Source organism: Heterodontus francisci, unplaced genomic scaffold (assembly GCF_036365525.1).
Source record: "Heterodontus francisci isolate sHetFra1 unplaced genomic scaffold, sHetFra1.hap1 HAP1_SCAFFOLD_51_2, whole genome shotgun sequence".
NCBI classification, from domain to species: domain Eukaryota; kingdom Metazoa; phylum Chordata; class Chondrichthyes; order Heterodontiformes; family Heterodontidae; genus Heterodontus; species Heterodontus francisci.
In genome coordinates, this window is record NW_027141369.1 from 1,929,294 (window position 1) to 2,001,382 (window position 72,089).

Consider the following 72,089-nt stretch of genomic DNA (forward strand, 5'->3'; position numbering starts at 1 on the left):
TTAGTTCACTATAGCGGGAGGACCTTACACAGTGGTCTTTCCCCATTCAGCCTTTGCAGCGGCTACCCCAAGCTTTAGTGTGTCCCTCAGCACGTAGTCCTGGACCTTGGAATGTGCCAGTCTGCAACACTCGGTCGTGGACAACTTTTTGCGCTGTAAGACCAGCAAGTTTAGGGCAGACCAAAGAGTGTCTTTCACCGAATTGATGGTCCTTCAGCAGCAGTTGATGTTTATCTCGGTGTGCATCCCTGGGAACAGCCCGTAGAGCACAGACTCCTATGTTACAGAGCTGCTTGGGATGAACCTCAACAAAAACCACTGCATCTCTTTCCACACCTGCTTTGCAAATACACATTCCAGAAGGAGGTGGGCAACTGTCTCTTCCCCACCTACTCAGCAGAGATGACAGCTGTTATTGAAGCAAAAAGCAGAACCGACCTGATGCACAGCATGAAACCAGCAGCCAGAACATTATATGACTTGAAATTAGCCAAGGCAGTTGTGCAAAAGACAGTGAGACACTGCGCAAATAAACACTGGTCAAAATCACAAATGTAACAATGCTTTCAAAAGCAAATCTCCCGAGTATGCTCACACTCGTCAAGCAGAGGTGAGTTTGCTGGCTCAGGCACGTTCGCAGGATGGAAGATGACACATTCCCAAGGGTATTCTGTATGCGGAGGTCGGCGGAGACAGAAGACCAGTTGGATGCCCAAAGCCCCACTTCAAGGATGCCTGCAAGCAGGACATGAAGGCCCGAAACATCGATTTTCACACATGGGAGACACTGGCCAACAACAGAGGGAAATGGTGATATTACCCCTGGACTGGTGTGTGCGTCACCATGACGATCAGTGACTACAGCAGCTTGACAGCAGGTGCCAACATGGAAAACAGCGACACCTGATAATCCCACCTCATATGTGTCACTTGTGGAAGAACCTGCCTCTCACAGATTGACCTCTTCAGCTATCGGACAAAGTGTACCATGGGAAACTATCCCATCACCAATGGATTTGCTGCAAGTCCATCATCTCACATAGAAGGAAGGATGACGGCGACATCTACAACCAGGGCGGCCCATCGTGCCTGTGGCAGCTCTTTCATTTCCTTTCAACTATTTATCGAAATTCCCTATTCAACCTTACGATTGAGTCTCCTTCCAGCATTCTCTCAGGCAATACATTCCAGACCAAAAACAACAACAACTTGTGTGTAAATTTATGGAGCACCTTTAACGTAATACAGCGTCCCATGGCACTTCACAGGAGTGTCGGAAAGCAAAATTGGACCCCAAGCCACACAAGACCGTATTAGAGCAGATGGCCAAAAGCATGGTCACAGAAGTAGGCTTCCATGAGTGTTTTAAAGGAGGGAAGAGAGGTAGAGAGGCGGAGAGTTCAGGGAGGGAAATCTCAGGCTTCGGGCCTGGACAGCTGATGGCACAGCTGCCAGCGGTGGAGCGATAAAAATCAGCGATGCTCAAAAGACCAGAATTGGAGCAGGGCCGGAATCTCGGGGGGAGTGAACCAAATAAAATCCGGCCCTTTGTATCCCCCTCACAGCTTACATTCCCACCGAGCTTTTTATTTTCAATCAATTTCCCTCTTGCAGTTCTATTTCACACCAAGAGATGGCAGTCTCATGCCATTTCACAGCAAGCTGCATACAAGCTTACTTCACTGCCAGTCGAATACTGTGTTGAGTGGACAAGGATGTGTGTGGTGTGCAGTGTGTGGTATGCAGCGAGGTTAGACTCAAACCAAAGAAGCTGCATCACTCCCAGCGGAAGGGCCGCCCGCGCATCAACACTAGCAGAATTTCTTATCCACAGCTGTTACGTAAGTTTCTAAATTCACTTGATCAAGTCCTTCAAAACACTCCTCCAGGGGATGCAGAGACCAAGTGGGCCCACATCAGAGCTGCCATCTATGACTCAGCTATGATCACCTATGGCAAACGTGTGAAGCAGAATGCAGACTGGTTTCAATCACACTTTGAAGAGCTGGAACCTGTCATAGCCGCTAAGCGCATTGCACTGTTGAACTACAAGAAAGCCCCCAGCGGGTTAACATCCGCAGCTCTTGAAGCAGCCAGAAGCGCTGCACAAATAACAGCCACGCACTGTGCAAATGACTACTGGCAACACCTATCCAGTCATATTCAGCTGGCCTCTGACACCGGAAACATCCGAGGAATGTATGATGGCATTAAGAGAGCTTTTGGGCCAAACATCAAGAAGATCGCCCCCCTCAAATCTAAATCAGGGGACACAATCACTGACCAACAGAAGTAAATGGACTGCTCGGTGGAGCACTACCTAGAACTGTACTCCAGGGAAAATGTTGTCACTGAGACCGCCCTCAATGCAGCCCAGTCTCTGCCAGTCATGGATGAGCTGGACGTGCAGCCAACAAAATCGGAACTCAGTGATGCCATTCATTCTCTAGCCAGCAGAAAAGCACCTGGGAAGCACAGCATTACCCTGAAATAATCAAGAGTACCAAGCCTGCTATACTTCCAGCACTCTACGAACTGCTTTGCCTGTGCTGGGACGAGGGAGCAGTACCACAGGACATGCGCGATGGCAATATCATCACCCTCTATAAGAACAAGGGTGACCGCGGTGACTGCAACAATTACCGTGGAATCTCCCTGTTCAGGATAGTGGGGAAAGTCTTCACTCGAGTCACTTTAAACGGGCTCCAGAAGCTGGCTGAGCGTGTCTACCCTGAGGCACAGTGTAGCTTTCGAGCAGAGAGATACAACATTGACATGCTGTTCTCCCTTTACCAGCTACAGGAGAAATGCCGTGAACAACAGATGCCCCTCTACGTTGCTTTCATAGATCTCACCAAAGCCTTTGACCTCGTCAGCAGACGTGATCTCTTCAGACTAATAGAAAAGATTGGATGTCCACCAAAGCTACTAAGTATCATCACCTCATTCCATGACAATATGAAAGGCACAATTTAGCATAACGGCACCTCATCAGACCCCTTTCCTATCCTGAGTGGCATGAAACAGGGCTGTGTTCTCGCACCTACATTGTTTGGGATCTTCTTCTCCCTGCTGCTCTCACATGCGTTCAACCCTTCAGAAGAAGGAATTTTCCTCCACACAAGATAAGGTGGCAGGTTGCCCGTCAAAAAGCGAAGACCAAAGTACGGAAAGTCCTCATCAGGGAACTCCTCTTTGCTGACGATGCTGCATTAATATCTCACACTGAAGAGTGGCTGCAGAGTCTCATCGACAGGTTTGCGGCTGCCTGCAACGAATATGGCCCAACCATCAGCTTCAAGAAAAAGAACATCATGGGACAGGACGTCAGAAATGCTCCATCCATCAATATCGGCGACCACGCTCTGGAAGTGGTTCAAGAGTTCACCTACCTAGGCTCAACTATCACCAGTAACCTGTCTCTCGATGCAGAAATCAACAAGTGCATGGGAAAGGCTTCCACTGCTATGTCCAGACTGGCCAAGAGAGTGTAGGAAAATGGCGCACTGACACGGAACACAAAAGTCCGAATGTATCAAGCCTGTGTCCTCAGTACCTTGCTCTACGGCAGCGAGGCCTGGACAACGTATGTCAGCCAAGAGCGACGTCTCAATTCATTCCATCTTCGCAGCCTCCGGAGAATCCTTGGCATCAGGTGGCAGGACCGTATCTCCAACACATCCCCAGCATATACACCCTAGTGAGCCAGTGGCACTTGAGATGGCTTGGCCATGTGAGCCACATGGAAGATGGCAGGATCCCCAAGGACACATTGTACAGCGAGCTCATCACTGGTATCAGACCCACCAGCCGTCCATGTCTCCGCTTAAAAGACGTCTGCAAACGCGATATGAAGTCCTGTGACATTGATCACAAGTCGTGGGAGTCAGTTGCCAGTGATCGCCAGAGCTGGCGGGCAGCCATAAAGGTGGGGCTAAAATGTGGCGAGTCGAAGAGACTTCGCAGTTGGCAGGAAAAAAGACAGAAGCGCAAGGGGAGAGCCAACTGTGTAACAGCCCTGACAACCAATTTTATCTGCAGCACCTGTGGAAGAGTCTATCACTCTAGAATTGGCCTTTATAGCCACTGCAGCTTCACAAACCACTGACCACCTCCAGGTGCTTACCCATTGTCTCTCGAGACAAGGAGGCCAAAGAAGAAGAAGATTCTTCCACCTCTCTGAGATTTGCCTACATATTTTCTCCTCTATCTCTTCCTGTCTGTTTAGAGGCCTGTAGTACACTCCCAGCCAAGTGATTGTCCCCTTTTTGTTTTTAAGTTCTACCCATATGGCCTCATTTGAGGAATTTCTAAGATATCATCCTTCCTTACTGCAGTAATTGACTCCTTGATCAACAGTGCAATGCCACCTCCTCTTTTACTCCCTCACCTGTCTTGCCTGTAGATTCTGTACCCTGGAATACTGAGCTGCCAGTCCAGCCCCTCCCTCAACCATGTCTCTGTGATAGGAATAAGATCATAATCCCATGTGCTAATCATCGCCCTCAATTCATCTGCCTTATTAGTAAGACTCCTTGCATTAAAATAGATGCAATCCAGCCTTGCATTTTTCACTTGTGCCGTAACAGGTCTATATTTGCTCTGCCTTCCAGACTGACTCAGTTTCCCTTTTAAATTTGACTGTGTTTAACCCCCTACTGTACCTCCACTCTGTATCCGACCCCCCTGCCAAATTAGTTTAAACCCCCCCTACCCCCCAAAACAGCACTAGCAAACCTCCCAGCAAGTATGTTGGTCCCGTTCCAGTTCAGGTGCAACCCGTCCAACTTGTATAGGTCCCACCTTTGCCAGAAACAGACCCAGTGGTCGAGGAAATTAAGGCCCTCCCTCCTGCACCATATCCTCAGCCATGCATTCATCTGCTCTACCCTCTTATTCCTATACTCATTAGCATGTGGCATTGGGAGTAATCCAGAGATTACAACCTTTGAGGTCCTGCTTTTTAATCTGCTATCTAGCTCCCTAAATTCTGGTTGCAGGACCTCATCCCTCTTTCTACCTATGTCATTGGTGCCAATGTGTACCATGACCTCTGACTGTTCACCCTCCCCCTTGTCCTGCAGCCACTCTGTGACATCCTTGACCCATGCACCAGGGAGGCAACATACCATCCTGGAGTCACGTTTGCAGCCACTGAAATGCCTATCTGTACCTCTTACGAAAGAATCCACTATCACTATAGCTCTTCTACTCCTTCTCCTCCCCTCCTGTGCAGCTGATCCACCTGTGGTGCCACAGACTTGGTTCTTGCTGCATTCCCCTGAGAAGCTATCTCCCCCAATAGTATTCAAAGTGGAAAATCTGTTAGAAAGGGAGATGGATCCAGGGGACTCCTTCACTACCTGCCTAGTTCTTCTACTCTGCCTGGTGGTCACCCATTCCCTTTCTACTTGAGCAGTCTTTACCTGCGGTGTGACCACCTCCCTATACGTGCTATCCATGATGATCTCAGCCTCGCGGATGCTCCACAGTATCTCCAGCCGCCGCTCCAGATCCGAAACGTGGATTTCGAGTAGCTGCAGCTGGAGACACTTCCTGCACACGTGTTCGTCCTGGATACTTGTAGCGTCCCTGACTTCCCACGTTGCACAGGAGGATCACTCCACATTGCTGAGCTGCCCTGCCATAACTTACCCTTAATTTATCCCCTTAAATTACCCAAAAATTAAATTATTTACACTAGGGACCTTGATTCTCCCCCAAAAAACACGACCTCCTTGATTGAAAAAACTGTAGACCTTTCCCTTTACTTTTAGTTACTTACCCAGCTATTTAGAGTAACTCCCTAACAGCAGATACTCACCAAACAATCACCTTGCAGCCTTCCTGTGACATCACAGCTCCTTTGTTTTCAAACTCCGGCGTGCCTGGACTGCTCTCCGCTTCTCACCTGGAAGGTGAGTGACTAGGCCGCGATCCTCAGGCTCAATTTATCGGCTCCACTCTCGGTGTTCTCCCCACAGGTCCGCTCCACTCCCGGAAGGAGAGTGACTGGGCGACGATCCTCGGGCTCAATTTATTGGTTCTGCTCTCGGTGTTCTCCCCACAGGTCCAGTCCTCTCCCGGAAGGTGAGTGACTGGGCCGCGATCCTTGGGCTCAATTTATTGGTTCTGCTCTCGGCGTTCTCCCCACAGGTCCACTCCTCTCCGCTCCGTCCCCGGAAGGAAAGTAAGTCTGGTATCTGTGACGGACAATGAGGAGAAACACAATATAAGGAGAGAGTGAAATACATTTTACTCTTTAGACGATATTATTTATTATATTTCAGCTGTTCCTTGTTTCACAAATATTTTTGCGGGCTTTTCAAATTTGTGAATGGATTTCAGCTCTGAAAATTTGCCACTGTCAATCTCCGCCCCATTTTCTCATTGCCCTTTGATGATCGGCGAAATAGCAGCTACCTGATTGGTGACATGAACCAGCCAATGAGATTCAGCAGACAGTAACCAATCAGAAGTAGCCGGACTGCATTCCTCCAGAAGGTAAAGCAGGGAAGTGCAGGAGGAATTCCTCACTCTTTGTGAAAGTATTTGTGAGATTGTGGAAATGTCTGGAAGAGGAGCAGGGGAGAGACCATGATCCTGTCTCAGGTAAGTTTTTGAGTAAAATGGCTGTAACCAATTCTGTAACTTCAGGCCAGGGAGTGTGTAACATCGTTCGGGTGGTAGTGAAGGATAAGGAAGGAGATGCACCGGTTGATCGTACCTTCTTCATTAAGAAAATCCTTATTGATTGCTGTGGATTCCAAGCTGCGAACATCTTCTGCCTGCAGGACTTCCCCAGCTGTGGATATTTTGACGTGACGTCCAAGAACATGGCGGATGCATCAAGTTCCTGAAGGTGTTCAAGGAGAAGGGAAACCAGGCGCCGCTGTCAATCCTCACAGTGGAGCCGCTCTTCACACTGCCATCGCAACGTGACCGGGTGGTGAGAAGCCACCTCTACAACCCCCATGTTCCTGTCGTGGATGTACTCACCTTCCTCACCAGGTATGTTGAGGTGGCCGGCGGCAGCACAGATGTCAAGGACCCATTTGGATTTGGACCAGCTAGCGGCAGGTCAAGGTGACCTTGAAGGTCGATGCCAATGGAGCCATCATCCATCCTCCCTCCAGCTTCGCTTTCGGGGAAGTCGAGGCTTCATGGTCTATGCGGAGCAGCCCAGAGTTTGTCGTACCTGCGGCAAATCTGGTCACGTGGCAGCTAACTGCAGCACAGTCGTCTGCAAGAACTGCAAGAAGGAAGGCCATCACACCAAGGACTGTAAACATTGTAAGTACTGCAACCTGTGAGGTGGGGCAGGCCGCCTCTACAAAACCTGCCCAAACGCTGCCTCAGTTATGCTCAGGCAGCAAGGATCAAGGAAAGACCGGGTTAAGGAACGGTGAACATGTCTGGTACTGGGAGGGAAACAAGCAATCCTCCCCACAGCGATGAAAGTCTATCTGAGAAAGAGAAGAAAGGGGAGGCAGCTGCAACCAGTGACCCAACACCTACTCCGTGCCTGGAAACTCCTCCTCCACAGACAGAATTAATGGAGGAGGAGGCAGCAGATGGACAAACAGGTCAGTGGCAGGTGGTACAAAGGAAGACCACAAAGAAAAAAGCTCCAAAAAAAGAACAGGTCAACACCCAACCAGTGGCAAGAGGAGGCTACCGTCTGAGACAGACCACAGCAGCTCCTCCTCACTGGACAAGGAAGGGCCGGAACGATGGAACCTCCAAAAGAAGCAGCAGAACTCAAAGGAGCTGTGAGATAAAGCCCACCAGCTCCGGGGCACTGGAAGCTGTGACACGCCCAGCGCACCCCAAACCAAAAGCATGGAACCCAAGGAGATGCTCAGTGCACCCCAGCTCCGGGAGACCGAGAGCAGCGAAGTATCCTGCGCACTCCAGCTCCAGCTCCGGGAAGTCAGGAACAGTGATGTCTTCGAGGAGGGACCGAGGGGAAAGACACCAACAATAGAGGACAACCCAAGCCTTGCTGCCTACAAGACCCGCCCCCCCACCCGCCGATGTCACCCCAGTGGAACAAAACCCTCATGAATAACCATGAGGGGTTTCTGGGCTCAACGAATGTGAAACAGCTTGCGTACACTATGGGTATGCAGGAAGATACTCAAGGACCGGGACTAGCAAGGACACCTGGTGTGGTAAGCAACACCCAACTTTATAGTGGATATAAAGATTGCTTCGATTAACATGCATTGTGTTAAATCCACCACGTGATGTGTTTCAACCTTGGATGACTTCGCAAAGGTCAAAGCCGGCGTACTGTTTCGTCAGGAGTGTGGAATCCTGCACCGCAGCACTTACAAGCAATGGTCACGATGGTGATCCCATGGGTCATCGATCTGGTCCGGAGGAAATGGTTCCTGTTCCTCCGGCCTGGGGATTCTGCTGCGGGAAGGCAACTTAACCATCTCTGAAGTTAAGATGCTGGTGGGCGGTCGCCTTCTCGGAGCATATGTAATGCACAACAATGCTCCGCTCCAGTTAAGCAACGTATATGCCCCGGTCCAATGCAACGAGTGGCTGACCATCCTCCAGCAACTCACACTGCTGCTGGCGACATCCAGGCCGATCATTCTTGGAGGTGACTTCAACTGCATCATTGATGCAGCTGGACGATCTGGCAGTGACGACAGAAAACTGGACGCTACGCCCAGATTCTTAAAGGAAACAGTATAAAATGCCAAACTGCACAATGTCTTCAGCAAACCTGCAGACAGAGAGCAGCGTAGATACACATGGTCAAGATTGGACGGGTCTGCCCATTCCAGGATTGACTTCCTGTATGTGTCCCCTGCTTTCACGGTCAGATCCACCGACGTCAAGCCGGTGTTCTTCTCCGACCACTGCCTCTTACTGGTTGACTGTCACTTACAGGATGACCAGCGGGTTGGCAGGGGGACATGGAAGCTCAATGCTACACTGCTAACCCCAGAGAACATTGAGGAACTCAAAAGAGATTGAAAAAGTTGGAGAACAGTGAGACCCTCTTTGAGTATCCGGTGAACTGGTGGGAAGTGATCAAGGAGAACATCAAGAGGTTCTTTATCTCCAAAGGTGTTCAGAGGGTGAGAGAGACAGAGGGAAATGTCCGCACTCCAGAAAAGAATGCAAAATCTGCTTTGGCTGCAGTCGATGGGGGTTGAGGTCAAGGAGGACTTCCAAGAGGTGAAGAGCCAGCAGGCCTCGCTCTTTGCCACGGAGGCCTCCAAGATCATCCTCCGGTCCAGAGTCTGCTCCATTGAGCAGGATGAGACGTGCTCGCGTTTCTTCTTCCAAAAGGTACACAGAGAGAGCTCTGTGATCAGCAGCTTGAAGGAAGAGGATGGCTCGGTCACAACTTCGCAGTCCGACATACTAAGGATTAGCAAATCCTTGAATGCTGGGCTGTAAGACGTGAAGTCTATGGACAGCACGTCCTCCCAGTCCTTCCTGTCATCCATCACAGAGGTCTTAGATGACAGCATGCAGGAGAATCTGGACAAACCGCTAACTCTGGACAAGCTGACAAAGGCCATCAAGTTTTTTGAGACGAAGAAAACTCCCGGAAGCGACGGCTTACCAGTTGAGTTGTATTCGGCCCTGTGGTACTGGGTCAGCCCAGACCTGCTGAAAGTGTACGAGAGTACGCTCCTGGCCGGCAGCATGTCAGAATCCATGAGGAAAGGCATCATCACCCTCATCTACAAGCAGAAGGGGGAGAGGGCAGAAATCAGAAATTGGCGGCCCATCTCACTGCTTAATGTAGACTACAAGGTTCTGTCCAAAGTCATCGCCAGTCGAGTCAACTCTGCTCTGGAGTTGGTGATTCACCCTGACCAGACCTGTACTGTACCCAGCAGGAAGATCTCTGACAGTGTTGTGCTACTCAGGGATACGATCACCTATGTATGAGTCAGGAAGGTGGACACCTGCCTCATCATCCTGGACCAGGAGAAGGCTTTTGACAGGATATCGCTCACATACATGATGGACGTGCTTTCCAAAATGGGGTTTGGGGAGGGAATCTGCAATTGGATCAAACTGCTCTACACAAACATCAGTAGTACAGTCCAAAAAATTGGGTGGTAATCAGAAAGTTTCCAATCAAATCTGGAGTCAGACAGGGCTGTCCTCTTTCCCCTGCCTTATGTGTTTGCTGTATCGAACCCTTTGCTGAGTCTATTTGGAAGGATGCGGGCATAAGAGGGGTGACAATCCCAGGCAGTGGAGTCACTCAGGTCAAAGCCTCCCTGTACATGGATGATGTTGCAGTATTCTGATCGGATCCGCTGTCCATTCACAGACTGATGAGCATCTGCGACCAGTTCGAACTGGATTCGGGAGCCAATGTTAACCATGGCAAAAGCGAGGCCATGTTCCTTGGAAACTGGGCTGACCGATCCTTTGTCCCCTTCACTGTCAGGTCAGACTACCTGAAGGTGCTGGGGATATGGTTTGTAAGGGCCGGGACGTGCACCAAAACCTGGGAGGAGCGAGTAGCCAGGGTACAACATAAACTGAGCAAGTGGGAGCAGCGATCTCTCTCTATTATGGGTAAGAACCTGGTCATCAGGTGCAATGTGCTCACGTTGTTGCTGTAAGTGGCACAGGTCTGGCCCACACCCCACTCCTGTGCTGTGGCGATCACCCGAGCCATTTCCCGCTTTATCTGAAGACGCAAAATGGACAGGGTCCAGAGGGACACGATGTTCAAACCTCTGGATAAAGGCGAAAAAATGTACTCAACGTCGCCCTCAATCTGATGGCCGCCTTAGTATGTGGCTGCATCAAGCTGTGCGTAGAGCCCCAGTATGCATACACCAAGTGTCACTACGTGCTGAGGTTCTATCTGACCCCGGTGTTGCAAAGGATGGATCTGGTGACATTGCCACGGAACGCTCCATCCAGTTGGACTGTGCGTTCTTGGAAATGTTTGTGTGGAAAAACACCTTTGACCACCAATCCATCAGGCAGTGGTCTGCACGGAATGTCCTCAAGTCTATTTTTGGAAAAGAAAAGTCTGGAAGAGGAAAGACCGGCGGGAAAGCTCGGTCCAAGGCCAAGTCTCGCTCCTCCCGGGCTGGACTGCAGTTCCTGGTGGGCCGTGTTCACAGGCTCCTGAGAAAGGGCAACTATGCTGAGCGTGTGGGTGCCGGAGCCCCGGTCTATCTGGCTGCTGTGCTCGAGTATCTGACCGCTGAAATCCTCGAGTTGGCCAGTAACGCGGCCCAGGACAACAGGAAGACCCGCAACATCCTCAGACACCTACAGCTGGCTGTCCAGAATGACGAAGAGCTCACCAAGCTGCTGGGAGGGGTGACCATCTCTCAGGGCTGGGTGCTGCCTAATATCTAGGCCATGCTGCTGCCCAAGAAAACCAGCGCTCCGGGCACCAAAACCAAGGCAATCTGCCAGGATTTTATCAAATACCCAAAGGTTCTTTTCAGATCCACCCACAGTATCATTCTTGTAAATCTCCTCTGTACTCTCTCCACAGCAATTATGTCCTTTCTGTAATGTGATGACCAGAACTGTACGCAATACTCCAGCTGTGGCCAAACCACCGTTTTAAACAGTTCTCGCATTACATCCCTGCTTTTGTCGACCAAGAAAGGAAAGCATTCCATATGCCTTCTTCACCACTCTATCTACCTATCCTGTCACTTTCAGGGACCTGTGGACATGCACTCCAAAGTCTCTCACTTCTTCGAACCATCTCAATATCTTCCCGTTTATTGTGTATTCCCTTTCTTTGTTTGCCCTCCCCAAATGCATTACCTCACACTTCTCCAGATTGAATTCCATTTGCCACTTTTCCGCCCACTCAATTAATCCATTCATATCATTCTGAAGTCTACAGCCATCCTCCTCACTATCAATTACACGGCCAATTTTTGTGTCATCAAAAAATTTCCCAATCAGATCTCCCACATTTAATTCCAAATAATTAATTTTTTTTAAAGAGATACAGCACTGAAACAGGCCCTTCCACCCACCGAGTCTGTGCCGACCATCAACCATCCATGTTATACTAATCCTACACTAATTCCATATTCCTACCACATCCCCACCTGTCCCTCTATTTCCCTACCACCTACCTAGGGACAATTTATAATGGCCAATTAACCTATCAACCAGCAAGTTTTTGGCATGTGGGAGAAAACTGGAGCACCCAGAGAAAACCCACACAGACACAGGGAGAACTTGCATACTCCACACAGGCAGTAACCAGAATTGAACCCGGGTTGCTGGAGCTGTGAGGCTGCGGTGCTAACCGCTGCGCCACTGTGCTGCCCGTGTGGTAACATGCACCACAAACAGCAAGGGACCCAACACTGAACTCTGTGGAACGCCACTGAAAACCGCTTTCCATTCGCAAAAACATCCGTTGACTACTATCCTTTGTTTTCTGCCACTGAGTCAATTTTGGATCCAACCTGCCACATTCCCCTGTATCCCATGGACTTTCATTTTACTGACCAGACTGCCATGTGGGACCTTATCAAATGCCTTACTAAAATCCATGTAAACCACATCCACCGCACTATCCTCATCAATGTTCCTTGTTACTTCCTCAAAAAACTCAATCAAGTTTGTGAGACATGACCTTCCCTTAACAAATCCATGCTGACTATCCCTGATTAATCCATGTCTTTCCAAGTGGTAGTTTATCCTGTCCCTCAGAATTGATTCGAATAATTTACCCACCACTGAGGTCAGACTTACCACATCCTTTTAAAATAATAGTACAACGTTCGCAGACCTCCAATCCTCCGGCACCTCCCCCATATCCAGTGAGGATTTGAAGATGATCCTCAGCGCATCCACTATTTACTCCTTGGCTTCCTTTAACAACCTCAGATGCAAACCATCTGGCCCTGGTGATTTATTCATTTTCAAGAATGTCAGACCCTCTAGTACTTCCACTCTCATTATGCTTATCGTATCTAATATTTCACACTCCTCTTCTTTTTCTACAATGTCTGCATCATCCCTCTCCTTTGTGAAGGCAGAGACAAAAAACTCATTAAGAACCCCGCCCACATCTTCTGGATCCACACAGAAGTTCCCTTGTACATCTCTGATAGGCCATACCCTTTCCTTAGTTATCCTCTTGTTCTTAATGGACTGATAAAACATCCTTGGGGTTTCCTTCAAGTAGTTGTATCCAGTCCACATCCACCAAATCACCTCTCAGTTTTGTAAAATTTGCCTTCCCCCAATTTAGAACTTTTACTTTTCGAGCTGCCCTGCCATTACTTAACTTTACAAACTCATTATTGCTCGTGTAATAAGTAGAATAATTTACCAGTTACTCACCGATCAGCTTCTTCCCCTGTACCATGGAGGCTGAAAAGGCAGAAGAGAAGAGACCAAAGAGCACCTCCTTCCCCTAGTCAGTGAAGTCCCTCACACATCAACTCACAGCTTTACACTCTGTCCAAACAGCACTTTCTAATTAGTAATTATTCATAAATTACACTAACTAAAACATTAGTAACCTAACCAATTACAAGGTCGCTATTTGAGGGTTTTTAAACAAAGAGCTTTTTTCCCTATCCCAAAGGCTCTTTTCAGATCCACCCACAGTATCTGAAAGGGCTGATTACTGTCTGAAGTCTGCTGTACCCACACCTCTGTCTATCCCTCTTCATCTAGAACAACCAGCGTCATCTTCCATTCCTTTCACCATCATGTGTTTAACTCGCTTCTCCTTATAGACAGTCAGATATCAATGTAATAATGAAATGATCTGTGTCAGTGCTGGCCATTTCCCTGTCCTGATTTCAGACCCCACTCTGGACACTTGTTTCCCATTCCAGGACCTTCTTGTATTAATATTCAGCACCACCTGTCAGTCAGAAACTTGTTTCAATGAACCGATCCTTTTACTGAACTTCCAACGGCTGCTGTCTATTTCTCGAGGGAAAGAGCTGCTCACTGTGTCAGGATGTGAGGGGAATGTAACCCGGCTGCTGGTGAGAAGGTCCCGTCTTCTCAATCAAAAGCCTTTTATTTTACTACAGTGATTCCCAGATTCCCAGCTGGTCCGTTGAGGATTTTGTTTTCACAGAAATATCTTGTTAAATACAAATTTGATTCCAACATGTCAGTAACAGGACAGAATAGGAACCTTTTAAAAGGATGAAGCAACTATTTCAGTGGCTTCTCACTGTCCCCCTGAAGCCTGTGTGAAGGGGAATTACCAATAGTCTGTAATTTATTACTTCCACACCGAGTTTGAGTTATTTGTCGTGTGAAAGATTGTTGAACGGAGTCTTTTACTGTCAGTTACGGATGAGAAGTTGACAAAAATTGGCAAAATAAAGCTGTTCATAAAATAGCACCAGCAATTTGAGTAGGTAAAAGCAAAATTGTGTTTTAAAAGTTTATTTAAACCGCTACTGGAAAATAGATTTTTATGTACTTTTCCAGTCGATCACTTCTTTTCCATAGTGAAATTGGCGGTTTTCACAAATTCAAATATTGTGCCAGGTTGACAGGTTCAGCCAATGATTTTTTTGTATTTTGTGCTTCGAGGTTCTCTGATTGAATCATTCATGTGAGCTAATGGCCGTGTGGCCTAATGGAAAAGGCGTTTGACTTTAGTATGTTCGATGATGTTATCAGAAAATTGCAAGTTCGAGTCCTACCACGGTCATTTTGACCCAAAGGGATTATGCAGGGCTTTGGGGATCGAGTCGGGGACTGAACAGATTGGAAACTCGACATGGATTTAATGGGGCGAATGGCCTCCTCATGTGCTGTCACTGACTTTGTGAGAAGAGGGTGACCAATCAGAAGTGGGCTGGGGTGACAGCGGGCTCAAACTGCAGGAATTCCAGGTCCCGGAATGACTGAGCTGAAACTTATCAGTTTCACTGCAGGAAACACCGTCTCGGGGGAAATAACATCACAAATAATTCCATTTGACTCATTATTCAATTATAAAACAATGGGCAGATGTGAAGGTGTGATGTTACTTTTCACTGTGAGGGGAGAATCCGCCATCTGGGTAAATCAGTAACTTTATAACATCGTCTGTACGTTTGGAAAAGAAACGATGAAAACTCTCCCCATAACCCTGGTGCGGTGGAAAGGCTCAATTCAGAGATTGGAATATAACGAGAGCACAACATAAATCATTAACTGATATTTCTGGCATAAAACACACCCCAGCTCCCGTTCCCAGGTCACTGCTGTCCCTATGATGCGGTGGGTGACTCTGAAAAGAGACTTTGTTTTGTGTTTCTGCAGGAAAACCACAAAGATCCTCCCAGCCAGTGAAACTCATCTTCCCAGAATCTCCATACCAGATTGAAACAGAAAACACAAAGACAGTGAGAAAGTTCCAGAGAGTTCCTGAGCATTAAAACCAATTAAATAAACCAATTCTCGAGAGATGTTGGTGCAGCTTTTTCAGAGAGATTGTGGGTGGCTCTGAAAAGAGCCGTTGTGTTTCGAGTGTTTTCACTACATGGTGGAGTTTTACTTGGAGTTGATGTACTTGGTCACTCACTTTGTCCCTTCTCACATTCCGAGCGCTTTGTTGGGTGGAAATATTTATTCAGGCAGTTGCAACAGCTCAGAGCCGACATTGAGTCAGAAACCAGAAATGGGAGTACGGGACACACACAAGGAATTGAGGCTAAACCTTTATAAATCTCACTGGTTATAGGCCTCAGCTAGAGCATTGTGTCTAATTCCATGCTCCACACTTTAGCAGGAATGTCAAGGCCTTAGAGAGGGTGCAGAGGAGATTTACTAGAATGTATCAGAGATGCAGGAATTCAGCTAATGTGGAAAGAATAGGGGTCTGGGGTGTGTGAAGCTGGGGTCCTTCTTCTTAGAGCAGAGGTGTTAATGGGGCAGTTAATAGTTGTGTTCAACATTGTGAAGAGTTTTTATAAGAATAAAGAAGTTTGACTACAATTAGACAGAGCCTTGGTGAGATCACACCTGGAGCACTGTGTACAGTTTTGGTCCCCTTATCTAAGGAAGGATATACTTGCCTTAAAGGAAGTGTAGCAAAGTGTCACTCGATTGCATCCTGGGATGAGGGGATTAACCTATGAGAAGAGATTGAGTAGACGAGGCCGATATTCATCAGAATTTAGAAGAGTGAGAGGTAATCTTACTGGCACCTAAAAATCTTAAGGGATTTAACAGGGTAAATGCTGGGAGGATGTTTCCTCTGGCCGGGGAATCTCGAACTCGGGATCACAGTCTCAGTATAAATGGCTCAATCATTTAGGACTGAGAAGAGGAGAATTTTTTTTCACTCAAAGTATTCTGAATCTTTGGAATTCTCTCCGCACAGTGGTTAGCACCGCAGCCTCACAACTCCTGTGACCTCGGTTCCGTTCAGGGTATTGCTTGTGCGGAGTTTGCAAGTTCTCTCTGTGACCCCGTGGGTTTCCGCCAGATGCTCCAGTTTCCTCCCACAGCCAAAGACTTACAGATTGATAGGTAAATTGACCATTGTAAATTGCCCCTAGTGTAGATAGGTGGTAGGAGAATGGTGGGAATGTGGTAGGGAATATGGGATGAATGTCGGATTAGTATAAATGGGTGGTTGTTGGTCGGCACAGACTCGGTGGGCCGAAGGGCCTTTTTCAGTGCTGTATCTCTCTGTGACTATAGAGATGTGGATGCTCAATCATTGGGTATATCCAAGAGAGAGATCGATAGGTTTTTGGATACGAAGGGAATCAAGGGATCTGAGCTAGTGTGGTAAGATGGAGTTGATGTCGGAGATCAGCTGTGATCTTATTGAATGGCAGAGCTATTTCGATGGGCCGAATGGCCCACTCCTATTTTTTATGTAAAGTTCCATTCCTCTCAGGGAATATTTTATTTTCAAAAAGAGAAATACTGCACACACTGGAAACCTGAATAATAACAAAAGATTCTGGAAACCCTCAGCAGTTCCAGCAGTATCTGTGGAGAGAGGAAGGGAGGAGCAATGTTTCAGGTCTATAGAAGGGTCACAGAGCTGGACCACTAACCCGAGCTTCTCTTCTCCACAGTTGTTTCTGGACTGGCTGAGTGTTTTCAGTATTTTAGGCTTTTTCTTTCTGTATTTCATCCATTTCCCATTTGACTATTTGCTGTGAAACTTTCAGCGTTGTGCTCAGTTCTTTGTGTAGTTAGGTTTTCTTTATTTGAAGTAATGTAAATAGTAACCTGAAATGAATTTGCCAAATGGTTGGGCAAATTGTTACAACCAGCTTTTGAGCAAGTTCTCCACATACACAGTGAAGGATTCCTTCACATTTGTGAAGCCCATACAGGACTTGCAAATCGATAGCAATGTCGTGTCCATGTGTTCATTTGACATTGCTAGCCTATTCACCAATGTACCACTTCAGGAAGCCATAGATATTTGCACTGCAGTGCTATATCATGGTGATCTAGACCCGTCACCATTGTGTGAATCAGTATTCATTGAACTTATGAACTCGGCAACTTGCACAGTTTAGTTCAGTTTTATTGACACCATGTATCGCTGGTGTTGCCATGGGATCCCCTCACGGCCCAGCTCTCACAAACATCTTTGTTGGATTCCATGACAAACCTGTTTTTCAGGGAATGACACCTAACCTCCGACCTCTTGTATATTTCCAATATGTAGATGATACATTTGCTATATTTGAATCCGCAGCTGCGTGAAATAATTTCCTTGCACGTCTTCATGGGCTCCATCCTACACTCAAATTCACCATTGGAATGGAGCAGTCAAATGAGCTCCCTTTCCTTGATGTACTAGTTGAGAAATCTGCTAAGGGGTTTTCTCCCACGGTCTACCTTCACTGGTCAATACACGCGTTGGGATTATTACAGTTCCATGCGCTATAAGATTGGTCTTATCAGCAACCTCATAAATAGGGCTGAGCTATTTGCTCATCATGCAAGCTTGATGCTGAAATAGGGCGAATCAAAGACATCCTGCATTACAATGGCTACACTGATCAGATCATTTCTCACTGTATATCACACAAACTTATAAACGGGCTGAAGGCCGTCATTTTGAGCCCTGGAAAGTGCCCAGTCTCCCTCAAATTACCCTGGAAAGGTAATATATCCCCAGTATTTGAGTAACAGGTGAAGCGAGCTGTTTGCTGCTGGAACGATGCAGGAGCAACAAGTGTGGTGTTCACCACTAACAGGATGCTGCTGTCAAGCAAAAGAGACGTCCTGCCTATCACACAAATAAGTAACGTGATATATGAATTTCAATACCAGTGTGATGCTAGGTTTCTAGACCGTACATCCCAAAACTGGCGGATTGTATCAAATAACATGTCCCTTCCGCTGTTCGCAATCGGCCCTACCCAACCAACCCGTGCTTGCAAAACCCAAAACACAGTATCCAACATGAGATGTGATTCCACAATAGGACAACATTTGCTAAATAATTCTCAGTGTGCTAAGAATTACACTGACAACCGATTTAAGACTGTCAGTAGGGCTCGCAGTGTGGTGCATTGGTGTGTACTGTAAGCTACATATATTAATACACAGGGCCCTGTTCTTTGCAGACAGAAATAACATGCACACACATTGTGCCAGTTTCAGCTAAACAAAATAAGTGACAGCCATTCACTGGCTCATTCCACAGGGCAATGCCTTGACCAATCAGAGTTCACTTGCCAACCAATCAGCACTCTCTTCTCATACAGAAGAAAGTTGGTGTTTTCCCTTAAATTGGTACTCTTGTGGATTGCCCTGCTGAGTGCAAGACGAAAACAACTGGCTACCAAAGTTTGGACAACATGTCACTATTTTCACGAAATGATTACCTTTATTTTCAATATAAAAATATAAAGCAATATGAGTGTAACATTTACAGACAAATTATATTACCTCACATTGCCTGATTCTTTCACACTGACAGACTATGTGAACTACTGTCCCGATTTTGCAGTTCTCACTTCCAGTTAGCAAATGTCAGCAATCTGTGATCCAGTGCAGTTTACAAACCAGACCGTCAATCACAACATGCAATAATTGTTCAGCTTATGTTGGACTGGTGGGATTTAGAAATACTAGGAATTGAGATGAGCTGTTATTGCATTTAATTATTTGTTTCATGGGATGTGGACGTCGCCAGCCAGGCCAGCATTTATTGTCCATCCCTAATTGCCCATGAGAAGGTGGTGGTGAGCTTCCTTCTTGAACCACTGCAGTCCATGTGGGGGAGGTACACCCACAGTGCTATTAGGAAGGGAGTTCCAGGATTTTGACCCAGCGACAGTGAAGGAATAGCGATATAGTTCCAAGTCAGGATGATGTGTAGCTTGGAGGAGAACTTTCAGGTGGTGGTATTCCCATGCATCTGCTGCCCTTGTCCTTCTAGGCAGTAGAGGATGCAGGTTTGGAAGGTGCTGCCTGAGTAGCCTTGGTGCATTGTTGCAGTGCATCTTGCAGACGGTACACACTGCTGCCACTGTACGTCAGTGGTGAAGGGAGTGAATGTTGTGGACGGGGTGCCAATCAAGCGTGTTGCTTTGTCCTGGATGGTGTCGAGCTTCTTGAATGTTGTTGGAGCTGCACCCATCCAGGCAAGTGGATAGTATTCCATCACACTCCAGACTTGTGCCTTGTAAATGGTGGACAGGCTTGGGGAGTCAGGAGGTGAGTTACTCACCGCATGATTCCTACCCTCTGACCAGCTCATGTAGTCACACTATTTATAAGGCTACTCCAGTTCAGTTTCTGGTCAATGGGAACCCCCAGGAAGTTGATAGTGGGGGACTCAGCGATCGTAATGCTGTTGATTGTCAATGGGAGATCGTTAGATTCTCTCTTGTTTGAGATGGTCATTGCCTGGCACTTGTGTGGCGCGAATGATACTTGCCACTTATCAGCCCAAGCCTGGATATTGTCCAGGTCTTGCTGCATTTCTACATGGACTGCTTCAGTATCTGAGGAGTCGCAAATGGTGCAAAATTTTGCAATCATCAGTGAACATCCCCATTTCTGACCTTATGATTGAAGGAAGGTCACTGATGAAGTAGTGAAGAAGGTTGAGCCAAGGATACTACCCTAAGGAACTCCAGCAGTAATGTCCTGGAGATGAGATGATTGACCTCCAACAATCACAACCATTTTCCTTTGTGCTAGGTACGATTCCAACCAGTGGAGAGTTTTCCTCTTGATTCCCATTGACTCCAGTTTTACTCTGGCTCCTTGATGCCATACTCAGTCAAATGCTACTTTGATGTCAAGGGCAGACACTCTCACCTCACCTCTTGAGTTCAGCTCTTTTGTCCTTGTTTGAACCAAGGCTGTAATGAGGTCAGGAGCTGAATGGCCCTGGCGGAACCCAACCGAGCGTCACTGAACAGGTTATTGCAAAGCAAGTGCCCCGTCGATGACACCTTCCATCACTATACTGATGATTGAGAGTAGACTGATGCGGCAGTAATTGGCTGGGTTGGATTTGTCCTGCTATTTGTGTACAGGACATACCTGGGCAATTTTCCACATTGCCGAGTAGATGCCAGTGTTGTAGCTGCACTGGAACAGCTTGGCTAGGGGCGCGACAAGTTCTGGAGCACAGGTCTTCAGTACTATTGCCGGAATATTGTCAGGGCCCGTAGCCTTTGCTGTATCCAGTGCCTTCAGTCGTTTCTTGATATCATGCTGAGTGAATCGAATTGGCTGAAGACTGGCATCTGTGATGCTGGGGACTTCAGAAGGAGGCCGAGATGGATCATCAACCCGGCACTTCTGGCTGAAGATTGTTTCAAATTCTTCATCCTTGTCTTTTGCACTGATGTGCTGGGCTCCCCCATCATTGAGTATGGGGATATTTGTGGAGCCACCTCCTCCTGTTGGTTGTTTAATTGTGCACCACCATTCATCATTGGATGTGGCAGGGTGTAGATCTGATCCGTTGGTTATGGGATCACTTAGCCCTGTCTATTACATGCTGCTTCTGCTGTTTGGCATGAAAGTAGTCCTGGGCTGTAGCTTCATCAGGCTGATGCCTCATTTCAAGGTATGCCTGGTGCTGCTCCTGGCATGCCCTCCTGCACTCTTCATTGAATTAGGGTTGATCCCCCAGCTTGTTGGTAATGTTAGAGTGGGGGAATATGTCGGGCCATGAGGTTATAGAATGTGGTTGACTACAATTCTGCTGCTGCTAATGGTCCACAGCACCTCATGGATGCCCAGTTATACATTGCTAGATCTGTTCAAAATCTATCCCATTTAGCACAGTGGTAGTGGCACACAACACGATAGAGGGTATCCTCAATGTGAAGACAGGACTTCATCTCCACAAGGACTGTGCAGTGGTCACTCCTACCAATACTGTCATGGACTGATGCATCTGCGGCAGGCAGATTGGTGAGGATGAGGTCAAGTATGTTTTTCCCTCTTGTTAGTTCCCTCATCACCTACTGCAGACCCAATCGAGCAGCTATGTCCGTTAGGACTCGGCCAGCATGGTCAGTAGTGGTGCTACCGAGCCACTCACAGTGATGGACATTGAAATCCCCCAGGCAGACTACATTCTGTGCCCTTGCCACCCTCAATGCTCCCTCCAAGTGGTGTTCATCAGTCTCTCGCTGTCTCTTGCTGGTTTGCTCAGTACCTTTCTCTGTACCTTTCAAAACGTCAAAGGGTCACTGACCCGAAACGTTGACTCTGCTTCTCTTTCCACAGATGCTGCCAGACCTGCTGAGTGATTCCAGCATTTCTTGTTTTTGTTTCAGATTTCCAGCATCCGCAGTATTTTGCTTTTACCTTTCTCTGTCTGTTCATTTCTGGGTCCTGATAATCTCTTCCTGGTTTTCTGTGTGTCTTTCTCTTTCTGTTCCTTTCTGGTCCTGATAATCTCTACCCGGTTTTCTGTGTCTTTCTCTGTCTGTTCCTTTCTGGGTCCTGATAATCTCTTCCTGGTTTTCTGTGTGTCTTTCTCTGCCTGCCTCATTGTCGGTGCTATTACTCTGTGTCCTTGTGTCATTGTGCAGCGAGGGTGAGTCCGTCAGCACGTGTGTTGCTGAGTCCGGGATTCTTGAGAAATCCAACTGCAATCCTATTTTTATAAAAACATTGGGGCAATGAACATATTTCACTAACAGGCAGCTACAATTTAAAACAGCAGCGGGAGCGTGCTGGGCCCATAACCCAGAGATTGATAGATCGAAACCATTCTCTGCTATTTATGCTCAGTCATCATACAAACAGTTCACTTTCAATACGTCAAGTATTTACCCAAAATGACAAGATGCTTCCAAAGGCACTCTATTGCAATCAACTTGTTCCTTCCAGTGAACACATCAATCAGCAACAACTCACTTTTGCTCACACGAACACAAGCTGCAAACACGGACCAGCCGAGTCTCTCCCACTTTGTCAACCCCTTCCTGCAGAGCCTCCGCTCCACCACCAGATGGTGATGTTGGCCACAATAAAACCAGGGCAAATGGTCACACTGAGGAGACGGTCAGTAACAGAAAATAAAGCAGTAACAGGGAAAACCTTTACACAACAACAGGGTACATCTTTGCACAACAGAAAACATATTTACACAACAGGAAATACCTTTAGACAACAGGGAGAATACAATCACGTTTCTCCATCTCAGTCTCGTTGTCTCTCTCTCTCTGTCCCTCAGTTTTGCTTCCTCACAGTCTATTGGTTTTCTGTGTGTTTTTCTCTCTGTCCCGTTGTCGATGGTGTTACTCAGCGTCTTTGGAACATTGTGTAGCCAGGCTGAGCCTCCCAACACCTGTGTTGCTGTAATAAAAACAGAAAATGCTGGAAATGCTCAGTAGGTCTGGCAGCATCTGTGGAGAAAGAAACAGTTAACCGTTCAGGTCTGTTTCCTTAGCTCACATTAACTTTGTTCTCTCTCCACAGATGCTGCCAGACCTGCTGACTATTTCAAGCATTTTCTGTTTATGTTTCAGATTTCCAGCATCTGCAGTATTTTGCTTTTGTATGTGTGTTGCTATGTCTGGGACTGTTTGAGTGCAATGCTATTGCTTTGTAAACAGCGTTGAAACAAACATTTATCTCGCTAACACACAGCACTAATACACAGCTGGATATAAACAGCAGCCTGCAGCAGAGGGCGCAGTGGAAGTTTATTAACACAAATAATTCACCAACACTATATTTACTGCTATCCACATTCACACCACCCTTCATCTTAACACGTTTTACTCTTTATTTACATCAACTTCTTGCTTCCAATAAACACTTCAATTTGGAACACAGCTTCCAAATCACCTTTATTCACAAACCCGAACACAAGCTGCAAATGCTGCAAACACACACCAGCCCAGACTTTCACCTTTCTGTCAACCCATTCCTGCATCACTGCCTCTCCACCAACAGTTGTCGCTAGAATCATACAATCATAGAATGGCTAAAGCACAGAAGGAGGTCATTCGGCCTGTCGAACCCGTGCTGGCTCTCTGTTCGAGCAACTCACCTCGTCTCACTCCCCAGTCAGTTCAATTTTGGTGGTGGGAAAACTTCTCGAAAGAATAATTCGGGACAAAATTAATAGTCCCATGGACAAATGTGGGTTAATTCAAGAAAGCCAGCATGGATTTCTTAAGGGAAAATCATGTTTAACTGTCCTGCTGGAGTTTTTTGATGAGGTAACAGAGAGGGTTGATGAGGGCAATGCTGTTGATGTGGTCCACATGGACTTTCAAAAGGTCTGGCGGCATCTGAAAGGTTACTGACCTGAAATGTTAACTCTGCTTCTCTCTCCACAGATGCTGCCAGACCTGCTGAGTATTTCCAGCACTTTTTGTTTATATTTCAGATTTCTAGCATCTGCAGTATTTTGCTTTTATTGACTTTCAAAAGGAGTTTGATACAATGCAACACAACAGACTTATGAACAAAGTTATAACTCATGGAATAAAAGGGACAGTAGTCACATGGACATGGAATTGGCTGAGTGACAGGAAACAAAGAGCAGTGATCAATGGTTGTTCTTCAGGCTGGAGGAAAGTTTGTAGTGGAGTTTCCCAGGAGTCAGTGTTGGGACCCTTGCCTTTCCTGATATATATTAATGACCTAGACTTTGGTGTACTGGGCAGAATTTCAAAGTTTATGGATGATACGAAAATTGGAAGCATTGTGAATGTGTAGTAACAATTCTGTGATTCTGTGATTCCAATATTCAAGTCATTTATATATATGGTGGTCCTGACACTGACCCTTGTGGACATCACTGTCCACCATCTTCCATTCTGAAAAACAACTTAATATCACAACTCACTTTTTTTGATATTTCATACATTTTTTAATCTAAGCAGATACTGACCCTCCTATTCCAGGAGCCTGAGTTTTGTTACCCAGCCTTTTATGTGGTAGTTTGTCAAACGCTTTCTTAAAATCCATATAGACAACATCCATTTCTTTCCCTTCATCAACCATTCTGTTACTTCATCAAAAAAATCAGTTATTTATTAATAGATGCAGTACTGAATCAGGCCCTTCGGCCCATCAAGTCTGTGCCGACCAACAACCACCCATTTATCCTAATCCTACATTAATCCCATATTCCCGATCACAGCCCCACCATTCGTCTACCACCAACCTGCACTGGGGGCAATTTACAATGGCCAATTTACCTATCAATCTGCAAGTCTTTGGCTGTGCGAGGAAACCCACGCAGTCACAGGGAGAACTCAAACTGCGCACAGGTACTGAACACGGGTCGCTGGAGCTGTGAGGCTGCGGTGCGAAACACTGATCGCCCAAAATGACCGCGGCAGGATTCGAACCTACAATCTTCCAATAACCTCGTTAAATACACCGAAGTCAGACACCTTATCCATTCGGCCACACAGCCAGTAATGAAGAAACTATAACGTGCTGAAGCTCTCAGTTTTCTGTCTACCCAAACCAAGTTCAAGACCTGAATCATGAACCGATTGCCTCATTAGTTCTGTGAATAATACAATGATTTAATAGACAAAGTTTTGAAACATTCCTGCCCATAAATCTTGGTAACAGAGAGTGTGTGGATCTCCTGACTCAGAATGTTCAATGGATACAGTCCTCAGATCCGACAAGGAACCCCTGAAGATCCACAGTAAAGACAGTGTGGATGAGGAAATGTAAGAGCCGGGAGCTGAAACTCAGGGACGGCCGAGCTCTCCTGTCATTGAGCTTGTGTGTCTGCTCTGCTCGCCGCACTTCCGGCTCTACTTTGTTTCCAATGAAAAGATGAAAAGGGCCGTTCGGTTTTCCTCTCACTGACAGCGTGTTTCACTCGGGTTAATATAACCTGGGACTTTTGCTGCCGAAATGAATTCTGCAAGGTCCCAGCAAACACACCGGCTTCCTCCTTTCTCCCCTCTTTCTATCGGATTGTTTTACCAGGAGGGGCTCAATAATAACAAACCCCCTGCAGGGAATGACCGCAAATTGAGCATCTAAATGGGGCAAGTGGGCAGCTTTCTGGGTTCTAGGGTCTTCGAAATGGCCTCGGGAGCCAAAGTTAACCATGGCAAGAGCGAGGCCATGTTCTTTGACAACTGGGCTGACCGATCCTTTGTCCCCTTCACCGTCAGGTCAGACTACCTGAAGGTGCTGGGGATATGGTTCGGAAGGGCCGGGGCGTGCACCAAAACATGGGAGGAGCGAGTAGCCAAGGTACGACAAAAGTTGGGCATGTGGGGGCAGCGATCTCTCTCCATTGTGGGTAAGAACCTGGTCATCAGGTGCGATGCGCTCACGTTGTTGCTCTACGTGGCGCAGGTCTGGCCCATACCCCACTCCTGCGCCGTGGCAGTCACCCGAGCCATTTTCCGCTTCGTCTGGGGATGTAAAATGGACCGGGTCCGGAGGGGCACGATGTTCAAATCTCTGGACAAGGGCGGGAAAAATGTACCCAACGCGGCCCTCATCCTGATGACCACCTTCGTGTGCGGCTGCATCAAGCTGTGTGCAGATCCCCAATACGCAAACTCCAAGTGTCACTACGTGCTGAGGTTCTATCTGTCCCCGGTGTTGCGAAGGATGGGCCTGGTCACATTGCCGCGGAACGCTCCGTGCAGTTGGGCGGTGCCGTACCACCTATCCTTCGTGGAGCAGTTTCTGCGGGAAAACACCTTTGACCACCGGTCCATCAGGCAGTGGTCTGCACGGAATGTCCTCAAGGCCCTACGGGAAAAGGAAACGGTGGATCCTGTCGGATGGTTCCCCGAGTAGACCGTCAAAGTCATTTGGCGGAATGCCTCATCACCAGAACTTTCAAACAAGCACCAAGACGTAGCTTGGCTGGTGGTGAGAAGGGCCCTCGCCGTCAGATCCTTCATGCACACCCGAAGTCTCGCCCCCTCCGCACAGTGCCCCCGCGTTGGCTGTGGTGGGGAAGAGATGGTCGCCCACCTCCTCCTGGAATGTGCCTTTGCAAAGCAGGTGTGGAAAGAGATGCAGTGGTTTTTGTCAAGGTTCATCCCAAGCAGCTCTGCAACACAGGAGTCTGTGCTCTACGGGCTGTTCCCAGGGACGCACACCGAGACAAACATCAATTGCTGCTGGAGGGCTATCAATTCGGTGAAAGACGCCCTTTGGTCTGCCCGAAACTTGCTGGTCTTCCAGCGCAAAGAGTTGTCCACCGCCGAATGTTGCAGACTGGCACATTCCAAGGTCCAGGACTACGTGCTGAGGGACGCACTAAAGCTTGGGGCAGCCGCAGCAAAGGCTCAATGGGGAAAGACCACAGTGTAAGGTTCCCCCACCAAGCTGAACTGAGGGGCTGGATCCATGGGAAACCCCTCGAACTGTATCGTTAATATTCTCTAGTTTCCCCCTACCCCGCCCCTCCCTCCCTCCAGTCCAAGCCCCTCTTCATTTTCTTTGGGACTTTGATGAGGGTGAAATGGGGAAAGTTCCCATTGATGTTTGAATGCTGAATTGCTGCAAAGATCTGCGCACGCGCGACATAGCCCCGCCCCCCAGTGGGACGTCACAATGAGGAGTGGAGCGCATGCGCATCCTTCCCCAACCCAGTCTGTGAGGCCATTCACTCAATCAGGGGAAGATGCTTTAAATCAGCTGCTAATGGAGACTTCCCGGGCCCGGGGGAAGGGAACAAACAGCATCTGCTTCCAGCAGCCACTGCTTTGGGAGCGTGTCCGCAGATGTGCTCAGAGGTTAGCATTGAGTGGTGGGAAGTTGAGGGGGAGTCGGGGAGTGTTTGCAACAGACACTGTGGAGCAGGAGCTGCTCCCGGAACATGGAGTGAGCCGGGGACACGGGGAAGGGAGAGTTCATTCTCGGACAGTGTCTGTACAGGCTCAGGGAGACACAATGGGAAGAAATCACTATTGAAAATCACTGACAATTTCACCACCCAAAGGAGAGGGAATTTTCCTGCTTTAGTTCCAGTCTCTCACTGTTTGTTGGATTGTGAACAGTGGGGGGAAAATAGCCGCAAAATAACGATGTGGACAGTTAGACAAAGAACATTTATTGCAGACACCAGGTGAGAAGTGTGAAAGGCACATTTTAAATAGTGGCTGCTTGTTTTCCGTTGAAATGGAAATGTGACTGTGTGAAGGTCACTGCTCGATCGGACAGTCCCAGTCATTGAGCAGTGCAGGGCTTGTGTTGTTTCTGAATGTCACAAACTTGTTGTAAATCCACTGCAAACACCTGGGAAACAGAAGCTGAATACTGCAGTACTGCAGTGGAGTCAGACACTGACACTGTTTGTGTTCCTGGTTTTCATTTTGTGATTGTTCATAATGATTATTATTGGGACGATTACATTGATCGCTTTTGTATCTTCTACCTCACCATTTCTTTCATTCCTGCAGGAAAATACATGAAGGAACCTGAATGGATGTGGTGATTCTTGGACACAAGTAAAAGTGCAGCGAGCTCGTTCCAACACACAGTCGGTACAGGATCACTCCCAAAGCACAGAGATACTGCCAGCTCATCAGTTCCACTGAACAAACAAAAGAATTAGTAAGACAGACACTGATCCCAAAGTCGAGAGATACATTTTCAATCCAACAGTCAAACAACAGCAGGACAGACAGAAGTTGTTTCACTCCAATTCAGTTCAGCTGACAGGTTGATACATCAATCACAGTCCAAAAACAAACTCACTATCAGATCTCAATAAACTCTGTCACCATGGTCACATTTTAAATATAAAATCTGAAATAGAGCAGACAAAATTTACGTGATTGAAAGGTACAGAATGAATGCAAGGAGGCTTCAAGGGGATTTGGACAGGTTAAGTGAATGGGCAAGAACATGGCAGATGGAATATAATGTGAATAAGTGTGAAGTTCTCCACTTTGGTAGAATAAACAGAAAGACAGAGTATTTCTTAAATGGTGAGAGGCTGGAAAGTGTCGATGTCCAAAGGCACCTGGGTGTCCTTGTTCATGAGACGCTAAAAGCTAGTATGCAGGTGCAGCAAGCAATTAGGAAGGCAAATGGTATGTTGGCTTCATTGAAAGCGTATTTGAGGACATGAGTAAAGATGTATGAAGTCTAGATGAGACCGCACCTGGAATATTCTGTACACTTTTGGTTTCCTTATCGAAGGAAGGATAGACTTGTCATGGAGAGAGTGCAACGGAGATTCTCCAGACTAATCCCCTGGGATGGTGGGATTGTCTTATGATGAGAGACTGCAGAAACTGGGCCTAAATTCTCTAGAGTTTTGAAGAATGAGAGGTGATCTCATTGAAACAGACAAAGTTCTTACAGGGTGTCACAGGGTAGATATGGATAGGATGTTTCCTTTGTCTAGTGAGTCTGGAACAAGGGGACACGGTCTCAGAATAAGGGCAGGCCATTTGAGACTGAGATGAGCAGGAATTTCTTTACTCAGAGGGTGAGAAATCTGTGGAATTCTTTATCCCAGTGGGCTGTGGAAGATCAATTATTGAACATATTCAAGACAGAAGTCGATAGATTTCTAAATACTAATGGGATAAAGGGATATGGAGATAGCAGGGAAAAATGGCGTAGAGGTAGATGATCAGTCACGATCTGTTTGAATGTTGGAGCAGGCTTGATGGGCTGAATGGCCTAATGCCTCTATTTCCTATCATCCTATGAATCCCAATAATGTACATCAGACGTTAGACCAAGTCATGCATTACATACCAGTTCAAAAATGCCACAGAGATTAAGACTGAAAGATACAGTATCAATTCCATTACTACAAAAGGAAGGACTTGGAGCTTGCAGACCAGCCCATGTATAAGATTGAAAGTTATATTTTCATTCACAATCGTTTTCACAGAGCTAAATATTGAATACCAATCCACAACTTGTGCAGGACAACCAAGTAAAACCTACAACTGTAAAATACAGTTAATCCATATTTTAAATTAAACACAAGGCAAATAAATATTGATACATGAAGAGAGCTGGAAACAGTGAGAGCAGAATGGAGCATAAAGAGCCCAGGAGAGGGAGCAAGAGTTCACTCGGAGAGCAGGGAACAGCGAGAGCAGGCGTCAAAAAAGGCAAAGGAAAACACAATTAATGGGAGAACACTGAACGGTGTAGAGGAAGTGAGGGACGTTGGACTGAATGTCCACAGATCCCTGAAGGTAGCAGGACAGGTCAATAAGGTGGTTCAGCAGGTATATGGAATCCTTTCCTTTATTAACTGAGGTATAGAGTATAAGGGTGACCTGGTATCCATGTCAATAAGTCACTGACAGCTAACATGCAGGTGCAGCAAGCAATTAGGAAGGCTAATAGTATGTTAGCCTTTATCGCAAGAAGATTTGAGTACAGGAGTAGTGAATTCTTGCTTCAATTGTATAGAACCCTGGTGAGACTGCACTTGGAGTACTGTGTGCAGCTTTGGTCCCCTTACCTTCGGAAGGATATTATTGCCATAGATGGTGTGCAAAGAAGGTTCATCAGACTTGTTCCTGGGATGGTGGGACTGTCCTATGAAGAGAGATTAGGGAAACTGGGGCTGTATTCTCTAGAGTTTTGAAGAATGAGAGGTGATCCCATTGAAACCTACAAAATATTTAAAGCACTGTCAGGGTAGATGCAGCTAACATGTTTCCCCTGGTTGGGGAGTCGAGAACCAGGGGACGCAATTTCAAAATAAGGGGCAAGCCACTTAGGACAGAGATGAGGAGAAATGTTGTTACTCAGAGGGTTGTGAATCTTTGGAATTCTGTAACCCAGAGGGCTGTGGAAGCTCAGTCATTGAGTATGTTTAAAGCAGAGATTGATAGATTTCTAAATACAAATGACATAAGGGAATATGAGGAAAGTGTGGGGACAAGGGCATTGAAGTGGATGATCAGCCATGATCATATTGAATGGTGGGGCAGGCTCGATGAGCTGAATGGCCGACTCCTGCTCCTATGTTCCTATGTTCCTAACTCCACATTATCGATGAGACACAGCCTCAGGCCGACTTGTCAGGTGTTGCAAACAGATATCACTGCTTCTGATCTTCACCAGAACAGAGAGTGAGATGTAACATTGATCATCAAACAGACTGTGAGAGAATACAACAGAATAAAACACATGGAGAGACATTGTGGAATAACAAATAGATTTGATTGGAATGTTGAATTTTGATTGGAATGGATAAAACAGCAGAAACAGCAGATTAAATTGGGACAGAAAAGAGAAACTGATGGGAAGAAGGAAGAAAAGAAAAGATGGATCTGTTCACTTTTTTCAGTTTTTTCACTGGTCCATCAAAACTGGATTAAAAAAAGATGCAAAAAACAGAGAATTTCACCAAAAAGGGAGATTAAATGCGGCCGAAACCTTGGATGGAAGGATGCCCCAACAGATCACCTGTTTCACTGTCTCCTCACTGGGGGATTTCAATCAATGAGATTAATATCAAGCTGTTTTCCAGGTTGAATGTAACTGTGAACAAATTTATGTCAAAGAAGTTACCTTTGATGTATCAGCACTGAAATTCTGTACAAGGAGGAACAGCCATTCCAAACTCATATCCTTCACAAAGGCTGTTTTTTTATGTGATTGAAATTCATCAAGTATTTTGAATTGAAGTTCACAAGACACAGATATCAGTGTTGATAATAAAACTCTTCAAGCATGTTGCTGCTGTGAAATAAGGCTCTGCTGGGAGTTGAACCCAGAATCTCCTGTTTACTAGACAGTGCTTTAACCAACTAAGCTACAGAGCCACATCACAAATGTGCATGCAATTGAAATCAGAGGAAAACCTTGTAGAGAGTGGGCAGGCTTTTGCGAGTCAAGAGCTGAGTTCGTCACTGCAGAGTTCCCAGCCTCTGACTCGCTCTTGTAGTTGTAGCTGTCGTTGTAATTGTAATAGGCAACCGTCCTTCTCGGAAGACGATGGGCTACACCCGGGGTATACGTCACTTCTGTATTGAACATCATTTGTTGTGGCTGTAGAGGACGACCCGTGAGTGACGATCCCTTCCGCAGCTGGTACAGATGAATATCATTGGCCCGAGGTCGACTGATAATTTTTCCTTTCTCTGAGCTCTCTTTCCCACCATCTGGTCATTTCTTTTGTCCTCTGCTTTTCCCATGGTCTTCCTGAATGCCTTTCTCCAGGAATTCCAGTCAGCAGGAAGGACTTCCCATGCATCGACTCCAATCCCAGTCAGCTTGAGATCTCGCTTTGCAGATGTCCTTGTATCACAGACGTGGGTGACCTGTTGGTCTCGTGCTGATAGCAAGCTCACCAAAGAGCATGTCTTTGGCAAAGCGACCGTCATCCATTCAGCACACATGACCCAGTCAACAGAGTCACCGCTGACTCAAGAGGGCAAACATGCTGCAGATCCCTGCACGCTGGTGTACTTCTGCATTCGGCACTCTGTCCTGCCAGGAGATGCCCAATATCCATCTGAGACAGCGGAGGTGGAAGCTGTTCAGCTGCTTTTCTTGAATTGCATAAGTTGTTGATGCTTCTCTACTATAAAGGAGGGTGCTGAGAACACAAGCCTGTTACACGCAGAGCTTTGTATTTTCGATCAGTTTGCTGTCGGTTCACACTCGTCTTCTCAACTTTGACATGACAGCTGCAGCATTGACAATCCTGGTGCTGATTTCAGCATCAAGGGACAGATTGCTGGTGATTGTTGATCCTCCAAAGTGAGGTTGTCGATGTTGATGGAAGGTGGAGTCTCTACGTCCTGGCCCATAACTTTGATCTTCCTGCTGCTGATCGTCAGTCCAAACTCCTTGCAGGCCAGGGAGAACCGATATACAAGCTGCTGTTAATGAACTTCATTATGGGATGTCAGCACAGCGTCATCAGCAAACAGCAACTCACAGACCAAGAACTGACTCATTTTTGTCTTGGTGCGCAGTCTTGCCAAGATGAACAGCTTGTCATCAGCTCTGGTATGCAGGTGGACACCCCCATCTGAGTCACTGAAAGTTTAAAATAGCAGCATGGAGAAGAATATGCCAATTGTAAAGGATGTGAGCTGTGAGGAGGTTACAAGGAGGCTTCCAGGGGACTTGGACAGGATAAGAGAATGAAATGACAGATGGAATATAATGTGAATAAGTGTGAAGTTATCCACTTTGGTAGAATAAACAGAAAGACAGAATATTTCTTAAATGGTGAGAGGTTAGGAAGTGTTGATGTCCAAAGGGACCTGGGTGTCCTTGTTCATGAGTCACTAAAAGCTCGCATGCAGGTGCAGCAATCAATTAGAAAGGCAAATGGTATGTCGGCCTTAACACGAGGGGTCATGAGTACAGGAATAAAGATGTCTTGCTGCAATTGTATAGAGCCTTGGTGAGATCGTTCTGGAGTATTGTGTACATTTTTGGTTTCCTTATCGAAGGATGGATATACTTGCCACAGAGGGAGTGCAACGGAGGGTCACCAGACTAATCCCTGGGATGGTAGGATTGTCATCTGAGGAAATTGGGCTTGTATTCCTTAAAGTTTCATTTAAAAGGCCATTTAAAACTGAGATAGGGTGGAACTTCTTCACTCAGAGGGTGGTGAATCTTTGCAATTCTCTACCTCAGGGGTTTGTGAAAGTTCAATCATTGAGCATGTTCAGGACAGAAATTGATAGAAATCTTGATACTCATGACATCAAGGGATATGGGGAGAGCGCGGGAAAGTGATGTTGAGGTAGATGATCAGCAAGGATGTAATTGAATGACAGAGCAGGCTCGACAGGTTAAACTGCCTCCTCCTACATTCCGAAGAGAGTTTGCACCAGGACACAGCCCTGTTTTACCCCACTGCTGATCGTGAAAGTGTCTGATGTTGCTCCATTGTAACTGACGGAACTGTGCATGTTCTCGTGGAAAGAAGAGATGACGCCCAAGAGTTCAGCAGGGCAGCCTAGTTTACACAGCAGTTTGAAGAGTCTGTCTCTGCTAACAAGATTGAAGGCCTTGGTGATGTCTATAAAGACAATGTAGAGTGGTCTGTACTGTTCACAGTACTTCTCCTGTAACTGCCGAAGTGAGAAAACCATGTCGGCTGTCGATCTACCAGCTCTGAAGCTGCACTGAGACTCAGGATAGATGTGTGATGTCAGGGTCTGCAATCTGGTCAGAGCAATGTGAGCAAAGACCTTCCCCACAATACTTAGCAAGGAGATGCCTCGGTAATTGCTGCAGTCACTGCGATTCCCCCTTATTTTTGTACAAGGTGACAATGTTTGCATCACGCATGTTGAGAGGCGCAGATCTCCCCTTCCAACAGAGACACAGAAGTTCATGGAGATGCTACAGCTGTGCCGCTTTCCACTTTTGATGATTCCAGGTGGAATACCATCATTTCCTGGGGCTTTACCACTAGCAAGACGGTCAATGGCGTTGTTGAGCTCTATGGTGGTGTCGCTGTCCAGCTCCTCCATGACAGGCAAGTCTGCAATGGTGCTGAGAGCTACTTCAATGACAATGTTCTCCGTTATGTAGAGTTCAAGGTAATGCTCCACTCACCTTTCCATCTGCTTGTTAGGTTCAGTGATGATTGTCCCTGTCTTTGTCTTCAAAGGTGCTGATTTAGTTACTGCTGGGCCCGTTGCTTTCTTGATTTTTTTTTATTCATTCATGTAATACGGTCATCACTGGGTAAGCCAGCATTTATTGCCCATCCCTCATTTCCCTTGAGAATGTGATGGTGAGCTGCCTTCTTGAACCGCTGCAGTCTGTGTGAGGTAGGTACACCCACAGTGCTGTTAGGAAGGGAGTTCCAGGATTTTGACCCAGCGACAGTGAAGGAAAGGCGATATAGTTCCAAGTCACGATAGTGTGTGGCTTGGAGGGGAACTTGCAGGTGGTGGTGTTCCCATTAATTTGCTGCCCTTGTCCTTCTAGTTGGTAGCGGTTGCGGGTATGGAAGGTGCTGTCTAAGGAACCTTGGTGTGTTGAATTCCTTTATATGTCCCTCGAGCATCCCCCAGATTCAGCGGCAGATTGTATGCTGTTGCAGAGTTTTAACCAGTATTGATTGGTGCAGTGCTGAGCAGTCTGCAGAGACTTGTTTCTGGCAGCTCTGAGAGCATCTAGAGTTTGTTTGCTGGGGACTTGTTTGGAGTTCATGAGGGCTCTCTTCTTACTTGCAGTAACTGACTCCATTTCAGTCCAATAATCCTCAAGCCAGTCAGCATTCCTCCCATCTCTTTTCCCATACACAGCGAGTGCAGAGTAAAAGATGGTGGTGTGCAGATGATTCCACTTTGACACTGCACTGAGGCCTTGTTTGTTTTCTGAAAGAGCCTGATCGAGGATGTTGAGGAACTCCTGGGTCCTTTCTGGATCAGTGGTTCGGCAAGTGTTGATCCGAGAACGACCTTTCTTCTTGGATGGGTGAAGCTTCCTTGGCTGAAGCCTGACCTTGCTACACACCAGGGAGTGATCAGTGTCACAGTCAGCGCTGTGATAGCTGCGTGTGATGGGGATACTGCTGAGGATGGTATGTCTGGTGATGATAAGGTCTAGCTGGTGCCAGTGGCAAGATCTCGGACGTCTCCAGGACACCTTGTGGCACAGCTTGACCTGGAAATATCTGTTCGTCACACAGAGTCCATGGTGACAGCATAGCTCCAGAAACCTCTGTCCATTTTTGTTTATCTTGCTAATCCCCTGGTGCCCTATGCTCATTGGCCAAGCTGTAGTCAGTACCCAAGCTTGCGTTGAAATCCCCTAGAAGATACAGTCCCTCGGTGCTGAGAATTCTACTGATGGCAGTGTCAAGTGTCTCATAGAATTGAACCTTGACATCTGGTGTGGAGGTGAGTGTCGGGACATAGATGCACATGAGATTAACTGGGCCCGCGCTTGTTGACAAGTGAAGGGTAAGAAATCTCTCTGAACCAACTGTGGGGGGTTCACTCATTGCAAGTAGCGTGTTTTTTTACTGTGAAACCCACTCCAAGCTCATGAGTTGCCTCTTGGGCTTTTCCCTGTCAGAAGAAGGTGCAGTGTTTCTCTTTGAGGGATCCACTTTGAACGAGTCTAGTTTCTTGCAGCACAGCAATGTCTACATTGAGCCTTGTGAGTTCCTTGTCAATCACAGCTGTCTTGTGTGTGCTATCAACCTGCAGAAGGTTGTCAGTAAGACCAGGACACATGGTCCTTACATTCCAGCTTGTGATGCGAAGCACTGGTGTCTTCTTTGTTGAGTTTGTCTTGCCTGGTGCATAGATTATCAATCCGCCAGTTGAGAGATATCTCTCTAAGCTACAAGCACCCATTGAAGCAAGTAGGTCGTGGCAGGACAGCACCTAACTGACTGGGGGCTGCACAGCTTGGAGCAGGTGGTAGTTATCCATTGAGACGCGATGATCTCTCCCACTGTCAAAAGTAACCCCTGGTGCTCATACTCTACACCAATTGAGTGAGAGCTTATAATCGGTAACTGTTTCTTCCCATGTTTTGCTAATGTTTAACCATGAAGCTGGAGTGTCCTCTCCAGGGCCCAGGCCTGGGCAAATAGTATGGAGACCCTGAGCATCAGGACCCCCTCTCAGCATTGCTAGTATTGTCCAAAGGAAAGGTAAAAAACAGTACTGTTTGGTACCAGCTCTGCTGTAGGAGTTGCTGGAAAACTACCTGATAAGTAACAGGTAACCGCCTATGGGACTCCACTCCGGATTTACTGTCCAGGTTTACTCCCTAAGCCTTCTTCTCTCTCAAGACACCCACAGGGAAGTGAGATTTTTTGCCCATAGATGGGGCTCTGTTTCTTGGCATCAGGATGGAACCACAAGCCAGTGGGACTGCATGACATGCACAAGGATATCACACACTGCCCCATCCCTGTGACAGCTCAGAGAGTGACCCTGATGATAATGCACCCCACAGGAAAATCACAAACAGCACCCTCCCGAGGACAGCTCAGGGTCAGACACTGCACACACTGCAACAACAGTGACATTCCTGGATTAGTCCCTCCATTCCCAAAAACAAGCATTCACCCTACTTTATGCTTTCCGTCTCTCAGCCAATTTTGGATCCACGCTGCCACTGCCTCTTTAATCCCATCTGCTCAAATTTTGTTAACAAGTCTATTTTATGGTACTTATTCAAACACAATTTTGAAGTGCAGACACACACCATCAACCTCACCACCCTCGTCAACTCTCTGTGAAACTTCATCAAAGAAATTAATTCATTAATTAATTCATGCACAATCTTCTATTAACCAATCTGTACTGGCTGTCATTTATTAGCCCATGTTCTACCAAGTGCCAGTTAATTTTCTCCTGGATAATTGTCTCTAAAAGTTTCCCCACCACTGACATTAGACTAACTGGTCTGTAGTTCCTGGGTTTATCTCTCTTTTTAAACTGGGCTGTAAAATTAGCAATCCTTGCAGACTTATCTTTCAGTTCTGGAAAGTCTATTGTGGACAATCTCTTTGGGCATGACTTTAACCAATTAAAGCAACAGGATACTTGATTAATAAGTCCAGAACTTTTATTGAGAGCAAAATAGTACTTAATAATTGGAAGTAAAATTATCTTGAACAAACTTGGGGAATATAACTTGACAGCTCTAGCAGGTGTGTGGACTGGTCGAGCTTGGTCTCAGAGTGTCACGGTCCTCTTTGTCCAGTCTAGATCCCTCATCAGGTGGAGAACTTGGTTGATGATCTGAGCCTTTACCCCTGAGGTCTTCTAGTGGTCCTGCACACTGAAACCTTACAAGATCCCTACTTTTAACCCCTGGATGTCCATCACACCACCATGTAAAATAATAATTGGTCTGAGCTGTTGCTAGGTACATTTAATTAATGTCTTCCACTAACAGCCAACTGTCCTCAGAATCTCAGACATGAGTACAATGGAGTGGTTTCACACTGTCTCCCAATCTGATCTGAAACAAATTTCCTGTTCATTAAATCGAGACTCTTGAAAATGCTGGAAATACTCAGCAGGTCTGACAGCATCTGCGGAGAGAGAAACAGAGTTAACGTTTCAGATCTGTGATCTTTCATCAGAACTGTGCTGAAATTGTTTGAAGGACTGAGATTGTGGAATCAATTTCAGGGTCAAAAACATTGTACTCTGTAAGGATGGGAAGATGGTGATTATTAAGTAGAGTGCAACAATATAGATGCTTTTACATTAATTGAATCAACATTGATTCAAACCTTGTGCTCACGAAACCTATCTTTTGATCAAAATGACACTGATAACAATGGAAAAAGCAACACATGCATTTCACGACCACAGGACTTGATAAAGCCTTTTACAGCCAATGAAGGACTTTCCAAGTGTTGTCACTGTACAGTACAATACAATACCCTACAATAAGGATATTTCACATTCGAGTCACGCAAGTGCCAGGCAATGACCATCTCAAACAAGAGAGAATCTAACCATCTCCCCTTGACATTCAACAGCATTACGATTGCTGAATCCCCCACTATCAACATCCTGGGGGTTACCATTGACCAGAAACTGAACTGCAGTCGCCATATAAATATCATGGCTACAAGAGCAGGTCAGACACTAGGAATCCTGCGGCAGGTAACTCACCTCCTGACTCCCCAAAGCCTGTCCCCTATCTACAAGGCACAAGTCAGAAGTGTGATGCAATACTCTCCATTGCCTGGATAGGTGCAGCTCCAACAACACTTAAGAAGCTCAACGTCATCCAGGGCAAAGCAGCCCACTTGATTGGCACCTCATTCACTATATTCACTCTCTCCATCACCAACGCACAGCGTGTACCATCCACAAGATGCACTGCAGCAACGCAAGCCTCCTTACACAGCACCTTCCAAACCTGTGACTTTTATCACCTAGAAGGACAAGGGCAGCAGATGCATGGGAACACCACCACCTGCAAGTTCCCCTCTGAGCCACACACCATCCTGGAATTGGAACTATATCACCGTTCCTTCACTGTGGCTGGGTCAAAATCCTGGAACTCCCTTCCTAACAGCACAACATCGACTGCAGTGGTTCAAGAAGGCAGCTCACCACCACCTTCTTCAGGGAATTAGGGATGGGCAATAAATGCAATGAATAAAAATAAAATCAATAAAAAAGTCAATAATCCCCAAAAGTAGAAAATACATATGAAAATGAAAATATAATAAAGCACAGTCAGCATGGATTTCACAAAGAAAGACTTGATTAACCTTATCTTTGAAGAATCAACAGCAAGAGTAATACAGCAGATGTCGAAGAGTTTAAGTTAATAAAGCCTCATCCTTTTATGTGCTTGAACGAACAAATTGTGGGTTAACAAACAAGCACACTAACTGACAGAGCTGGGTGTTGTGCTTTCTCGATTCCCCTAAAGCAGGGTGTCAATGAGTTAAATCTTCAGGTTGCTGACTCCGGATATTATTGTGATTAAATGTGAAAAGATGCACTGTGTCTCAGCCCCGGTATATTGGCTCTTTCTCTGTACAGTGCTGTATACACTCAGATACTGACAGTGTCTCTCCCTCCCTCAATTTTCCAGCCCTGACATTGCAGAAAGTGCTGCTCAAAGTTACACATTCTGACTGTTTGCAGTTGATTAGTGAGAGATTATTAACGTATCCTTCTGCAGCGCTGCCTCGGTTAATAACAGCAGATCTAAGTCACATTTCAGATACAGAAACAGACGCATCAATTATTCACTCTTTCCCAGAGTGAGTGAGGCCGAGACAAGCAGCAACATTCCAGCCCCACGCTCTGCAATTGCCCAGCACCAGTGGAAAGCAGCGAATACAGATTCAATCAGTGGGTTAATGTCCATTACAGGGATGCAAGATTCCACAGCCCAGGACAAACATCCCCATACACCGAGAACAAGCTCAGGAAAACCCGGGGGAGTTAATATCCCAATCACTGAGCATTCCAGCAACATTGAACAAGTTCCTGAACTGAGTGAACCTTTCAAAGTACAGAAGTGATGACGAGGTCAAAAAGGTCTGAACAGTTGAGGTGACTGAGCGGTTTCAGCTTCTCTGTTCAGGTTGCAGCTTTCACTGGAGGCATGTGTTTAAATCCCCCTTCTGACAACTTGATTTTCAGTTACTTTGCAGAGCTTCCTTGAAGGTTTGAGGTGGAGTAAATACTGAGGAACTGTTTCTAACTGCTGAACGGTCAATAACCGAAGGTTACAGATTTAGAGAGACTCACAAAACCAGAAGGAACTTGAGGAAAAAATCCTTTCTGCAACGTGTGGTTAGGATTTCAGTTATGTGGTTAGATTGGAGAAGCTGGGGTTGTTCTCCTTCGAGAGGTGATTTGATAGAGGTGTTCACAATCATGAGGGGTCGTGACAGACCCGATAGAGAGAAACTGTTGGTAGAAGGATTGAGACTCAGGTAAAAGCTGTGGCTCAGTTGGTCACACTCACCTCGAAATCACAATCTTCTGGGTTCAGATTTCACAGCTGACACTCCAGTACAGCACTGAGGGTGTTGAAGGTGCTGCCTTTCAGGTGTGATGTTAAACCAAGACCTGGTCTGCATGTTTGGGTGAATGGAAAAGATCCCATGCTACAATTTCAAGCAAGTGAAGAGCAATTCTCCCTGGTGTTGTGATCAATATTTGCCCCTCAATCAGATCAGTTGGTCATTATCACATTGCTGTTTGTGGGTATTAGCTGCTGCATTTCTGACATTACAACAGTGATTACACTTCAAAAGTATTTCATTGTCTACAAAGTGCTTTGATATGTCCAGTGGTCTTGAAAGGTGCGATATAAATGCAAGTCTTTTCTTTCTTTATCACAACACATTGCTGTGTAAAAAATGGTTCTTCATGTCACCTCTGGTTCTTCTGCCAATCACCTGATATCTGTGTCCTCTGCTTACTGACCCTTTTACCACTGGAAACAGTTTCTCATTATTTAAACTATTGAAAACCTCCATGATTTTGAACAAATGTGTCAAATCTCTTCTGAATTTTCTCTGCTGCAAGGAGAACAACCCCAGCTTCTCCAATCTCTCCACATAACTGAAATCCCTCACCCTGCTACCATTGTGGTAAATCTCTTTTTTATTCTTTCCTGGGTTGTGGGCACTGCTGACACAATGTGATTCCTGTCAACGGAGCGGCCCGCTGACATCATCGGACTGTGCCAAGCTGTGCATAGGCACAGCGACATCTTGCCAGGATTAAGTGGCACATGCGCAGGATGATGTCATTGCGCAGCGCCAACGTCATCGCATATCCGCGCCTGGTCCATCTTCGCTCATGTGCGCGAAAGCATCATCGGGTATCCAGCCTCTCACTCAGCTGGAGGAATCGGCTGAATAGGAGACTTTGAGGCTGGAGCTCTCCCCCCTCGGCAACTCGCTCCAGGCCTCGACGCTTCCTCCCCTCAGCCGCTCGCTCCACACCTCTATGATCCCCTGGCCGATCGTTCCCCGCTCGTGTCACCGAGCTCTCTGGCTGCTCACTCTCAACCCCTCAATCCCCGCTCCAGCTGCTAGCTCTAGGCCGGGCCACTTCTCTCCTCTAGGCCACTCACTACTCGCTCCAATGTCACACATTGCAGCCCACCTTACTTCTTCGGGCGGCGCGTGGAGACTGGACAAACGTGGGAGCAAGTGGCCGAGAGAAGGGAAGCAGCGCAGCATAGAGCTAGCGGCTGGAGGGGAGGAGGGTGGGGAGTGAGCAAGCGACCAGAGAATGGGGTGACGCGATCGGGGGACAATCGTCCAGGGAAGTGGGGGGAGCAGTGAGATCTGGAGTGAGCGACTGTGGAGGGTGGAAGCGTCCGGTGCGAAGGAGCGGGAGAAAGCGAGTTGTGCCACCTAGTGGTTGTGTTGTCAGCAAACGCAGCCTTTATTGTCGATCCTTAATTGCCCTTGAGAAGGTGGTGGTGAGCAGCTTATTTGAGCCACTGCAGTCCATGTGTTGTATAAACAACAGTGCTGTTGGGAAGGGAGTTCCAGGATTTTGATCAAGTGACAGTGAAGGAACGGTGATATAGTTCCAAGTCAAGATGGTGTGCAGCTTGGAGGGGAGCTTGCAGATGGTGGTGTTCCCATTCATTCAATGTCCTTCCAGGTTCTCAAGGTTGGGCATTTGGAAGGTGTTGTTGAAGGAGGCTTGGTGAGTTGCTGCAGTGCATCTTGTAGATGGTACACACTGCTGCCACTGTTCACTGGTGGTGCAGGGAATGAATATTTAAAGTCGTGGATGAGGTGCTGATCAAACGAGCTGCTTTGTCCTGGACGGTGTTGAGTTTCTTTGGTGTTGTTGGAGCTCCACTCATCCAGGCAAGTGGGGAGTATTGCATCACACTCCTGACTTGTGCCTTGTAGATGGTGGACAGGAGGTGAGTCAGTCACAGCAGAATTTCCAGCCTCTGACTTGCTCTTGTAGCTATGCTATTTATATGGCTGATCCAATTCAGTTTCTGCTCAATGGTAACCCCCAGAATGTTGATAGTGAAGGATTCAGAAATGGTAATGTCATTGAATGTCAAGGGGATATGGTTAGATTCTCTCTTGTTGGAAATGGTCATTGCCTGGCATTTTTGTTGCGTGAATGTTACTTGCCACTTGTTAGCCCAAGCCCAATGTTGTCCAGGTCTTTCTACATGTGGACTTGGACTGCTTCAGTATCTGAGGAGATGTTAATGCGACAGAACATTTTGCAATCATCAGCGAACATCCCCACTTCTGACCTTATTACAGAGGGAAGGTCATTGATGAAGCAGCTGAAGATGGTTGGGGCCGAGGACACTACCCTGAGGAAGTCCTGAGTGATGTTCTGGGACCGAGATGATTGGCCACCAACAAGCATCACCATGTTCCTTTGCGCGATGCATGACTCCAACTAGTGGAGAGTATTCCCCTGATTAAAATTGACTTCAATTTTGCAAGGGCTCCTTGATGCTCTTGGCAAGAGTAGTCACTGTCACCTCACCTCACCTCCTGAATTCAACTCGTCTGCCCATATTTGGGCCAAGGCCATAATGAGGTCAGGAACTGAGTGGCCCTGGCGGAACCCAAAATGAGCAATGAAGAGCAGGTTATTGCTGTGTAAGTGCTGCTTGATAGCAATGTCAACGACACCTTCCATCACTTTACTGATGATCAAGAGGAGGCTGATGGGGCAGTAATTGGCCGGGTTGGATTTGTCCTGCTTTTTGTGTACAGAACATACCTGGGCAATATTCCACATTGCCGGGTAGATGCCAGTGTTGTAGCTGTACTGGAACAGCTTGGCTGGTGGCACGGCTAGTTCTGGAGCATAAGTCTTCAGCACTACAGCCAGGATGTTGTCAGTATCCAGAGCCTTCAGCCATTTCTTGTTTTTCTTTTTATTCATTCATGGGATATGGGCGAGGCTGGCCAGGCCAGCATTTATTGCCCATCCCTAATTGCCCTTGAGAAGGTGGTGGTGAGCTGCCTTCTTGAACCGCTGCAAATATCATGTGGAGTGAATTGGATTAGCTGAAGAATGGCATCTGTGATGCTGGGGACCTCAGGAGGAGGCCGAGATGGATCATCAACTTGGCACTTCTGGCTGAAGATGTTTGCAAATGATTCAACCTTGTATTTTGCACTGATATGCTGGTCTCCCCTATCATTAAGGATGGGAATATTTGTGGAGCCTTGACCTCCTGTTAATTGTTTAATTATCCACCACCATTCAGGTCTGGATGTGGCAGGACTGCACTGCTTTGATCTGATCTGTTGGTTGTGAGATCGCTTAGCTCTGTCTATTGCATGCTGCTTCCACTGTTTGACATGCAAGTAATCCTGTATTGCAGCTTCACTAGGTTGGCACCTCATTTTTAGGTCTGCTTGGTGCTGCTCCTGACATGCCTTCCTGCACACTTCATTGAACCACTATTGCTCCCTTGGCTTGATGGTAATGGTAAAGTCAGGGATATGCCAGGCCATGAGGTAACATATTGTGTTTAAATACAATTCTGCTGCTGCTGATGGCCCACAGTGCCTCATGGATGCCCAGTTTTGAGCTGCCAGATCTGTTCATTTCTTCCCTCAGAAATAATTGGAAAACAAATTCCTAAGGAATGCATGAACTAAATAAAAAGGAGAGAGAAATAAATACTGACAAAATAGATGGCAGCATTTGGAAGGTAAAAAGATTTCAGTTTTATTATTGATGAGTGAAAGGAATATATCACACTTTGGGGCTTCTGGAAGTGGATTTACTGATAATCTGGGGAATTGATGAGAAGCTGCTTCATGGTTGGTGGAACAAACTCCCGCCCTTGGGGTGGAGCCAACAGCTGCATCCGTCCAATAACAGACAGAGTAGAAGTACTGTATCAGGTCTTGTTCGCTCAGTTGGTCGAGCATGAGACTTTTAATCTCAGGGTCTTGGATTTGAGACCCTTGTTGTGTGGTTGTTCTTCCCTTTTTCAGACTTCATCGGCAGAGAGTTCAAGGAGTGTTTGAAATTAAATTTAACAACGTCATCAGATTTCAACTACTCCCACCCCGCCCCCTCCCAGTGTAATTGACAGGACCCTCAACCTCTGCCCTCCGCCTTCTCCTCCCTCCCAGAACTGCGACAGGGTTCCCCTTGTCCTCACTTTCCACCCCACCTGCCTCCACATCCAAAGGATCATCCTCCACCATTTCCGCCACCTCCAGCGTGATGCCACCACCAAACGCATCCTCCCCTCCCCTGTCAGCATTCTGCTGGGATTGTTCCCTCCACGACACCCTGGTCCACTCCTCCATTACCCCAACACCTCGTCCCCTTCCCAAGGCACCTTCCCATGCAATCGCAGGAGATATAATACCTGCCCTTTTCCCTCCTCTCTGCTCATTATCCAAAGCCCGATACACTCTTTTCAGGTGAAGCAGCGATTTACTTGTACTTCTTTCAATTATGTATACTGTATTCACTGCTCACAATGCGGTCTCCTCTAAACCGGGGAGACCAAACGCAGATTCGGTGGAACACCTCTGCTCAGTGCGAAAGCATGACCCTGAGCTTCGGGTTGCTTGCCATTTCAACACTGCCCCCTGCTCTCATGTCAACATTTCTGTCTTTGGCCTGTTCCAGTGTTCCAGTGAACATCAACGCAAGCTCGAGGAGCAGCACCTGACCTTTCGATTCAGCACTCTACAGCCTTGTGGACTGAACATTGAGTTCAATAACTTCAGAGCATGACTGGTGTCAGGCAACCACAAGCATTAACACACTCTTTGCCTTTGTCCCAGGACAGCTTTGTTATTTAATCTCTCCTGCCCTCTGCCCTATCAAACAACTTCCCCTTTGTTCTCTCGCACACACCCCTCCCCTTCACTTGTTTAAAACCTAATTCTTTTTTAACCTTTGTCTGTTCTGATGAAAGGTCACAGACCTGAAATGTTTTCTCTGTTTCTCTCTCCACAGATGATGCCAGACCTACTGAATATTTCGAGCACTTTTTGTTTTTATTTCAGATTTCCAGCATCTGCAGTATTTGGCTTTTATTATGTCAGAAAGTCTCTCCTTGATTCAGGACTCTTACCTCTCTCCAGAATCTCTCTGCTAAAGATTGAACTTTATCTCATTTCACTCACAGCTCAGGGTCAGTGCTGCTCAGTGGGACTTCTGGCTGTCTCCCGCTTCACAATCCATCAGTACTGAGAAAACAATGGGGAATATTACTCACATGTTGTGTTCTGTAACTTTTTACAAACACTTTAATGCATATATTGTCTTCCAAAGCAGTGACAGAATGGTGTCTTTAGTTGAAATAGCTTTGTTGAGTTAGTGCTATACTAACAGTTAAACAGTTCTTGGTTCAATACCAGGTTTTGGCACTTTCAACCTCTCCTGTGTCTTTTTCTTTGGCTCCAATGGTCAAGCTGCATGATTTACTCTGAAATTAGCACCAGAGAACCAAGGCACCAGCGAGCATGAGGAGCTGAAATTAGCACTGATCAAATCCACTTAATATTTCTGCCTGAAGATGGTTGCAAATGCTTCAGTTTTGCCTTTTGCACTGACTTGCTCAGCACCACCATCATTGAGGATGTGAATGTTTTTGGAGCCTCCTCATCTGGTTAGTTATTTAATTATCCACCACCATTCACGACTGGATGTGGCAGGACTGTGGAGCTGTGATCTGATCCTGAGGGAGATATCCGTGTGTGGAGTGGCGGGATGTATGGAGAGTGATCCTGACAAGGGTGTCCGAGACTGGAGTGGAAGCTTTCTGTGGAGGTACAGGAAGAGGCCATTCAGCCGCAGTGTTTTATAAAGGTTTAGCATAACTTATTTGCTTTTACTCTATGCCTCTATTAATAAAGCCAAGTGTCCTGTTTGCTCTTCGCAACCTTTTCAAACCTTGATCAAAAAAGATTGGTGTACATTGTCTCATTCTTCCTCCCAAACTGTATCACTTCACACTTCTCTGTGTAAAATGTTATCTGTTGTGTGAAAGCCCATTTTACCAGTGTGTTTACGTTCCTCTGAAGTGTATTACTGTCACTAGCATAGGACGAAATTCCCGAGCATTCTTTGATTCTATCTCCATGTCACGAGCAATCTTACACGCTAGCTCAAATGTGGGATTTTGTGCGTTTAGTATCTTTTCTCATCCGCCAATATAAGCACAAATCTGTCTCATGATGTACGATCTAAGAATGTGTCAAAGTTGCAATGTAGTGATAAATTCTTCAGTGCCACAATGTACTCACCAACTGTTTCACTACTTTATGCTTTCTCATTCCAAATTTGTAGATTTCCGTAATCTCGCGTGTCTTCGGGTTGAGCCTCACTTCAGCGAAGAAACAGAAAATTATGATTCAAAGATTACACTGTCAATTATTCACTTTTCTGTCTTCTCCTGAACTTCGAGTTCAGATTTGTTTGTGAAGTTGAGTCACACGTTAAGACAGCACAGTTTTTGTCTTTGTGAAGGAAGTGATTTGGGAATGGCTGTTTGAAACTGTCGCTTCTTGCACAGAAATTCAGTGCAAATACTCGATCACTCACAATTTCCTCGAAAGAAATTTGTTCACAATCGCATTCGACATGGAAACTGCTTCAACATTAATCTCACTGAAGCAGAGTGTGACCATGTTGTATGTTTCAGAGTGTTGGTGCCGTTATGTGTTACTTTTAACCGAGACTGGGACACAACGCAAGGTTGATCCAAGGTTGGAATATATTATCATTCAGGAGCAAGAAAAATCGAAAGGAACTAAATAAGAAAACCCAGTGTCCAGATTTGCTCTTACCTTCCAAGAGTGGAGAGTCGAGGAGCAGAGCGGACCTGTGGGGGGAACACTGGGAGCGGAGCCTGTAAATTGACCCCGAGGATCGAGGCCCAGTCTCTTACCTTCCGGGAGCGGAAAGCAGACGAACCTCTTCCAATGCGCCGGAATATTGAACAAAAAAAGCAAACAGTGACATCAGAGGAGAGCTGAAAGCCGATTGGTTGGTCAGTAGCAGCTGTTTGAATATCTTAAAAAATAAGGGGAAAGTTGTTTTTTTTTGTTGGAAAAAAATCCTCTGGTGATAAGGTGAGTACTACTAAAGTGTTCTTTTTTTCAGGACTTTAGATTGTAGTGGGTAGAACAATTACCCTAGTATAATTAGTATTTTTTAATGAACGTAGTAACTAATTAACATAAGGGTAAGTCATGACAGGAGAGCTCAGCCCCGTGATATGCTCCTCCTGCGCTTTGAGGGAAATCAGGGACGCTTCCAGTGTCCCTGGTGACCATGTCTGCAGGAAGTGTATCCAGCTGCAGCTAGTGGCTACCCGCATTACGGAACTGGAGCTGCAGGTGGATTCACTGTGGAGCATCCGCGATGCTGGGACGTTGTGGATAGCATGTTTAGTGAGGTGGTCACAATGCAGGTAATGGCTGCACAGGCAGAAAAGAGCTGGGTGACCAACAGACGGAGAAGCAGGTAGTGCAGGAGTCCCCTGTGGCCATCCCCCTCTCAAACAGATATACCGCTTTGGATACTGTTGCGGGGGGCTGACCTCCCAGGGGAAAGCAGCAACAGCCAAGTTTGTGGCACCATGGAGGAAAAGTGTTGCAAGAGCTATACTGATGGGGATTCTATAGTAATGGGTGCAGATTGGCGTTTCTGTGGCCACAAACGAGACTCCTGGATGGTATGTTGCCACCCTGGTGCTAAGGTCAAGGATGTCTCGGAGCGGCTGCAGGACATTCTGAAAGGGGAAGGTGAGCAGCCAGAGTTCGTGGTCCATATTGGTACTAACGACATAGGCAGGAAGAGAGATGAGGTCCTGCAAAGTGAATATAGGGAGTTAGGCAGAAGGTTAAAAAGCAGGACCTCTAGGGTTGTAATCTCAGGATTATTCCACGTGATAGTGAGGGTAGGAATAGGAGGATAAGGCAAATGAATGCGTTGCTGAAGACTGGCGAAGGCGGGAGAGCTTCAGCTACTTGGATCATTGGGATCTCTTCTGGTGCAGAGGTGACCTGTACAAGAAGGACGGGTTGCATCTGAACTGGAGGGGGACCAATATCCTTGCAGAGAGGTTTGCTAGTACTAATCAGGAGGGTTTAAACTAGTCTTGCAGGGGGTGGGATCTAAAGTAGTAATCTCTCAGATGAGATGGTTGAGGCAAATGTAGAGGTTAAAGCAAGCAAGTCCAGTAGGCAGGCTGGGCAGGGGCAGGACAGGGAGCGTGGAAGGTCTGGTAGGCTAAACTGCATTTACTTTAATGCAAGAAGCCTTACAGGTAAGGCAGATGAACTCAGAGCATGGATCGGTACATGGGATTGTGATATTGTAGCTATTACGGAAACGTGGTTGAGGGATGGGCAGGACTGGCAGCTCAATGTTCCGGGGGACCGAAGCTTTCGGCGTGACAGAGGTGGAGGTAAGAGAGGAGGGAGAGTTGCACTATTGATTAGGGAGGACATCACAGCAGGACTTAGAGAGGATATCCGGGGGGAATGTCCAGCGAGGACCTGTGGGTAGAAGTTAGAAATAAGAAAAGGGTGATCACTTTGATGGGATTATACGATAGGCCCCCCAATAGTCAGAGGGAAGTGGAGGAGCATATATGTCGGGAAATCACAGATAGGTGTAGGAATTATAGGGTTGTAATAGTAAGTGATTTTAACTTCCCTAACATTGACTGGGACTGCCTGAGTGCTCAGGAATCAGATGGGGAAGAATTTGTTAAATGTGTCCAGGATAGTTGTCTGAAGCAGTATATGGATGGTCCTACTAGAGAAGGGGCTACACTCGACCTCCCCTTAGGAAATGAGGATGGGCAGGTGGTTGATGTGCCAGTGGGGGAGCACTTTGGGACCAGTGACCATAACTCTATTAGCTTCAAGATAGTTCTGGAAAAGGATAGGACTGGTCCTCAGGTTGAAGTCCTAAATTGGGGGAAGGCTAATTTCGATGGCATCAGACAGGAACTCTCAAAAGTTGAATGGGAGATTCTGTTTGCAGGTAAGTGGGAGGCTTTTAAAAATGAGATAGGAAGATTTCAGGGCAGGCATGTTCCTGTTAGATGGAAGGGCAAGCTGACAAGTTTAGGGAACCTTGGTTGATGAGGGATATTGAGGTCTGGTCAGGACAAAGAAGGAGGCAAATGTCAGGTATAGGCAGCTGGGATCGAGCGACTCACTCGAGGAGTATAGGGGATGTACGACTACACTTAAGAAGGAAATTAGGAGGGCGAAAAGGTGCCATGGGATTTCCCTGGCACATAAGATAAAGGAGAATCCTAAAAGATTCTATAAGTATATTAAGAGTAAAAGGATAGCTAGGGAGAGAGTTGGTCCCCTTAAGGATCAGTGTGGCAATCTATGTGTGGACCCACGGGAAATGGGCGAGGTCTTAAATGAATATTTCTCATCCGTATTTACCGTGGATAAGGTCATGGAAGCTAGTGAGTTCAAGGGAAGGAACAGTGATATCCTGGAGCATATCAACATTACAAAGGATGAGGTGTTGGAGGTTTTGAAGTGCATTAAGGTGGATAAATCCCCAGGGCCTGACCAGGTGTATCCTAGGATGCTATGGGAAGAAAGGGAGGAGATTGCTGGGGCCCTGGCAGAGATTTTTGTGTCATCGTTAGCCACGGGTGAGGTACCGGAAGACTGGAGGATAGCTAATGTTGTGCCTTTATTAAGAAGGGCAGAAGGGATAAGCTAGGAAACTACAGGCCGGTGAGTCTTACATCAGTGGTGGGAAGGTTATTGGAAGGGATTCTGAGAGACAGAATTTATATGCTTCTGGAAAGGCATGGTCTGATTAGCGATAGTCAGCATGGCTTTGTGCGTGGGAAATCATGTCTCACGAATTTGATTGAGTTTTTCAAGGAAGTGACCAAGAGGATTGACGAGGGAAGGGTGATGGATGTTGTCTACATGGACTTTAGCAAGGCCTTTGACAAGGTCCCACTTGGTAGGCTGGTCCAGAAGGTTCGAACAAATGGGATCCAGGATGAGCTAGCAAATTGGATGCAAAATTGGCTTGGTGATAGGAGGCAGAGGGTGGTCGTGGACGGTTGTTTTTCAGATTGGAGGCTGGTGACCAGTGGTGTGCCGCAGGGATCGGTGCTGGACCCCCTGTTGTTTTTCATATATATGAATGACTTGGATGTGAATGTAAGGGGCATGATTAGTAAGTTTGCAGAAGACACCAAAATTGGTGGTATAGTGGACAGTGAAGAAGGTTGTCTAAGGTTACAACAGGATATAGATCAACTGGGAAAGTGGACAAGGGCTTGGCAAATGGAATTTAATGCAGACAGGTGTGAAGTGATGCATTTTGTGAAGTTAAGCCAGGGCAGGACATATACAGTGAATGGCAGGGCTCTGGGGAGTGTTGTTGAGCAGAGAGACCTTGGTGTGCAAGTACATAGTTCCCTGAAAGTGACAACACAGGTAGACAGGGTGGTGAAGAGGGCGTATGGCATGCTTGCCTTCATCAGCCGAGGCATTGAGTACAAGAGTTAGGGCGTCATGTTACAGTTATACATAACGTTGGTTAGGCCATATTTGGAGTACTGTGTGCAGTTCTGGTTGCCGCATTACAGGAAAGATGTGATTAAGCTAGAAAGGGTGCAGAAAAGATTCACAAGGATGTTGCCTGGTTTGGAGGGCATGAGTTATCAAGAGAGATTGGACAGGCTGGGTCTGTTTTCCCTGGAGCGAAGGAGGCTGAGAGGAGACATGATAGAGGTATATAAAATTATCAGAGGCATAGTTAACATAGATAGCCAGAGTCTGTTTCCCATGGGAGGGGTGACTAAAATTAGAGGGCATAGATTTAAGGTGAGAGGGAGGAGGTTTAAAGGGGATCAAAGGGGTAAATTTTTCACATAAAGAATCGTGGGTATCTGGAATGAGCTGCCTGAGGAGGTGGTGGAGGCAGGAACAGTAGTGACAATTAAGAGGCATCTGGACAGGTACTTGAATGAGCAAGGCAGAGAGGGATATGGAATTAATGCAGGCAGGTGGGATTAGTATAGATAGGCATTATGGTCGACATGGATGCGGTGGGCCGAAGGACCTGTTTCTATGCTGTACGACTCTATGACTATTTGAGAATCTGAAGATCCGCTTGGGCAAAGCGAATCAGAGCAGAATGAAGGGTGAACTGTCCGACTGACCAGAAGAGATGAAGACACAGCTCAGTCAGCACGTTCCCCTGGTTTATGATGCTGGAATATTTCTCACACAGAAATTATTCAACCCAATGACAAACATTCTTACAGCTGATAATTTATGCTACTGATTTAAGGACTGTCTCTCATGTGGTCACCGAGTGACGGTGAAAAGATATTAAACTTTGTTCTATTCAGTCCAGCTGCGATGAACTTTGAATGTTTCCGCCTTTTATAAACATTATTTGAAGGGTCTCGGTAACAGTATTCAGTGTTGATGAGAGTGGGGTCTGGGTGAGCAGCTGCTGAGTGTGACAGGGTCAGGACTGGATGCAGGAAGTTCTCTGACAGTCTTTCTCTCTCTCTGAGTTGATTTACAACTGGCAGCTGTTGGTGTTTCGATAAATGAAGGAAGTTCTCTAACCATTTTTTGGACAGACAGTGTAGCATAAGAATGTAAAGGGTTAATGCTGAAGACAGTGGGATCAACCTCTCCCACTGTCAGAATGATGATGTAACAGTCACATGAGATGAGGTTTGGGAGAAGAGAGAGCAGCACCAAGGATGCTAGCTTAGGAGGCTTGATGAGTGTGTATATAGTATTGTGTAAATTAGAAAAGAGTTCTTAGTTCTTTCAGCAGGAAATGTGTCCAGAAAATATCCAGAAACTCACAATTTTATTATTCAGGAGTCGGAACACAGATATTAATTCCAAGTGACAGTTCTTGGTTTATTTCACAAAAAAAGTAGTGAATAATATTGCTCACTGATTGAAATCCCCCAGTGAGGAGACAGTTAAACAGGTGATCTGTTGGGGCATCCTTCAATCCAAGGTTTCGGCAGCATTTAATCTCCCTTTTTGGTGAAATTCTCTGTTATTTGCAACTTTTTTATCCAGCTTTGATGGGCAAGTGAAAAAACTGAAAAATGTAAACAGTTCCATCCTTTCTTTTCTTCCTTCTTCCCTTCTTTCCATCAGTTTCTCTTTTCTGTCCCAGATCAATATAATGATGAGAATCCCAATTTAATCAGTTGTTTCTGGTGTTTTATCAATTCCAATTAAAATGTCAACATTCCAATCAAATCTATTTGTTATTCCACAGTGTCTCTCCATGTGTTTTATTCTGTTGTATTCTCTCATAGTCTGTTTGATGATCAATGTTACATCTCAGTCTCTGTTCTGGTGAAGATCAGAAGCAGTAACATCTGTTTACACCACCTGACAAGTCGGCTGAGGCTGTGTCTCTCTGATCATGTGGAGTTAAAGCAATTCTTCCAGTCAGTTCAGTTGTCATTTCATGAGAAATTAGAAGTCATCATGACTTCGTCAGTGACCTAATGGTTCAGGTGTCTGAGTGATGGTAATCATGCTGTGATCAAATGTTTGTATGTTCCAGTCTTTCCGTGGTGAGTTTTCACACTGAGTAGAAACGTGTTGGACATGGTCTGGAATGTTTCACACCGCTCCATTCCCAACAGGCCATGACCTGATGTGATGGAAATTTCATTTACTTACAGAAGCTACATTTCCATCATTGCACATCTGGCTGCACAGTCAGGATCTGAGCTGAAGGTGACCATTACGCCAAAACAGTTGACAAGGTGGCGGAGAGGTTAACATGATGGATTGTTAATTCACTGTGCTTTGTGCGTGTGGGTTCAAATCCCATCCTTGTTGTTAGTTTATGAACTGTCCAGTGCATTGTTGTTTCCAGGGGGGGGAAATTTTGTGTTAAGTCGGCCTGGAAACCTGTTCTTGTCAATATCTTGGCGGCGCAGTGGTTAGCACTGCAGCCTCACAGCTCTAGCGACCCTGGTTCAATTCTGGGTATCGCCTGTGTGGAGTTTGCAAGTTCTGCGTGGGTTTCCTCCCACATGCCAAAGACTTGCAGGTTGATTGGTTAATGGGCCATTATAAATTGCCCCTAGCATAGGTAGGTGGTAGGGAAATATAAGGACAGGTGGGTATGTGGGAGGAGTGTCGGATTGGTATAAATGGGTGGAAGATGGGTGGAAGATGGTCGGCACAGACTCGGTGGGCCGAAGGACCTGTTTCAGTGCTGTATTTCGAAACTAAATATCTGGGAGGTGATTCCAGAATTGTTTATACTTTATTAAAATTGAGACAGACAATTGGAATTCTTCACCAAATTGGACTGGAATGAAGATCAAATTGAGATCACGAAAAGGAGGAAGATTTTTCCCTCCCTCCCTTCCTTCCATCTTTACTTTCTCTGGATTTACACCAAATGAAAGACTAACGGGAAAAGCAAACGGCGAGGGAGCAGAAGCAGAACATTATCCTTTGGCAAGAAATTTATTTTCAAATCTTCTTGATAGATTAAGTGAGTGAGCAATGCTTTGGCAGATGGAGTTTAAAATGAGGGGTCATCTAGGATCTACGAAAGATAGATCAGAGTGTTTTTTATAAGTGGTGAGATGTTAGAAACTGGAGAATCAGAGACCCGAGTGCTGAATCACTAAAAGCTAGTGGACTGGTAGAAAATAATGTGAAAGGCTAATGGAATCTGAAGATTGGAACTCATGTTGTAGTTATATAAAGCTCTGTACTCCTGAAGTAAATGTCCAAGCATGAATTGTGGGGAATCTTTGGAGAGTGATTTAGTTTTTATTCATTCTTGGGCGCGAGTATCGCTGATAAGTCTAGCATTTATTACCCATCCCTAATTGCCCTTGAGAATGTAGTGGTGAGCTGCCTTCTGGAACCACTGCAGTCCATATGGTGTAGGAACACCCACAGTGCTATTGGGGAGGGAGTTCCAGGATTGTGACCCAACAAAAGCGAAGAAATGGCGATATAGTTCCATGTCAGGATGGTGAGTGACTTGGAGGGGAAACTGCGGATAGTGAGTTCCCATGCATCTGCTGCCCTTGTCCTTCGAGGTGGTAGTGGTCACGGGCTTGGAAGGTGCTGTTGAAGGATACTTGGCAAGTTACTGCAGTTCATATGGAGATGGTACACACTGCAGCCACTGTGTACTGGTGGTGGAGGAAGTGAATGTTTAAGGTGGTGGGTTAGGTTCTGATCAAGTGGGATGCTTTGTGATGGATGGTGTTGAGCTTCTTGAGTGTTGTTGAGTGAGGTGTATTCCATCACACTCCTGACTTGTGCCTTGTAGATAGTGGACAGGTTTTGGTGTATCAGGAGGTGAGATACTTGCTGCAGAATTCCCAATCTCTGACCTACGCTTCTGGCCGCAGCATAGATGTGACTGGTCCAGTTTAGTTTCTGGTCAATGGTAACCCCCAAGATGTTTATGGTGAGGGATTCAGCGATGGTAATGCTGCTGAATATCAAAAGGTGGATGGTTTGATTTTCTCTCATTGGAGATGTTCACTGCTTGGCACTTGTGTGGCCAGAAGGTTGCTTGTCACTTATCAGCTGAAGCCTGAACGTTGTATCGGTCTTGCTGCTTGTGGGCACAGACTGCTTCAGTATCTGAGGAATTGTGAATCAGCAGGGAACATTCCCGCTTCTGACTCTTCTGAGTCAACAATGAAGCAGCTGAGGATGTCTGGACCTAGGACACTACCCTGAGAAACTCCTGAGGCAATGTCCTGGGCTGAGATGATTGGCCTCCACTAACCTCAACCATCTTGCTTTGTGCGAGGTACGACTCCACCAAGTGGAGAGTTTTCCCCCGATTCCAATTGACCTCAATTTTGCGAGGGATCCTTGATGCCACACTCACTCAAGGGCAATCACTCTCACCTCTCCTCTGGAATTCCACTCATTCGTCTCTGTTTGAACCAATCTGCAATGAGGTTATAAGAACAGAAGAACAGAAGAAATAGTAGCAGGAGTAGGCCATTTTGTCCCTCGAGCCTGCTCCGCCATTCAATAGGATCATGGCTGACCTGATCATGGCCTCACTCCCACTTTCTTCCTGCTCCCCATAACCCTTGACTTACTGGTAGATAAAAGTCTGTCGAACTCAGTCTTGAAGACATTCAATGATGCAGCCTCCATTGCTCTCTGCGCTAGAGAATTCCAAAGATTAATGAATCTCTGAGAGAAGAAATTCCGCCTCATTTCCTTCTTAAATGGAAAACCCCTAATTCTGAAACCGTGTCCCTGAGTTCTAGATTCCACCATGAGGGGAAACATCCTCTCAGCATCTACCCCGTCAAGCCCCCTCAGAATCTTATATGTTTCAATACGATCACCTATCATTTTTTCTCAGTTCCAATGAGTACAGGTCCAGCCTGCTCAACTCTCCTCATAAGACAACCCCTTCATCACAGGAATCAATCCAGTGAACCTTCTCTGAACTGCCTCCACTGCAAGGATATCCCTCCTTAAATAAGGAAACCAAAACTGTACACGGTACTCTCGGTGTGCTTTCACCAACACCCCTGTACATTTGCAGCAAGACTTCTCTACTTTTGTCCTCCATTCCCCTTGAAACAAAAGGTAACATTCCATTTGCCTTCCTAATTATTTGCTCTACCTGCATGCCAACTTTTAGTGATTCATGTACAAGGACACCCAGATCCTTCTGCACCGGAGCATTCTGTAGTCTCTTGTAATTTAAGCAATATTTTGCTTTTCCATTCTTCCTACCAAAGTGGATAACCTCACATTTTCCCATATTATACTCTACCTGCTAGTATTTGCTTGGAGCCGAGAGACCCTGGCAGAACCTAAACTGAGCATCGATGAGCAGATTATTGCCAAGTGTGTGGTGCTTGATCGCACTGTTGATGACATCTTCCATCACTTTGCTGATGATTGATAGTAGACTGATGGAGTGGTAATTGGTCAGATTGCATTTGTCCTGATTTTTTTTATGGAGAGGGCACACTTGGGCAATTTTCCACATTGTCGAGTAGATGCCCGTGTTGTAGCTCTACTGGAACAGCTTGGCTGAGTGTGCAGCTAGTTCTGGAGCACAAGTCTTCAGTACTAGAGCCGGAATGTTGTTAGGGCCCATAGTCTTTGCTGTATCGAGTGCCTTCATATGTTTCTTGCTATCATGTAGAGTGAATCGAATTGGCTGAAGACTGGAAACTGTGATGCTGGGGACCTCAGGAGGCCGAGATGAATCATCCACTGAGCAATTTCTGACAGAAGATTGTTAGAAATGCTTCAGCTTTGGCTCCAGCATCATTGAGGATAAGGATGTTTTTGGAGCCTCCTCATCTCATCTGTCCACCATCATTCATGACTGGATGTGGTACGACTAAGGACCTGTGATCTGATCGTGAGGGAGATATCCTTGCATGAAGTGGTGGGATCGATGGAGAATGATCCTGACAAGTGTGTGTAAACCTGGAATGGAAGCTTTCTGTCGAGGGACAGGAGTAGGCCATTCAGACCCAGTATTTTATAAAGGTTTATCATAACTTATTTGCTTTTACTCTATGCCTCTTTTAATAAAGCCAAGTGTCCTGTTTTCTCTTAGCAGCCTTTTCAAACCTTCGAAGATTGGTGTACATTGTCTCTTTGTTCTTGCACCCACTTTAGAATTGTAACATTTCATTTATATGGCCTCTCCTTATTCTTCCTCCCAAATTGTATCACTTCACAATTCTCTGTGTAAATTTTATCTGCCATTTGAAAGCCCATTTTCCAGTTTTTTTTAAAGCTCCCCTGAAGTGTGTTACTATCACTGGCACAGGATGAAATTCCCGAGCATTCTTTGATGCTATCTCCATGGAAAGAGCAATCTGACACGCTAGCTCAAATGTCAGATTTTGTGTGTTTAGTATCTTTTCTCATTCACCAATATAAGCACAAATCTGTCTCATAATGTACCGTCTAAGAATGTGCCAAAGCTGCAATGCAGTGATAAATTCTTCAGTGCCACAATGTACTCACCAACTGTTTCACTACTTTTCTGCTTTCTGGTTCCAAATTTCTAGCTTGCCGTGATCTCTAGTGGCTTAGGGTTGAAATGTTCCTCTAACTTGGTGATGATTGTTTTGAATGGCACATCTTTTGCCTTGATGGGAGCAGGAAGCTTTGTTAGCTGGTCATACACTTCCAGGCTAATTTCCATTAGCAAAATTGCTTTCTTGCCCTCAAGAATTGCTTTATTCTGAGTCTTGACCTCTATATTTTCATCTTCACATTCCAATATGTTATTAGCTCTGAAAAACATTTCAATTCTTTCAATATATGAACTGAATGGTTCTCGAGCCCTCTCATATGTTCCGAGCCATGTATCTCATGGGTGTAGCCATATTTTCCCAAAATATCACTTTGAATCGGATGCACACTAAGAGCCTGCAGCATCTCATTCAACTGAGGAGACAGTCTGTGGCCCAGGCTTCACACAATCCACCCAAAACCTCCACCATCCGAGCAGGTAGCTCACCAGGAGCTGGCTGATCTTGTTCACTGCCGTCCCTGCTGCTGTTTGCTGCCAATATTTTCGGACTTTTATCTCATCCTCATCACCATTTTCTCTGATATATTCAGGGGGCATCAGCAGAGAAAATGTACACCAAGTGTGGGAAGTGCAAGGACGTGTTTATTTACATCATTCCCTCATGAACATAATATACAAATACATTACATGTGTGAATCACATCTTGATCACTATTACCTTTATACCAGATGTGTCTGAATAAATGGAACCCCGTCACAATAAACACTGTCACCTTTCAATGTTTAGCGGAGAGGTTTGACGGCCTGGTGTGTGTGATTCCCACATTAATGTGTTTGTACAAAGTTCGGAGAAAGACGGAGATATGAATAATTTGTTGGGAAATCTTTAAGCATATCTCCATGTCTCTCACGCACAAAGAACTGCAAACACATGGATTCAGAAAGAACCTGAGTGCAAAATCAACAGAAAAAAACACAGCCAGAGTGACTTGCAATAACCTGTAGCTCAGGGAAAGCACATGATGTTATGGAAGGGACTTTGAATTTTTTTTTTGTGAATTTTATTTTGTTGAGGAAATTATAATCAAACTGAATAAATGTAAGACCAGTTCTTTTTCAAGAGGGCACTGAAAGTATTAATTTGACAACTATGTTGACAAGTTGTCACGACTCAAGTTAAATGTAGAACAGAAGCCCTGGTAACGGGGAAATGTGGACAGAGAAGTCAGTCGTGCCTCTTGATTGGATAAGCCCGGCAGCAGCGCGCACCAAAGAGGGCAGAAAAATCGCAAGCTATTGTTTGGAGCAGTCATTGTGTTTTACCTTCTGGAGTGAGCAGCTGATAAAGTTACCCAGAAGAAGTGTCAAGGAATGAGAGAAGACCGCAACCCACCTTGTTTTGCAGCAAATCTTGAAAAGACTCTGAGAAGTTCACTGTGTCAATTCGTCTCATATTCTGTCTTTGAAGAAAGCCTGCTAAAATTAATTCTCAACCCCGCCTCTAAATAAACTCTTCTAAAAGACCCTAGTGACCTGTGTACATGTACTCGGAAATTAGACTGCATGTCAATTTTGGAACAACATATCTCATCTGCTGTTTTCTTCAGAAATTAGCAAGTAATCAGTCCAAGTGTTTTTTTTTTTTGTCTTTAACAGAGCCCTGAATTGTATAGAAAAATCCCTTTTTTTCAGTATGTGTGTGTGCGTGTGTTCAGCTGAGGTAAGAAAGGGACTTTAAATGTTGGTTAAGGTAAAAAGGGAACTTTTAAAATTTCCACCTGTGTGTTTATGCTTTACTTCATGATTAGTTAAAACTTGTTCTATAAGAAACTGATAATTTTGTTGTTCATTAAGTGTCTCCTATTCTGGGAAAAATAGAGCATATGATTGACTGTATCAGTAAGTGGGAAAAGTTAAAATTTTTGTTGTGACCTGTGGAGAAGTGGGATGAGAATAAATAGTAACCACCTCAGATTTCAGTTGCCACAGTACTTGTGATCTGGCTCTGTAGCTTTGTTGGTGAAAGCACCTGTCTTGTAAACAGGAGATCCTGGGTTCGATTTACAGCGGAGCCTTGTTTCATATTTGCAATATGCTTGAGAAGTTTCCGTCTCAACATTTATGTCTGTGTCTTGTGAACTTTAACTGAGAGTTCAAATTACATGATGAATTTCATTCACAGGAGAAAACAGCCTTTGTGAAGGATGTGAGTTTGGAATGGCTCTTCCTCCTCGTACAGAAATTCAGTGCTGATATTTCAAAGGCAACTTCTTTGATACAAATTTGTTCACAGTTGCATTCAACCTGGAAAAAAAGCTCGACCTTAATCTCACTGAAGGAAAGTGTGACCGTGTTGTATGTTTCAAAGTGTGTGTGTCATGATGTGTTGCTTGTAACTGAGACTGGGACACGACACAAGTGGGAGGGTTGATCTGAGGTTTGGAATATTTCTCAGTCAGGAACAAGAAACATCAAAGGAACCAAATAAGAAAACCATTGTCTCATGTGGTTACCGAGAAACGGTGAGGAGATATTAAACTTTTTTCTATTCAAAACAGCTGTGAACTTTGACCTTTCCTGCCTTTTCTCAACAGTATTTGAAGTGTCTCGGTAACAATGTTCAGTGTGGAGGAGAGTGGGGTCTGGGTGAGCATCTGCTGAGTGTGACAGGGTCAGGACTCGATGCAGGAAGTTCTCTGACAGTCTCTCTCTCTCGCTGATGGGTTTGAGTTGATTTTCAACTGGGAGCAGCTGGTTTTTCGATAAATGAAGGAAGTACCCTCTCACCATTTTTTTCTGACTGACAGTGTAGGATAAGGATGTAAAGGGTTAATGCTGAAGACAGTGGGATCAACCCCTCCCACTGTCAGAGTGATGATGTAACAGTCAAATGAGATGAGGTTTGGGAGAAGAGAGAGCAGCACCAAGGATGCTAGCTTAGGAGGCTAGTATTGTGTAAATTAGAAAAGACTTCTTAGTTCTTTCAGCTGGAAATGTGTCCAGAAAATATTGATAAAGTCACAATTTTATAATTCAGGAGTCGGAACACAGATATTAACTCCAAGTGACAGTTCTGGGTTCATTTAACAAACGTAGAGAATAATATTACTCACTGCTTGAAATCCCCCAGTGAGGAGACAGTTAAACAGGTGATCTGTTGGGGCATCCTTCGATCCAAGGTTTCGACAGCACTTAATCTCCCTTTCTGGTGAAATTCTCTGTTATTTGCAACTTTTTTTATCCAGCTTTGATGGGTGAGTGAAAAAACTGAAAAAAGTGAACAGTTCCATCCTTTCTTTTCTTTCTTCTTCCCTTCTTTCCATCAGTTTCTCTTTTCTGTCCCAGATCAATGAGAATCCCAATTTAATCTGCTGTTTTATCCATTCCAATCAGAACTCAACATTCCAATCAAATCTATTTGTTATTCCACAGTGTCTCTCCATGTGTTTTATTCTGTTGTATTCTCTCACAGTCTGATTGATGATCAATGTTGCATCTCACTCTGTGTTCTGGTGAAGATCAGAAGCAGTAATATCTGTTTGCACCACCCACCAAGTCGGCCTGAGGCTGTGCCTCGTTGATCATGTGGAGTTAGGAACATAGGAACATAGGAGCAGGAGTCGGCCATTCAGCCCATCGAGCCTGCCCCACCATTCAATATGATCATGGCTGATCGTCCACTTCAATGCCCTTTTCCCCACACTTTCCTCATATTCCCTTATGTCATTTGTATTTAGAAATCTGTCAATCTCTGCTTTAAACATACTCAATGACTGAGCTTCCACAGCCCTCTGGGGTAGAGAATTCCAAAGATTCACAAACCTCTGAGTAAAGAAATTTCTCCTCATCTCTGTCCTAAGCGGCTACTCCCTTATTTTGAAATTCCTTCCCTTGGTTCTCGGCTCCCCAACCAGGGATCTTAGCTGCATCTACCCTGACTGTCGTTTAAGTATTTTGTAGGTTTCAATGAGATCACCTCCCATTCTTCGAAACTCTAGAGAATACAGCCCCAGTTTCTCCAACCTTTCTTCATACAACAGTCCCACCATCCCTGGAAGAAGTCTGATGAACCTTCGTTGAACTCCCTCCACGGCAATAATATCCTTCCTAAGCTAAGGAGACCAAAACTGTATTCCAAGTGCGGTCTAACCAAGTTTCTGTACAATTGAAGCAAGAATTCACTACTCCTGTACTCAAATCGTCTTGTGATAAAGGCTAACATACTATTAGCTTTCCTAATTGAATGCTGCACCTGCATGTTAGCTGTCAGTGACTTATTGACATGGACACCCAGGTCACCCTTATATTCTATAGCTCAGTTAATGAAGGAAAGGATTCCATATACCTGCTGAACCACCCTATTGACCTGTCCTGCTACCTTCAGGGATCTGTGGACATTCGCTCCAACGTCCCTCACTTCCTCTGCACCGTTCAGTGTTCTCCCATTAATTGTGTATTCCTTTGCCTTTTTTGACATGCCAAATGCATCACCTCACCCTTGTCCAATTTGAATTCCATTTGCCACTATTCTCCCCACCTGACCAGTCTATTGATATCTTCCTGCAGTGTACAGCTTCCTCCTCGCTATCAGCAACACGGACAATTTTCATGTCATCTGCAATCGTCTTGATTATGCCCTCTACATTCATGTCCAAATCATTAATTTATACCACAAAAAGCAGGGAACCTAGTTCTGAGCCCTGTGGAACACCACTTGAAACAGACCTCGAGTTGCAAAAACACCCGTACCCAATTCCTTTTTGCTTCCTGCCACTGAACCAATTTTGTGTCCAGCTTGCTACATTCCCCTGGATCCCATGTGCTTTTATTTTTTTTAACCGGTTTGTCATGTGGGACCTTGTCAAAAGTCTTGCTAAAATCCATGTAGATCAGATCAACTGCACTATCCTCATCAATCCTCATTGTTACTTCTTCAAAAAATTCACTCAAGATAGTCAGACAGGAGCTTCCCTTAACAAATCCATGCTGATGATACTTGATTAATCTGAGCCTTTCTAAGTGACAGTTTATCCTGTCTCTCAGAATTAATTCCAATAGTTCACCCACTATTGAGGTTAGGCTGACTGGTCTTTAATTATTCGGTCTATCTCTTGCTTCCTTTTTCAACAATGGTGCAATGTTAGCAATAAAAACAAAATGTACTGCAAATACACAGCAGATCTGGCAGCATCTGTGGAGAGAGAAGCAAAGTTAACATTTCAGGTCAGTGACTTTTCATCAGAACAGAAACATTAACTTTGCTTCTCTCTCCACAGATGCTGCCAGACCTGCTGTGTATTTCCAGCACTAATAGTTTTTATTTCAGATTTCCAGCATCTGCAGAATTTTGCTTTTATTGCAGAGACCTCCAATCATCTGACATCACACCTGTATCCAGTGAGGGATTGGAAACTGATGGTCAGACCTTCCACTATTTCCTTCCTGACTTATTTTAACAGCCTGGGGTACATTTCATCCGGCCCTGATGATTTATCCACTTTCAAGGATGCTCATCCCATTTATACTTCTTCTCCCCCTCAGTTTATCATGTCCAATACTTCACACTCCTTCTCCTTAATTATAATGTCTGCATCACCCCCTCATTTGTGAAGACAGTAAAGTATTCATTAACAAACATACCAACATCTTCAACCCTGACACATAGGTTACTTTTTAGTTCTTTGATGGGCCCTACTTTTTCCTCTGTTGCCTCTTACTCCCATGTATTGAAGAAATATCTTTGAATTCGTTTTGATTTTGCTTGTCAAAATTCTTTCATGCTCTGTGTTTTTCACCACTGCTCCCAAATGCCTGTAGTCATGTCAAAGCACAACTTGTCAGAAGTGGGATTTAAACCCACCCCTCCAGAGAGCGTTGTGATCTGAATGCACCATTTCAGATTGCTTGACCATCCTGTCTACCCCATGTGTATGCTTAATGCTGAGGTAGTTATCCATTCTTTGTGAAAGTATTTGTGAGATTGTGGAAATGTCTGGAAGAGGAAAGACCAGCGGAAAGCTCTGTCCAAGGCCAAGTCTCGCTCCTCCCAGGCTGGACTGCAGTTCCCGGTGGGCCATGTTCACAGGCTCCTGAGAAAGGGTAACTATGCTGAGCGTGTGGGTGCGGGAGCGCCGGTCTATCTGGCTGCTGTGCTCGAGTATCTGACCACTGAAATCCTCGAGCTGGCCGGTAACGCGGCCCGGGACAACAAGAAGACCCGCATCATCCCCAAACACCTGCAGCTGGCTGTCCGCAACGACGAGAAGCTCAACAAGCTGCTGGGAGGAGTGATCATCGCACAGGGCGGGGTGCTTCCTAATATCCAGGCCGTGCTGCTGCCCAAGAAAACTAGCGCTCAGAGCTCCCAGAAAAAGTAAAGCGGCCAAAATGTCATCTAATAACCCAAAGGCTCTTTTCAGAGCCACCCACAGTCTCTGCGAAAGTGCTGATTACTGTCTAATACCAGCATGTCAGTAACAGGACAGAATAGGATCTATTTAAAATGTTTAAGCAACTATTTCAGTGGCTTCTCATTGTCCCCCTGATCCCTGTGTGAAGGGAATTACCAATAGTCTAATTTATTCCTTTCCACACCAAGTTTGAGTTATTGGTCCCTTAAGGATTGCTGAATGGAGTCTTTTACCGCCAGTTACAGATAAGAAGTGGGAAAAAATGACAGGTTAAAACTGTGCGTAAAATAGCGCCAGGAATTTGTGGCGAAAATAGCGGAATAAACAAAGGTTTTTAAAGGTTGGTGGAAAATATTTTACGAACAACTTTAAATAGATTTTCCAGTAATCGCTTCTTTCCGACACTGAAGTTGGCGCCTTTTGCGAATTCAAACTTTCTGCCAGGTCGACAATTTAAACCAATGTAATAAAAACAAGAAATGCTGGAACCACTCAGCAGGTCTGGCAGCATCTGTGAAAAGAGAAGCAGAGTTAACGTTTTGGATCCGGAACTGTTCGCACCCACACTGTTTGGGATCATCTTTTCCCTGCTGCTCTCATATGCATTCAAGTCTTCAGAAGAAGGAATTTTCCTCCACACATGATCAGGTGGCCGGTTGTTCAACCTTGCCTGTCTAAGAGCGAAGACCAAAGTACGGAAAGTCCTCATCAGGGAACTCCTCTTTGCTGACAATGCTGCATTCACATCTCACACTGAAGAGTGTCTGCAGAGTCTCATCGACAGGTTTGCGACTGCCTGCAACGAATGTGGCCTAACCATCAGCCTCAAGAAAACGAACATCATGGGACAGGACGTCAGAAATGCTCCATCCATCAATATCAGCAACCACACTCTGGAAGTGCTTCAAGAGTTCACCTACCTAGGCTCAACTATCACCAGTAACCTGTCTCTCGATGCAGAAATCAACAAGCGCATGGGAAAGACTTCCACTGCTATGTCCAGACTGGCCAAGTGAGTGTGGGAAAATGGCACACTGACACAGAACACAAAAGTCCGAGTGTATCAAGCCTGTGTCCTCAGTATCTTGCTCGACAGCAGCGAGGCCTGGACAACATATGTCAGCCAACAGCGACGCCTCAATTCATTCCATTTTCGCTGCTTCCGGAGAATCCTTGGCATCAGGTGACAGGACAGTATCTCCAACACAGAATTCCTCGAGGTGACCAACATCCCCAGCTTATAGACCCTACTGAGCCAGCGGCGCCTGAGGTGGCTTGGCCATGTGAGCCGCATGGAAGATGGCAGGATCCCCAAGGACACATTGTACAGCGAGCTCGCCACTGGTATCAGACCCACCGGCCATCCATGTCTCCACTTTAAAGACGTCTGCAAATGCGACATGAAGTTCTGTGACATTGATCACAAGTCATGAGAGTCAGTTGCCAGTAATCGCCAGAGTTGGCGGGCAGCCATAAAGGCGGGGCTGTAGTGCGGCGAGTCGAAGAGACTTAGCAGTTGGCAGGAAAAAAGACAGAAGCGCAAGGGGAGAGCCAACTGCGTAACAGCCCTGACAACCAATTTTATCTGCAGCACCTGTGGAAGAGTCTGTCACTCTCGAATTGGTCTTTATAGCCACTCCAGGCACAGCTCCACAAACCACTGACCACCTCCAGGCGCTTACCCATTGTCTCTCGAGACAAGGAGGCCAAAGAAGAAGGTGTGGCTTTTCACTGAGGGCAGTGTCGACTGGGGAAATAACTAACTGGAGAACCTCATGTACTGTTTACACAGCCCGTTTAGAAAATCAAATCCACTGCACATCCTTGCTGCAAGTGAAATGTCAAATTCGGGGATTCCAGTTTTTTTCCCGAATACAGGACAGATTTATTCCAGTCAGTTCTGAACAGCCTATCCCATCTCCCGTTTCCAGGTCACTGCTCTCTCTGTGTGAGGCGGTGGGTGGCTCTTAGAAGAGCATTTGTTGTGTGTTTGCTGGAAAGGGTCGAGTTGTTCAGCCGCCGAATCCGTGGAGTGTGGCCCTGCCGTTTCAGAACGTACACCACATCCATGGCAGTGACCGTCTTGCGCTTGGCGTGTTCAGTGCAGGTGACCGCATCCCTGATCACATTCTCCAGGAAAACCTTCAACACCCCGCGAGTCCCCTCATAGATCAAACCCGAGAACCGCTTGACCCCGCCACGGCGAGCCAGGCGGCGGATTGCTGGTTTAGTGATGCCCTGGATATTATCACGAAGCACTTTGCGGTGCCGCTTTGCTCCGCCTTTTTAGTACCTCCCTCTCTCAATTTGTACCCTCTCCATTGCCTCTACTCTCTTCACTTCTACTGATATTTTGTCCAATTCAACTTCCTTAGTGATCACTGATCCAAAGTACTCATTAAGTAGATTAACATTGCCCTGCACCTCGAAGCATATATTACCCTCTTTGTCCCTAATAGGCCGCACTCTACATCTGACTACCCACTTATCATTTACTTGCTGCTCAAAGATTTTTGGGTTCCTTTTCATGTTGACTGCCATTCTATTCTCATAGAAATAGAGAATAAGCTAAATATAGAATATATCAATATTTTGCATCATTGGGTGAGATGGAACTTTTTAATGTTGTGGGTGGTAATGACTTGGCCCACGAGTGTGGTGGAAGCAGAGACAATCAATGATTTGAAAAGGAAATCAGATGGATACTTGAAGGAAAGAAACTTGCAGGAGGAAAGGGATCGAGCTGGTGAGTGGAACTGACTAGATTGCTCCAGGGAGAGCCAGCATGGACATGATGGGCCAAACGACCACCTTTTATGCTGTAAATGACTCTGTGTTGTTTCTCAAATTCAATCCACTGGTGCTTGGTGAATAATTTCAAAGTAAATTGTGCAACTGGAAAATCGGAACCAAGGCAAGGGACGCATAAGGAAGCAGAATTGCTGAAACCCGGGATTGAACCTGGGTTCCCATGGATCAGATACTCCTCCACCAGTCCTAGGGATCATCCAAGTTACTTTTAAATCCTCCCATGGGTCCACATGTCAGACTGAGTTCCATGTTGTAGACTCAAGCAAAGGAAATCTGCTCACATCCAAAACTATCAGCAAATTCAAGCTGATTACGATCAACATCATCAGAGGTCAGAACTACCTGGTGAAAGAAGACACCCTGAAGAAGGATCCACAATATATTCAAAGACATCAGCAAAGTAAAAAAGAAGACAATCAATGATAAAAACAGAAAGTGCTGGAAAAACTGAGCGGATCTGGCAGCATCTGTGGAGAGAGAAACAGAGTTAACATTTCAGGTCAGTGACCCTTCTTCAGAACTGGCAGATATAAGAAATGTAAAAGATTTTAAGCAAGTAAAGCGGGGGTGGGGCAAGAGATAACAAAGGAGAAGGTATTGATAGGACAAGGTCACGGAATAGCTTAACAGAAGGAGAGGGCGGGGGAAGTGGGGGTTGGAGAGGGTGGGGGGACATAGCGGGGGAAGTGAGAGGAGAGGGCGGGGAGAGGGGTGGGAAGCGAGTAGAGAGCGTGGGGGAAGCGGGGAGAGAGTGTGGGGGAAGCAAGTAGAGAGCGTGGGGGAAGTGGGGAGGGAGCGGCCGAAGACCTTGGTGGCGGTGGGTGTGCTCTCCTCCTCCTCCCCGCTCTCTCCGGACATTCTCCCCAGCCTGATCTCTCCGGCCATTCTACCCCCCCCCCTCCATCCCACCCCCCTCCGCCCGATCTCACCAGCCATTCCCTGCTGCCATGTAAACACATGGCCTTTGTGTTGCTTTACATTGCCTTTGTGTGATTATTTGAGCAGCGCCATCTTTAGTCCTGGCAGCTGCCAGAACGTCGCTGACTGGGACGTTTTCTTTGAACAGGCTGCTTTTGCACATGTGCTGATGCAGCGCCACCTAGTGGTGGCATTGTCAGCAAATTCAGCCTTTCATTTCCTGGTATGTTAGTGCGTGTTTTCTTTTGTACCTGTCAGTGCCTGGGAGGAGAGAGTCAGCTTCTCTTCGTAACCGTGAATTTCTGGTGTGACAATGTGGGTTTTTACTCTGTATGTTTCAGTTTTTGGTCTGTGACTGTTTGTTTCTGCTATTGCGATGTGAGTTTCACCACCTATCTTTCAACAACTTGTATGTGAGCATCAGCTTTTGTCCAGATCTATCAGTTTCTGATATAGAGTCATAGAGTTATACAGCACAGACACAGGCCCTTCGTCCCATCGTGTCTGTGCCGGCCATCAAGCACCTAACTATTCCATTTCCCATTTTCCAGTACTTGGCCTGTAGCCTTGTATGCTATAGCATTTCAAGTTCTCATCTAAATACTTCTTAAAAGTTGTGAGGGTTCCTGCCTCTACCACCCCTTCAGGCAGTGCGTTCCAGATTCCAACCACCCTCTGGGTAAAATTTTTTCCTCAAATCCCCTCTAAACCTCCTGCCCCTTACCTTAAATCTACGCCCCCTGGTTATTAACCCCTTTGCTAATGGAAATACTTTCTTCCTATCTAAACTATCAATGCCCTTCATAATTCTGTATAGCTCTCCCCTCAGCCTTCTCTGCTCTAAGGAAAACAACCCTCGCCTTTTCAGTCTCTCTTCATAGCTGAAATTCCCCAGTCCAGGCAACATCCTGGTGAATCTCCTCTGCACCCTCTCCAGGGCAATCACATCCTTTCTATCATGTGGTGCCCAGAACAGTACACAGTACTCCATCTGTGGCCTAACTAGCATTTTATACAGCTCCATCATAACGCCCTGCTCTTATATTCTATGCCTCAGATGATCTATATCGTCCTGTAATCTAATATTTACGACACCACCAATTTTCGTGTCATGTGTGAGAAAGGATTTGATTCTATCCCTATCAATTTCTGTTACATGCATGTGTTTTTAATCTGCACCTCCTCTAAGTGAGTGTGTTTTATTCTCTGTAATGGTCAGTCTCTTGTAGGTGAGTCTGTGTTTTGCTTTTTATCTCTCAGTCTTCCAAGTATGAGCCTGGTTTTGTACCTAATTTTCTTTGTACCTTGCAGTATGGATATGGAAGAGAGGTTTTTACACATTACCTGCCAGATCCTGCGAAATGACTTTTGGGTTTCACACAGTATCTGTCAGTTTCTTGTCTCGGCCTGTTGTTTTAATCTGTCCTGGCATTTGCTGGTTTGTTAGTGTGGGGTTTACACTGTACCTGTCAGTTTCTCAGATGTGAGTGTTGGCTTCACTTTGTATAGAATCATAGATCACAGAATACGTACAGCACAAAAGGAGGGATTCAGCTCATCGTGCTTGTGCTGCCTCTCTGCACAAGCAACTCAGCTCATGCCACATCCTCATGTATTCCATGAAAACCTGATTTTTTTTTCTCTTCAGATAATTATCATATATCCTTTTGAAAGCTATGGTTGAACCTTCCTCCGTCACACTCTCAGGCAGTACATATCAGATCTTAACCACTCGCTGCGTAAAAAAACGTTTTTCCTCATGTTGCCTTTGGTTCTTTTCCCAATCACCTTAAATCGGTGTCCTCTGCTTACTCAGCCATGAGTAATATTTCCCATTGCTTTCTCAGCACTGATGGATTGTGAAGTGGGAGACAGCCAGAAGTCCCACTGAGCCGCACTGACCCCCAGCTGAGAATGAAATGAGATAAAGTTCAATCTTTCACAGCGAGATGCTGCAGAGAGTTAAGAGTCCCGAATGAAAGTGAGACTTTCTCATACTGTTGTTGAATTTCATTTCAAACACTCCTTGTAATCTCTGCTACTGAAGCTGAAAAATAGGGAAAATCTAAATGGCGCTCAAACTCACAACCCTGAGATTAAACGTCCCATGATTGACAGACTGAACTGTCACTTCTACTCTACCTCTGTTTGGATGGATACAACTGTATGCTCCAATGCAAGGGCAGCTTTCAAATCCTCCCATGGGTCCACATGTCAGACTGAGTTCCATGTTGTGGACTCAAGCAAAGGAAATCTGCGCACTTCCAAAATTATCAGCAAATTGAAGCTGATTACGATCAACATCATCAGAGGTCAGAACTACCTGGTGAAAGAAGACACCCTGAAGAAGGATCCACAATTATTCAAAGGCATCGAAAAAGTGAAAAACAAGAAAATCGATGAGTCAATCCAAGCCAAACAGAAACAATTGAAGAATTCCATTCCAGACCAGAACACAATTTTGTTGCTTTTGGAGCCAGGTCTCAGTTAATGCTAGAACATGGCTACCAGTCTGACCCGAACCCGACGGGTCCTGATGACATGTTTCGGGTTTGGGTCGCTCCTCCTGGTTCGGCATTTGGGTTCGGCATTCGGGCTCAGGTCAGGCCGGGCTGGGTCAGTCACACTTAAATACTCTAAATGCCTTGTGTTCGAATTGTGTTAGTGAAACACTGGAAACCGCAGATCTTTTGAAGTGTACTTCCTACTCTGCTTGGTATTTCAACTTACTGTGCACTACTCAATAAACAGTTTTTGTGTCCATTGTAGCAGAACTCAGCCCCAGGCACATAATTATCCGGTTAGCTCTTTCTTGCCCTTTCCTGATTCTAGGGGTGTTGAAGGTCTTTGCCATTTTAATCTTAATGAAATATTTACAATGTAATCACTTGCTGCACTGTTGTGTAATAAGATGTTTTTAATGAGTTCTATTTTTCATTGACAAAAACTTAACCTTTTTGTGTTTTGGTTTCTCTCTTGGTTTTCCTTCGTGCTTTGTATTCTTCATGACAAAAGCAGTTGAACAGCTACAATCTGCATTAATAGCAACTTCACCCTTTTCTTTAAGTGCACAGTTTGCAAATGAATTCACTGCATCCCGTTAGGGGTTGGCAAGACGTCTCGTGCCTGCCTCAAAACATATTGTATTGAATAAAGATTGTAAAGTAAAGGAGGCTTGTAATGCAAATTAAGAGATTTAAAGGGGAAAGACAATGAATTATGCTCTGAATTTGGAATATATTTAATCAATTAAGTGTCGGACTTGATAAATCGCTGCTTTTAGTTTAATGTGGCCTCAGTGTTTATGGATAATTAATGAAATTAAGAGGCATTTTTTATATACAAAGCTGGGCATTAGTACTTAATAGTTGATATATAATGTTGAATATATTTTAATTTCTTTATTCATTTGACACTGCTAAATACGAAGCAGTCTTAAATAAGTTAATTTTTTTTTTGTAAAATCTGATTACCAGATTAAAATATTAAATCAAAGGAGACATTTCAAAGATTACTGAACCAGTAATCCAGAGGCCTAGACTCAAGATCCAGTGACAGCCAGGACATTAAGGCGGGAAACACTCCGCACTAGTCTGCAGTGAGCGATTCCATCGAAGGTAGAGCACAATCTCTTTAATATAAGAATGTATATTTTATAATAATTAATCACTCAAGACCTTCCTGGTCTCTGCATCTCACCTGCTCTCTGGATAAACTTGCAGAAAGTATTTCAACCTGTAAAGCAGGAGTCTAGGGAATGTATAATGATATTTTCTCGCCATCGGGCAATATTTTAATCAAGACAGTGTGGGACAACCTGTCTGGGCACAACTCCATGAGTTTCTCTTTAACCATTGACCTAACAATCACTAACTTCTCTGATAACAATCTTCAGCTCATCACATCCGGTACGTAGCTCTAATCTTAATGTACATTTAAACAACCTTTCAAGTCCAGTTACAGTTTTTGTTGCTTATCTGCACAAGCTTAAAAAGTGAAAAACGGAAGCAAGTTTAACTGAACATTCTGGTGGTCGGTTCGGGCACGGGAAAAAATGAAAGGACTCGGACCAGGTCGGATGTGGTGCTGTCAGGCTTGGGTCGGGTTTCATTTGCAGACCTGAGCAGGCCTTTAGTTACTGTGGCAACCTTATATTCCCACTTGACAATCTGTATATTTTGTTCATTTCAATTTTGTCGACAAGCTCTTTGAATCCAGTTCCCCGGTCCTCAAGCAGGCTCAGTTTGGAAATCGATTCCGCTTTCTGGAAGGCTGAAACCAATCGAAGACCTTAAACTAAAAATGGCAACAGAGAAGGGCTCGTCTGGGATTTGAACCCAGGATCTCTCGCATGTTAATCATTTATACACCCAAAGTGAGAATCATGCCCCGAGACCAACGAGCCACTATTGGTGAACTTTTTATTTGCTCCTGTGGAATTTCACTGGCGCCCACAGCCGATCATCCAATTTTTTCTGATCAAAGCAACATCCTGCAAAGCTGAAATAAAAACAGAAAGTGCAGGAAATGCTCAGCACCTCGGGCAGCATCTGTGGAGAGAGAATCAGAATTAACATTTCAGGGTTTTCACCTTTTGTTTGAGCCATCTTTTCAGACTGCTTCTGTCCATCCAATCTCACTTTTTATTCAGTCCACATTCTAAAGGTGATGCAGTGGTGAGCACTGCAGTCTCACAACTCCAATGACCCAGGTTTAGTTCTGAGTACTGCTTGTGTGGAATTTGCAAGTGGTACTTTTTCAAATGCATTCGTAAAATCCAAATAAACAACATCCACTGCATTCCCTTCATCAACTTTCTCAGATAGTTTATCAAAAAATGCAGTTAGATTTGTCAAGCATGAACTCCCATTTATAAATCCATGCACACTCTCCTTAGTTAACTCAAACCTCTCCAAATTTGATTAGATTAGAGATACAGGACTGAAACAGGCCCTTCCACCCACCGAGTCTGTGCCGAACATCAAGCACCCATTTGCACTAATCCCATATTCCGACCAAACATCCCCACCTGTCCCTATATTTCCCTCCCACCTTCCGATACTAGTGACATTTTATAATGGCCAATTTACCTATCAACCTGCAAG

General features: G+C 45.6%; 2 non-coding genes and 1 pseudogene across 2 annotated transcripts; 2 read left to right on the top strand and 1 right to left on the bottom strand.

Annotated features, from left to right (window-relative positions):
• Positions 1 to 31,099: 31,099 nt before the first annotated feature.
• On the bottom strand, positions 31,100 to 31,172 carry trnat-agu (transfer RNA threonine (anticodon AGU)). Its single transcript has one exon. It is a non-coding gene; the product is annotated as a tRNA-Thr (tRNA).
• Positions 31,173 to 58,846: 27,674 nt separating this feature from the next.
• Positions 58,847 to 58,920, top strand: trnat-ugu (transfer RNA threonine (anticodon UGU)). Its single transcript has one exon. It is a non-coding gene; the product is annotated as a tRNA-Thr (tRNA).
• Positions 58,921 to 62,833: 3,913 nt separating this feature from the next.
• On the top strand, positions 62,834 to 68,349 carry LOC137363002 (histone H2A-like; annotated as a pseudogene).
• Positions 68,350 to 72,089: the final 3,740 nt, after the last annotated feature.